Below are 71796 nucleotides of genomic sequence, written 5' to 3' on the forward strand. Positions count from 1 at the left end.
TAGCAGTGACGTGCGTGCATGGGGCCATGAGCCATTACCCCACCATGCCAGTGGAGATAGAGGTTCAGGGAAACCCCATTGAGGTGACCGTGGGCATAGTTCCTAAACTCCCATATCCTGTAGTCATTGGGAGGGACTATCCAGGGTTTGATAATTTACTCCCCCCGGAGAAGCTGGAGGGAGGTAGGGACCCTGAGGACAGCGACTCGTCACCGGGGGAATGTCAACCCCCGATGTTCGCTGAGATTTCTCAGGATCTGTTCTCAGCCCCCCGAAAGACCCGGAAGAGAAAAAAGGAGAGGAAGGCAGCGAAGGCCTTGGGAACCCGGATCCTGACCCAAGGCCAGAAGACCTCCCTAGTAAGCAGATGGATGTGAGCAGCCAACAGAGAAACTTCCACCACAGAAGGTGAGCCAGAAGCTGCCCCCAGCCATGATGACAGCGAGTCGTTGGAAGAAGCAGAAGCTGGCCACTGGGAGCTTGGGCAGGTTATCCCGGGAGAGAGACTTTTGGGCGGGACCAGGTGAGGACCCCAGATATGATAACGCCAGGAAAGAGGTGGCCGAGATCGATGGGATACCTGTGTATTGGAAGGTCGGGGTCCCAGACCTTACTTTATAGTGAAGAAAGATCTCCTGTACCACGTGGTGCAAATGCAGGAGCAAGAGATATAACAACTTCTGGTGCCATGAAAACATCAAAAAGCCATATTATGTCTTGCCCACAGTCACCTGTTTGGAGGACACCTAGAGGTAGAGAAAATCCAGGCATGGATCCTGTGGAGGTGGTTCTGGCCAGGAGTACATTAAGATGTCCGGCGATACTGCACCTCTTGTCCGGAGTGTCAGTTACATAGCCCTCGCCCGCACTTGTGGGCTCCTTTGATACCTCTTCCAATAACAGAGGTTCCTTTCGAACGGATAGCCATGGATCTGGTAGGATCCCTAGAGAAGACAGCTCGGGGCTACCAACATGTGCTTGTTGTACTGGACTATGCAATCCGGTACCTGGAAGCTGTTCCCCTGCGCAACACATCTTCCAAGACAATAGCTAAGGAGCTAGTACAGATCTTCGCCCAGGTTGAGCTACCCAAGGAGATATTGACTGATCAAGGGACACCTTTCATGTCCAAGTTGATGAAAGATCTCTGTTCATTGCTCCATGTACAAGCCCTACGGACCTCTATATACCACCCACAAACAGATGGCCTTGTGGAAAGGTTCAATAGGACCCTCAAGGCCACGATCAGGAAAGTGGTGAGCCGGGATGGGAAAGATTGGGATATCCTATTGCCTTACCTCATGTTCACCATCCGGGAGGTTCTGCAAGCCTCCACGGGTTTCTCTCCATTCGAACTACTATATTGGTGCCACCCTCGGGGAATATTGGATATAGCCAGAGAACCCTGGGAAGAGGAGCCAAATCCCGGAAGGAACATAGTTGAGCATGTACTGCAGATGAGAGATCAGATAGCCTGAGTTACGCCCATTGTATGAGAACACTTGGAGAGAGCACAGGAGACGCAACGAACCCATTATCACCACCAAGCGAAGCTTCGACGGTTCCAACCAGGGGATCGGGTGATGGTTCTGGTGCCCACAGCAGAAAGTAAACTATTGGTCCAGTGGCAGGGACCCTACGAAATAATCGAAGCCGTGGGAGAGGTGAACTATAAGGTGTGGCAGCCAGACCGCCGGAAATTGGAGGAAATTTACCACATCAATCTTCTGAAACCTTGGCACGATCGAGAGGCATGCTTAGTCATGCAGGAGACTCTTCCCAAGGAGGATAACTTACACGAGCAAGTGAGGATATCATCCGACTTGATGCCGATCCAAAAGATCGAGGCAGCCGACATGATTAATCGCAACAGAAATGTGTTCTCCACAAAACTAGGGCGGATGACTGAGACCTATCACCATATCCGCACGATCCCCGGAGCCAAGGTAACATTGAGACCCTACTGCATCCCAGCAGCCAAAAGAGAGGAAATCAAGGCCGAAGTAAAGAAAATGTTAGAATTAGGGGTTATTGAAGAATCTTACAATCAGTGGTCCAGTCCAATTGCTCTAGTGCCTAAACCTGACGGTACCATGAGATTCTGTAATGACTTTCGCCGACTGAATGAAATATCCCAATTTGATGCATACCCCATACCACGCATCGACGAACTGGCTGACCAACTGGGTAGTGCCCGATTCTTGTCTACAATGGATCTGACAAAAGGGTACTGGCAGATTCCTCTGACCAAAGAAGCTAAAGAAAAGACAGCATTCTCCCCAGATGGGCTATTCTAGTACACCGTCCTCTCTTTTGGGCTACATGGGGCCCCAGCCACATTCCAGCGCCTCATGGATAAGCTGCTGCGCCCCCTTACTAGTTATGCAGCTGCATACCTAGATGATGTCATCATCCATACGCCAGACTGGGGAACCCACTTGGAGAAAGTTGAGGCAGTACTGCACACCTTAAGGTGGGCTGGCCTCACTGCTAATCCTGCTAAATGCGCCATCGGGCTTGCAGAGGCTAGGTACCTGGGATATATTGTGGGAAGGGGCATAGTGAAGCCTCAAACGAATAAGCTAGAGGCAATTCAAAACTCACCCCGGCTGACCCAAAAGAAGCAGGTCCGTGCATTCCTAGGCATGGTAGGCTACTACCAACGGTTTATTCCCCACTTCGCCACTAGGGCAAGTCCCTTAACAGATCTGGTGAAGGCCCGAGGTCCAGACGTGGTAAAGTGGATCGATGCAGCAGAGGGGGCATTTACAGACCTTCGGACGGCCCTCTGTAATGACCCCATACTCATAGCCCCGGACTTCAACAGGGAATTTGTTTTACAAACAGACGCTTCCGAGGTGGGGTTGGGAACAGTTCTGTCGCAAATGGTGGGAGAAGGGGAACACTCAGTCCTCTACCTAAGTAGAAAGCTTCTCCCAAGAGAACAGAAATATACAGTAGTTGAGAGAGAATGCTTTGCTGTCAAATGGGCTATGGAGACACTACATTATTACCTCTTAGGCCGGCGATTTATTGTTGTGATGGAGCATGCACCCCTCCAGTGGATGCAGCGGAATAAGGAAAAGAATGCAAGGGTCACCAGGTGGTTCTTTCCTTCCAACCATTCCAGTTCCGCATACAGCACAGGGCTGGATGCCACCATGGCAATGCTGATGTTCTGTTATGAGCATACTGCCTGGCATCCCAAGTTGCCCAACTCTATGGTGTTGAGCATAGGGGGGGGATATGTGACGGGGCAAGGCCAGATGGCCATGGAAGAGTAGTCTTATTGGGATCCGGGAAGTGGGCGGGCGAAGCCCGTCCACTGCTAAAGGGTCCCCCCCAGCCTAAAAGGGGGATCCACAGGACCTAGATACCCAAAAAATTCCGGGGGACAACTAATAAAATAACAGGGACAGGAGTGCGGTCAAAGGGTCAAAAGAAGGGAACCGGACGGGGACACCGAGCAGAGAACCCCGGACAGAGCCCACTGCTCCTCAAAGGCATCAAGGGAGTCAGAGGACGCCGCCCAGAGGAACTCTGCCTGGATACGTGAACGGACCGAGGATCGGAAATAGGCCCTACAGTCACAGGAGACTCCATCGGCCAACCTCCTCACTCTCATGGAAGAGTAGTGGGAGACAGATATATTAGCTTCAGGCTAAACAAATCCCTGGTACCAGGATAAGTTAAATGGCAGCTGCTCCAACCTGGGGCCAATTAAGAACTTTCCAGAAGGCAGAGAGAAGGCTAGGTTGATTGGGACACCTGAAGCCAATCAGGGGCTGGCTGAAACTAGTTAAAAGCCTCCCAGTTAGTCAGGTGGGTGTGCATGTCAGGAGCTGTGGGAAGAAGTTGTGTGGTTGGAGAGGCTGAGAAGTACACACCATATTAGGCATAAGGAAGGAGGCCCTGAGGTAAGGGTGAAGTGGAGCTTGAGGAAGTGAGGGCTGCTATGAGGGAAGTAGCCCAGGGAATTGTACATGTCATGTTTCTAAAAGATCAGCTACCATAGCTGATACTATTAGGGTCCCTGGGCTGGAGCCCGGAGTAGAGGGTGGGCCCGGACCCCCGCCCTTTTGCCCCCTGATTAATCTCTGAGACTGGAGACAACAGAGACTGTGCAAGGAAGGATAACTTCTCCTCACCTCCCTCGCTGGCTCATGATGAAAATGGCTTAGTAGACTGTGACCCTTGTCTCTAGAGAAAGAAGGGTTACGTGGAGGGTCACAGTGAGCCTCTGAGGCTAGCGAAATCTGCCAGGAAACGCGGGACCCACGGAGGCAAGGACAGAGCTTTGTCACAGCTGCTTTGTCACTTGTGTGACATATGGAGCTCTACTCCTTACAGCTGCTAGTCCCCTCCCCATGGAGCTACTCTGCAGTACCTAGGTTCCCCAGGAATGGTTTCCTCCAACCCTAGAACTAAATGAGCGCGTTCACTCGCTCGCTCTCTCTCTCTAACAGAGCAAGTCTGAGCAGACTGGGTCAATCAGCACTCTCAAGCTGATCCCCTTATATGTCCCTTTATTCAATGGGCTGGGTTAAGCAGCACTTTCAGCCTCCCCCCCCTTATGTGCCACATATTTAACACGTCCCTATCCCACTTTCACGTCACAATTGTACTGGTAGTAACCCACTTGATGAGCACACCCCACAGTATTTTTGTAAAAAGAAAAGGAGTACTGTGGCACCTTAGAGACTAACAAATTTATTTGAGCATAAGCTTTCGTGAGCTACAGCTCACTTCATCGGATGCATTCAGTAGAAAATACAGTGGGGAGATTTATATAACAGAGAACATGAAACAATGGGCGTTACCATACACACTGTAACAGGAGTGATCACTTAAGGTGAGCTATTACCAGCAGGAGAGCCGGGGGAGAGGGCGGAAGGAAACCTTTTGTAGTGATAATCAAGATGGGCCATTTCCAGCAATTGACAAGAACGTCTGAGGAACAGTGGTGGGTGGGGGTGGGGGGATAAACATGGGGAAATAGTTTTACTTTGTGTAACGACCCATCCACTCCCAGTCTCTATTCAAGCCTAAGTTAATTGTATCCAGTTTGCAAATTAATTCCAATTGAGCAGTCTCTCGTTGGAGTCTGTTTTTGAAGCTTTTTTGTTGAAGAATAGCCACTCTTAGGTCTGTAATCGAGTGACCAGAGAGATTGAAGTGTTCTCCAACTGATTTTTGAATATTATAATTCTTGACGTCTGATTTGTGTCCATTTATTCTCTTACGTAGAGACTGTCCAGTTTGACCAATGTACATGGCAGAGGGGCATTGCTGGCACATGATGGCATATATCACATTGGTAGATACGCAGGTGAACGAGCCTCTGATAGTGTGGCTGATGTGATTAGGCCCTATGATGGTATCCTCTGAATAGATATGTGGACACAGTTGGCAACGGGCTTTGTTGCAAGGATAGGTTCCTGTGTTAGTGGTTATGTTGTATGGTGTGTGGTTGCTGGTGAGTATTTGCTTCAGGTTGGGGGGCTGTCTGTAAGCAAGGACTGGCCTGTCTCCCAAGATCTGTGAGAGTGATGGGTCGTCCTTCAGGATAGGTTGTAGATCCTTGATGATGCGTTGGAGAGGTTTTAGTTGGGGGCTGAAGGTGATGGCTAGTGGTGTTCTGTTATTTTCTTTGTTGGGCCTTTCCTGTAGTAGGTGACTTCTGGGTACTCTTCTGGCTCTGTCAATCTGTTTCTTCACTTCAGCAGGTGGGTATTGTAGTTGTAAGAATGCTTGGATTGTTGAAATCATGGTGGAATTCCTCAAGAGCTTCTTTTCCATGGGTCCAGATGATGAAGATGTCATCAATGTAGTGCTACCCCCCTCTCCTCCGCTCCCCTGCTGGTAATAGCTCACCTTTAGTGATCACTCTGGTTACAGTGTGTATGGTAACACCCATTGTTTCATGTTCTCTGTGTTATATAAATCTCCCCACTGTATTTTCCACTGAATGCATCCGATGAAGTGGGCTGTAGCTCACGAAAGCTTATGCTCAAATAAATTTGTTAGTCTCTAAGGTGCCACAAGTTCTCCTTTTCTTTTTGCGGATATAGACTAACATGGCTGCTACTCTGAAACAGTATTTTTGGGCACTACAGGGATCTTTAGTTTAGGTAAAAGAACCGTTGGTGCACAGTAAGTGGGGGAAGCTTAAAAACACAAAAGAGTAAAGTTCAGAGAGAGAGAGAGAAACAACCAGCTTAAAGTTATTTATTGAATAACAGTGATAACTACACAAGGAAGGCTAAACCAACATAACATCATTATTAAAGGTTAATACCTAAGGTAGAAAGGAAAACAGAGAGAAAGAGAGGGATCTCACCCACTCTGAGGCTTGAACTGGTCAGGGTTCCCAGGTGATGGTGGTAGCTCAGGGTCCTGAGTGCTGGAGACAGGCAGAGCCCCCAGCACGATCAGTCAGGAGATGGAGTCCCAGTGGAACTGATGCATAATTTGTATCTAAGCATCAGAACACTTACTTGGGCATAGGTAGGGGGTTTTGTAGAGAAAATACAATGGTTCAAGGGAGAACACTAGATTCATTTATGTCTAAACTGATGACTTAAGGGTTTTCTTTAGGCTAGACAATAAGAGCTGATCACTCTTGGCTATGGGTGGTGGTTTCTTCCAGGGAGCTCACAATGCAATTAGGCTGCTTCAGTATTTTGGATATCCATCAAGGATTTATTACTAGAATTGGTCTGATAATTGCTGAGCTGGGTGTGTGCAGGCGTAGGTTCATTAACATCTGGAGCAGAGATTCCCATGATGCAGTGCGTCCCTGCTTTTCTGATCCCAGAGTTCAGTGTGGTTCTCTGTTCTCTATTCTGTATGCAAATTGAGATGTCTCCCTGTCCCATCTTTCATGCAGATGAGGCTAGGGGAGTTCTCTGTTTTCCATTCTGTATGCTAATGGAGATGTCTTAATCTTGTCTGGAGAGGTCTAGGTGTGTCTCCCAATGCCCTTAATGCTCTCTGCAAGCCTTTTCTCTGATTGGTTTTGATTCAAGCAGAGACTGGGGGGGGGTGTCTTTCATGAGTCAAATAGGCTAGATACTGCGCCCTGGTTCCCCCAAAACACACAGCTGACTGGTATCAACCTATTAATATCATTTGGTGACCCCCTAGTTCTTGTGTTATGAGAAGGAGTAAATAACACTTCCTTATTTACTTTCTCCACACCAGTCATGATTTTATAGACCTCTATCATATCCCCCCTTAGTCGCCTATTTTCCAAGCTAAAAAGTCCCAGTCTTATTAATTTCTCCTCCTATGGAAGCCGTTCCATATCCCTAATCATTTTTGTTGCCCTTTTCTGAACTTTTTCCGATTCCAATATACCTTTTTTAGAGATGGGGCAACCAGATCTGCACGCAGTATTCAAGATGTGGGCGTATATAGAGGCAATATTATATTTTCTGTCTTCTTATCTATCCTTTTCCTAATGATTCCCAACATTCTGTTCTCTTCTTTGACTGCTGCTGCACATTGAGTAGATGTTTTCAGAGAACTATCCACAATGATTCCAAGATCTCTTTCTTAAGTGGTAACAGCTAATTCAGTCCCCATCATTTTATATGTATAGTTGGGAATTATGCTTTCCGATGTGCATTACTTTGCACTTATCAACACTGAATTTCATCTGCCATTTTTTGTTGCCCAGTCACTCAGAGTAGTGAGATCCCTCTTTAAGTCTTCCATTCAGCTTTGGACTTAACTGTCTTGAGTAGTTTTGTATCATCTGGAAATTGTGCCAACTCACTGTTCTCCCCCTTTCCCAGATCATTTATGAATATGTTGAATAGGACTGGTCCCAGTACAGGTGCTTGGAGGACCCCACTATTTACCTCTTTCCATTCTGAAAACTAACCATTTAGTCCTGTCCTTTGTTTCCTGTCTTTTAACCAGTTACTGATCCATGAGAGGACCTTCCCTTTTATCCTATGACTGCTTACTTTGCTTAAGAGCCTTTGGTGTGGGACCTTGTCAAAAGCTTTCTGAAAGTCTAAGTACACTATATTCACTGGATCACCCTTGTCCACATCTTTTTGACCTCCTCAAAAAAGTCTAGTAGATTGATGAGGCATGATTTCCCTTTACAAAAACCATGTTGACTCTTCCCTAATATACTGTGTTCATCTATGTGTCTGACAATTTTTTCTTCTTAACTATAGTTTCAACCAGTTTGTCCAGTATTGAAGTCAAACCTACTGGCCTGTAATTGCCGGGATCACCTCTGGAGCCCTTTTTAAAAACTGGCGTCACATTAGCTATCCTCCAGTCATTTGGTACAGAAGTTGATTTAAATGATAGGTTACAGACTACAGTTAGTAGTTCTGCAATTTCACATTAGAGTTCCTTCAGAACTCTTGGATGAATATCATCTGGTCCTGGTGACTTATTACTGTTTAGTTTAACAATTTGATCAATACATGATGTATATGTATCTTATAGTGATAATTATATTCTTTCTATTCTAACATCTAGGTAGGATATAAAACAGCAATTGCTAAAGTTTAAATTTGCAGGACCAAATAATTTGCATCCAGAGTATTAAAAGAGTTGGTGAAGTAGATGTCTGAGTCATCAATTTATTTTATTTATTTATTTGGTAAACAAACCTTGTCATACTGGGGAAGTTCTAGAAGACTAGAAAAAAAATTGTGCCAATATTTTAAAAAGGTAAATAGAATGATCCAGATCACTATAAGGTGGTTAGCTTGACATAGATCCTGGGCAAAATCATGGAAACACACCATGCAGACATAAAGAATTAAAGGACGGCAGCATAAATAATGCCCAACATGGATTTCTGGAAAATAGTTCTTGACAAAAAAAAGTGAAGTCTTTCTGATAAGATTGCAGGTTTGACTGATAATTATTTTGAGATAAAACGCTTAGCCCTGGTCTACACTACAGGGTTAGGTCGAATTTAGCTGTGTTAGGTCGATTTTAAAAATGACTGCGTTCACACAACCAACCCCGTTCTGTCAACCTAAAGGGCTCTTAAAATCAACTTCTGTACTCATCCCCGGCAGGGGGAGTAGCACTAAAATCAACCTTGCTGGGTCGAATTTGAGGTAGTGTGGACGCAAATCGACAGTATTGGCCTTTGGGAGCTATCCCAGAGTGCTCCACTGTGATGGCTCTGGACAGCACTTTGAACGCCAATGCACTAGCCAGGTACACAGGAAAAGCCCTGGAAGCTTTTGAATTTAATTTCCTGTTTGGTCAGCTTGGCGAGCTCAGCAGCATAGGTGACCATGCAGTCTTCCCAGAATCGCAAACGAACTCCAGCATGAACCGAAACAGAGACACTGGATCTGATTGCTGTATGGGGAGAAGAACTGTGCATGCCAAACTCCAATCAAAAAGAAGAAATGCAAATAGATTTGCCAAAATTGCACAGGGCATGATGGACAGAGGCTACAACAGGGACACTCAGCAGTGCCGCGTGAAATTTAAGCAATGAAGCAATTCCTGAATATGTCCAAGGATAATATAAAACAGTATTTATGGAATAAGAAAATGGACTCAGCAGAAAGTCTTGCTTCTTATGCTGATCAATACGAGCAGTCCCAGAGAGCCAGGGCAAACTGAAACAAAATGGGTGGAGGGAGGAGAGAGAAACAACCCTGGTCGCAGTTGGAGAGGATACCAGAAGGAACACCCTAAGACCGCACCCTACTACCGGGGGCAGCCCAAGGCCCCAACTACACCCCAAGGAACACTCCAGACACCTTATTGTCCTGCCACACTGTTCTCCAGCAACCCACCTCGCCCCAGTGACCAGTCAGCTGGGCGACATTTTAAATGTAACAAGCCGGGGCATGTGAAGGCCAACTGCCCCAAGAACCCCAACAGATTACATTGCACCCAAATCACACCAGAGGGCCTCAGGCCCAGATGCCTCCCAGATACCCTCAGAGCAGAGGAAAACTGTAAGTGTGGGCGGGAAGAAGGTCACAGCGTGGAGGGACACTGAAGCACAAGTGTCAGCTATCCATGCTTCCTTAGTGAACCCCAATGTAATCGACCCAGAGGTCCAAGTAACGATTCAACCCTTCAAGTCAAACTCTTTTGACTTACCTACAGCCAAGTTGCCAGTCCAGTACAAGGGCTGGTCAGGAACGTGGACTTTTGCAGTCTATAATAATTATCCCATTCCCATGCTGTTGGGGAAAGACTTGGCCAATCATGTGAAGCTAGCCAAGAGGGTGGGAATGGTCCTCCAGGGCTCTCTTTTTGGCATAAAGTTTTTCAATAACTTTATCGATGATCTGGAAGAAAATGTAAAATCTATTGCAGATGACATAAAAATGGTGGCTTAATAAATTATGTTGGGAAACAGGTCAGTGTTATACAGAGTGATCTGGATCATTAGGTGAATGGGGCTCCTTGAAATTCATGTTCAATACAGCCAAATACAACAACCTAAATCTAGGAACAAAGAATGCAGGTCACAGTTGTTCAATGGGGAGGCGGGGGTTGTATTTTGGAAAGCAGTTACTGAGAAAAGGACTTAAGGTCATGATGAAAATCAACTGAAGATGAGCTCCCAGTGGAATGGAGTGACTAAGAGAGCTAACTTGATTTTTGGATGTAGTGGTAATATTAATGAGATTATTATTGGATAGCGTGTCCATTTATGGTGTCAACAATCTTAAAAGGATGTTGACAAATTGGCAATGGTTCAGTAAAGAGCTATAAGAATGCCTCAATGTCTAGAAAACATGCCTTGTAGTGAGAAACTAAAACTCTATCAATTTAGTTTATTCAGGAGAAAGTTAATGTGTCACTTAATCATTGTCTGTAAATACCTAAAAGGGGAGAATATTTTGGATAGATAACTCTTTAATCTAACGGAATCTCTGAATCAATGACTGGAACCTGAAGCTTAACGAATTCATACTGGAAATAATGACAGGTTTCAGAGTAGTAGCAGTGTTAGTCTGTATTCGCAAAAAGAAAAGGAGTACTTGTGGCACCTTAGACTAACAAATTTATTTGAGCATAAGCTTTTGTGAGCTAAAGCTCACTTCACATGCATCCGATGAATTGAACTGTAGCTCACGAAAGCTTATGCTCAAATAAACTTGTTAGTCTCTAAGGTGCCACAAGTACTCCTTTTCTTTTTACTGGAAATAAGGTTCACATTTTAACAGTGAAGGTAATGTTGAAACAATTTGTCTAGGGATGTGTTGGATTTTCCATCACTTTGAGTCTTTAAGGGCTAGAGCCAGAAATGATTTAGGCACCTAACTGCCGATTTAGGCACCTACATCCGACGTTTAGATCCTCAAAACCCCCACTCAGCTGCCTCCTAACCTATGGGTGCCTAAATCCTTACGCTGTCAAGCAGCTTATCCCCTAAGCCCCAGTGAGATCCTCAAGCAAAGTGTTCCCTGCTATCCACCTGCAGGGCCCAAGCTGGTAGGCCTGCTCAGAGGCCACCTGCCGGACTGGGCCCGGTACAAAACGCGAGAGAGGTGGTGCCCCCTCTTACATCTAGTGTTTCCTGCACTCAACATCCAGAGAACGTAGGAGACCCTGAATCAAATCCCCACACTGCCTGATTCAGAGCAGGGAATGTGAACCCAGGTCTTTCGTTTCCTAGATAAGTGCCCTAACCATCAGGCTGTAGGGTTAAGTCATTCTCAAGCTTCCTATTAAAGATGTTTCAAGTTATTTAGATATTCATTGAAGAAGGGACTGGAACTTGAGTCTTCTAGTGCCCAGAGCACTGGGCTATAGAGTCATTTTCACTCTCTGGTCCAGTGCATATTTAGGTATTTAATCAAAGTAGAGAGACCCACTTGTTGTCTGGTGGTTAGGGCATTTATGTGGGTGTGACGTTATGAGTGTAATATAATATCTCATTGAAAGGTGACAGGGCCAGAAAGAGTTAATTAATTCACAGATTTCAGAATAGCAGCCGTGTTAGTCTGTATTCGCAAAAAGAAAAGGAGTATTTGTGGCACCTTAGAGACTAACAAATTTATTTGAGCATAAGCTTTCGTGAGCTACAGCTCACTTCATCGGATGCATTCGGTGGAAAATACAGTGGTCAAACTGGACAGTCTGTACATAAAAGAATAAATGGACACAAATCAGACGTCAAGAATTATAACATTCAAAAACCAGTCGGAGAACACTTCAATCTCTCCGGTCACTCGATTACAGACCTGAGGGTGGCTATCCTTCAACAAAAAAACTTCAAAAACAGACTCCAACGAGAGACTGCTGAATTGGAATTTGCAAAATGGATACAATTAACTTAGGCTTGAATAGAGACTGAGAATGGATGAGTCATTACACAAAGTAAAACTATTTCCCCATGTTATTTCTCCCCCCCCACCCCACCCCCACTGTTCCTCAGATGTTCTTGTTAACTGCTGGAAATAGCCTACCTTACTTGTCACCATGAAAGGTTTTCCTCCTTCCCCCCCCCCGCTGCTGGTGATGACTCATCTTAAGTGATCACTATCCTTACATCCTTACATCCGATGCATCCGATGAAGTGAGCTGTAGCTCACGAAAGCTTATGCTCAAATAAATTTGTTAGTCTCTAAGGTGCCATAAGTACTCCTTTTCTTTTTGCGAATACAGACTAACACGGCTGCTACTCTGAAACCTCTCCTTACGGTATGTATGATAAAACCCATTGTTTCATGTTCTCTGTGTGTGTATATAAATCTCCTCACTGTATTTTCCACTGAATGCATCCGATGAAGTGAGCTGTAGCTCATGAAAGCTTATGCTCAAATAAATTTGTTAGTCTCTAAGGTGCCATAAGTACTCCTTTTCTTTTAACTCACAGACTGACCTGACCCATAGCTGACATTTAGAGACTGTTTAGGAAGATATGTAAATGAATAGAGCTTTGAAATGCAAGCCTGTATTGTTAGAGATAGAAGAGTAGATGTTTGCTCAGGTCTTGTGATGTAAGCAAACAAGTCTTGCCTATGGCTATAGCTTTGATTCAAAGATCAAAAAAGGAATATTAAAATTTAGGAAGATACTTGAGTGAAATAGTATTATTGTCTATATGTCTCTTTGAAGATTGTGTTAACCTGTATCTGAACCGTTAAACAGATAGAAAAGGAGTACTTGTGGCATTAAGCTTTTGTGAGCTACAGCTCACTTCATCGGATGCATTATGCTCAAATAAATTTGTTAGTTTCTGAAGTGCCACAAGTCCTCCTTCTTTTTGTGAATATAGACTAACAGTTGCTACTCTGAAACTTGTTAAACAGATAGATTATCCAGTGCTAATTGCCATGATATTTGGAAGAAGGAAAGTTAAGCCTATTGTTTTCTCAGGCCAAAAGGCTGCAGGAAATGTATAAAAACCTTGGGACAAGATCCTTCTTCAGATCGGCTTTGGGTTTCGAGAGGGGGAAACCTTAAGCCATAAGGATTGAGATCCCCAGTCACTGACTGGAGTCACCCTGAATATAGACATTGGACTATAACCTATGGAGTATTTCTAAAAGGACTTTTGGCAACTACAAGCTCATCTCTGCTATGTATCCGAACCTCAAGAATTGAAATCAAGTCTGTATGTATATTGATCTTTTAACCAACACACTCTCTCTTTTCTTTTTTAATTTTTAGTTTAGTTAATATGAATTGACTGTAAGTGTGTATTTTGGGTAATATCTGAGTTATCATTTGACTTGGGTCTGGGGCTTGGTCCTTTAGGATCAGGAGAACCTTTTGTTTTATAAATTCTGAAAATCTTATTTCATCATATCATCATATGTTTGACATGTGTCTGGATGGAGGCCAGAGGCTAGGTACTTTAAGAGAACTGCATTAATTCGACTTCTGAGTAACCAGGGAGGTACTATAGAAGCTGTTTTGTGCTGGCTTGGTAAAACTAAGTATTGGAATATCCACCAGCTTTTGGGGTTTGTCTGCCCCATTTTGTTTGCAGTTCACCCTGATTGAGTGACCTCAGCTGGCTCCCACAGGCAGCACCGTCACAGTGGAAGACTGGGATTCCAGTCCCTACTCTGAGCTTGCAAAGTGGAGATGTGAACCCATGTCCCCCACATCTCCGGGGAATGCATTAACCCCTTGGGTTGGGAACTTGGTGGCCCCACCACCATTTTGTGCAAAAGGACTGATCTGATTTCACAGCTATGAATCCAGAGTGGAGAGAGGCGGCTCCCACCAGCCCAAAGGGAGGTACCCAATTCCCTTTGAAAGGAAGGATTTAGGCCACACCCCTCTCCTCAGCATTTCCAATGGCACGCATAGGCAGTTCTCTGCCCCGTTTTCCAGCTTTTTTGAATCCCAGTCTTATGCGCCTAACTCTCCCTTGCATGGTATAGGGAGCTTGGGGCTCTGGATTCCACTAGGTGGCAGGGTGCCTACACATTGGGCACTGCAACATAGGTTTGCCAACCCTCCTGGATTGGCTGGGAGTCTACCAGAATCAGCATAGATCTCCCGGTGACCACTGAAAGCAATCCAGGAAATTTAATAGTCTGCTAAAAGTCTGGTCAGTGGCACAGGAGGGCTAAGGCAGGTTCCCTGCCTGTCCTGGCTCTGGGTGACTCCCTGAAGTGGCCGGCGTGTCTGGCTCCTAAGTGCAGGGGCAGCCAGACGGTCTCTGCTTGATGCCCCTGCCCCGCACACTGACTCGAGCTCCCATTGGCTGGGAATTACAGCCAATGGGACCTGCGGGGGCAGTGTCTGCAGGCAGGGGCAGCGTGTGGAGCCACCCCTGAGCCTAGGAGCCAGAGGGACATGCTGATAGCTTCCAGGAGCTGTCCAAGGTAAGCGCCACCTGGCCGAAGCCTGCACCCCTGCCCCAGCCCAGAGCCCTCTCCCACACTCCAAACCCCTTGGCCCCTCCCCGGAGCCTGCACCACATCCGCAGCTCTAAGCCCCCTCCCAAACTCCGAATCCCTTGGCCCCAGCCTGGAGCCCCTTCCTGCACCCCAAACCCTTCATCCCTGGCCCCACCCCAGAGCCCCCACCCCCAGCCAGAGCCTTCACCTCCTCCTGCATCCCAACCCCCTGCCCTAGCCCAGGAGTCAAAGACTAAGTTACATTCTTCCAGCAAACAACAAGGAACTCCATTAGAATAAGGAAAATACTTAATGTTATAACTAGAGCTACTCTGTCTTTCTGCTTCGTTGCAGAGGTTTTTCTTAGACCCTTCCCCAGTCCCCTTTTGTGTCTTCCTACTATCAAATGAAAGAAGCATTTTAAGGACCAATTCCAGAAAGCTTTTGAAGATCTAACATTGTTGCCGACCGCTCATCAGGTTTTGAAATGAAGCTTAGCCCTGGTCTACGCTATGAGTTTAGGTCGAATTTAGCAGCATTAGATCGATTTAACCCTGCACCCGTCCACACAACAAAGCCATTTTTGTCTACTTAATGGGCTCTTAAAATTGATTTCTGTACTCCTCCCTGACGAGGGGATTAGCGCTGAAATAGTCATCGCCGGGTCAAATTTGGGGTAGTGTGGAAGCAATTTGATGGTATTGGCCTCAGGGAGCACTCTGAGAGTGCTCCATTTGACCGCTCTGGACAGCACTCACAACTTGGATGCACTGGCCAGGTAGAGAGGAAAAGCCCTGCAAACTTTTGAATTTCATTTCCTGTTTGGCCACCGTAGCAAGCTGATCAGCTCAGGTGACCATGCAGATCTCATCAGCAGAGGTGACCATAGAGTCCCAGAATCACAACAGAGCTCCAGCATGGACTGAACAGCAGGTAGTGGATCTGATCGCTGTATGGGGAGACAAATCCATGCTATCGGAACTCTATTCCAAAAGACGAAATGCCAAAATATTTGAAAAAATCTCCAAGAGCATGAAGGACAGAGGCTATAACAGGGACCCGCAGCAGTGCCGCATGAAACTTAAGGAGCTCAGGCTAGCCTACTGAAAAACCACAGAGTCAAACGCCTGCTTGGGGTCAGAGCCCCAGACAAGCCGCTTCTGTGCGGTGGGTGTGACCCTACAACTACCTCACGCCTGTATGTGGACTCCTGCAAGGGAGTCTCACGCAACAGGGATGAGGATTTTGGGGACGAGGAAGATAACACATACCAGGAAAGCGGAGAAACCGATCTCCCCTACAGCCAGGAACTGTTTATCACCCTAGAGCCAATACCCTCCTAACCCAGGCTCCCAGACCTTGAAGGCGGAGAAGGCACCTCTGGTGAGTGTACCTTTGTAAATATAATACACGGTTTAAAAGCAAGCATGTTTAATGACTGATTTGCCCTGAAGAATTGGGATGCATTTGCAGCCAGTACAGCTACTGGAAAAGTCGGTTAATGTGTCTGGGGATGGAGCGGAAATACTCCAGGGACATCCCAATGAAGCTCTCCTGGAGGTACTCCCAAAGCCTTTGCAAAAAGTTTCTGGGGAGGGCAGCCTTATTGTGTCCTCCATGGTAGGACACTTACCACGCCAGCCCAGTAGCACATAGTCTGGAATCATTACATAAGAAAGCATGACAGCGTGTGGTCCTGGTGTTTGCTGGCATTCAAGCAACATCCATTCTTTATCTCTCTGTGTTATCCTCAGGAGAGTGATATCATTCATGGTCACCTGGTTGAAATAGGGGAATTTTATTCAGGGGACATTCAGAGGTGGCCATTCCTGCTGGGCTGTTTGCCTGTGGCTGAAAAGAAATCATCCCTGCTGTTAGCCACAAGGTGGGGGGAGCGGTGAAGCACTCATCCCAGAGAATTGGGTGTGTGTGGCAGGGTTAGTTGGGGTTGTGCTGCACGTTAACCCAAAAACATCAGCCCCTCCTTTTAAATGGCCAATGTGTCTTTTTCAATTTTCCTCTCCCTTTTTTTCCTCCAGCAGCTGCAAATGTTTCAACGCTGTAACTAGCATCTCCATCCCAGAGGCTAGCACAGATAAGAAGGTGAAAAAAACGCATTCGCGATTAAATGCTCTCAGAGCTCATGGAGTCCTCCTGCACTGAAAGAGCCCAGCAGAATGTGTGGAGGCAGACAATGTTAGAGTCCAGGAAAGCACAAAATGAACGTGAGGACAGGAGGGACGCGTGAGAGGATAGATGGCTGGAGCAACAGGAGAGGTGGCAGCAGCATGATGAGAGGAGGCAGGATGCTATGCTGAGGCTACTGGAGGATCAAACTGGTATGCTCCAGCATATGGTTGAGCTACAGGAAAGGCACAGACCGCCACTGCAGCCCCTGTGTAATCAACCGCCCTCCTCCGCAAGTTCCATAGCCTCCTCACCCAGATGCCCAAGAACACGGAGGGGGGGGCCTCCAGGCACCCAACCACTCCACCCCAGAGACTGCTCAAGCAACAGAAGGCTGGCATTCAATAAGTTTTGAAGTGCAGTGTGGCCTTGTCCTTCCCTCCTCCCCCACCCCTTCCAGGCTATATTGGTAGTTATCCCTCTATTTGTGTGACGAATTAATAAAGAATGCATGAATTTGAAACAACAATGACTTTATTGCCTCTGCAAGCCGTGATCAAAGTGGGGAGGAGAGGGTGGTTGGCTTACAGGGAAGTGGAGTGAACCAAGCGGTGGGGGCGGGTTTTCATAAAGGAGAAACAAACGGAACTGTCACACCGTAGCCTGATCAGCCATGAAACTGGTTTTCAAAGCTTCTCTGATGTGCAGCGCGCCCTGCTGTGCTTTTCTAATTGCCGTGGTGTCTGGCTGCACATAATCAGCTGCCAGGTGATTTGCCCCAACTTCCCACTCTGCCGTAAACGTCTCCCCCTTACTTTCACAGATATTGTGGAGCACACAGCAAGCAGTAATAACAATGGGAATATTGGCAAAAAGAAAAGGAGTACTTGTGGCACCTTAGAGACTAACAAATTTATTTGAGCATAAGCTTTCTTGAGCTACAGCTCAGTGGAAAATGGGAATATTGGTTTCTTTGAGGTCTAACCGAGTCAGTAAACTGTGCCAGTGTGCTTTCAAACATCCAAATGCACATTCTACCACCATTCTCAGCCTATAGTTGAACAGCTCCTGACTACTGTCCAGGGTGCCTGTGTATGGCTTCATGAGCCATGGCATTAAGAGGTAGGCTGGGTCCCCAAGGATAACTATAGGCATTTCAACATCCCTAACGGCTATTTTCTGGTCTGGGAAGTAAGTCCCTTACTGCAGAAGTTCATACAGACTAGAGTTCCCGAAGATGCAAGCGTCATGTACCTTTTCCGGCCATCCCATGTTGATGTTGGTGAAACGTCCCTTGTGATACACCAGTGCTTGCAGCACCACTTTCGGTTTATGTACCGGCTGTCTTGGTGCTCTGGTCCCAAGATAGGGATATGTGTTCCATCTATTGCCCCACCACAGTTAGGGAATCCCATTGCAGCAAAGCCATCCATTATAACCTGCATATTTCTCAGAGTCACTACCCTTGATAGAAGCAGGTCAGTGATTGCGTTGGCTACTTGGATCACAGCAGCCCCCACAGTAGACTTGCCCACTCCAAATTGATTCCCAACTGACCGGTAGCTGTCTGGCATTGCAAACTTCCAGAGGGCTATCGCCACTCGCTTGTGAACTGTGAGGGCTGCTCTCATCTTGGTATTCTTGCACCTCAGGGCAGGGGAAAGCAAGTCACAAATTTCCATGAAAGTGCCCTTACGCATGTGAAAGTTTTGCAGCCACTGGGAATCATCCCAGACCTGCAACACTATGCGGTCCCACCAGTCTGTGCTTGTTTCCTGGGCCCAGAATCGGTGTTCCATGGCATAAGCCTGCCCCATTGCCACCAGGATGACCAAATTGCCAGGGCCCATGCTTTGAGAGAAGTCTGTGTCCATGTCCTTATCACTCTCGTCACCGCGCTGCCATTGCCTCTTTGCCTGCTTTTGCAGGTTCTGGTTCTGCATATACCGCATGATGATGCGTGAGGTGTTTACAATGTTCATAACTGCTGCGGTGATCTGAGTGGGCTTCATGCTTGACGTCGTATGGCGTCTGCAGGAGAGCAGAGTTGCAGGGGAAGCGGTGGATGGATGACCAGTTTTGCAGACCTACCTCACCATCAGCTGCCAGGACAGAAGAGCTGAGTGGGCTGCATGCTTGCCGTTGTATGCTGAGACAGGAGAAGCCAAGCAGAGTTGCAGCGGATGACAACTGTCATATGGAGGAGACCTGCGAGACCACCAGGAGAGTAGCAGAGCAGAGTTGCAGCCGACGCGGTGGATGACAACGGTCATATAGAGCAGTGGTTCTCAAAGCCGGTCCACCACTTCTTCAGGGAAAGCCCCTGGCAGGCTGGACCGGTTTGTTTACCTGCCGCGTCCGCAGGTTCGGCCAATCGCAGCTCCCACAGGCCGATGGGGGCTGTGGGAAGTGGTACAGGCCAAGGAACGTGCTGGCTGCCCTTCCCGCAGCCCCCATTGGCCTGGAGTGGCGAACTGCCGCCAGTGGGAGCTGCGATCAGCTGAACCTGTGGACGTGGCAGGTAAATAAACCGGTCCGGCCTGCCATGGGCTTTCTCTGAACAAGGGGTGGACTGGCTTTGAGAACCACTGATATAAAGGACCTGTGAGGTAGACTGATAGCACTGAATGACAATGGTTTGCAGCCCTACTGCACCATCTGCTGAAAGCAGTATGGCGCCCGCATGGAAAAAAGGCGTGAAACGATCGTCTGCCATTGCTTTCACAGAAGGAGGGGTGTCTGACAACACATACCCAAAACCACCCGCAACAATGTTTTTGCCCCATCAAGCATTGGGAGTTCAACCCAGAATTCCAATGGGCAGTGAAGACTGCGGGAACTGTGGGATAGCTACGCACAGTGCAACGCTCCGAAAGTCGACACTAGCCATGGTACTATGGATGTACTCTGCCGACTTAATGCGCTTAGTGGGGACACACAATTGACTATATAAAATCACTTCCTAAAAATCGACTTCTATAAATTCGACCTAATTTCGTAGTGTAGACATACCCTTAGACTGTCCCCCTGGCATCTGTCACTAATTTTGGAGAGCCAAAGTGACAGCCAAGAAAGGCAAAGGTCTGTTGCTGCTGTCTTTAATCCACCCACACTTTTATCAATCTTTGACCTAAATTCTCCCATTCTAGAGAACACTCAAGCTGTTTAAAATTTCATTCACTTGCTTAAGATGCAAGGCTGCTTCCTCTCTTCTTAGCTATGCTTCTCTCCAGTGTTTCCCATTTATAAACTCTTGAGCATAAAAATGAGGCTCTGACTGTGGTGCAGTGTCTAATGGGCTAGCAGAAATGAGGGACGCCCCTATTGCTATCAGTGCTGGAAACGAGCAGATTAGGAGCAGTGAAGCAGCCAAGATAAGGCAGGAGGCAAGTGGGGCAAATCCATGCTGGTGTAGCTCCAAAAGCTTCAGCAGAACTTACACCAGAGAGGAATTTTGCTCTGTAGCACCAGTTCTGTCCTTGATGCCAGTGTAATCCACTGGCACTATGTGTTGCCTGATCCACAGAGAGTGCAAGTCTGTCTCTTTAGCTCAAGCTGTGGAGAGTCATGCTTTTAGAGCTGAAGGTCCCCATTTTAATCTGTGGTGTCACACCAGGATCACCACTGAAGACCAACAGTGCTTCAGAGAATGTTAGAGTGCACACTCTACAGTTAAGTTAGTGTCCCATTCCAGTCCCACATGGCTCCCATATGTTCTGGCCCAGGCTTACTCTGTAGCCAGATGACCCCGCATCTCTTCCATCCCACTTTATCTTAAAATTACCCTAAGTTTCTGGGTTGCTTCTTCAGCATTTTAGACTTTTTTTTTCTTTCAGAAGAAATTCCTAAATCAAAATCATTGTAATTGATTGAATTTGGGAATGTGCTGTGAGCAACAGGACAAAAGAAAATAGGGTCCCTTGCTAATTCTCTGTGCCATGTGGGAAGCAGGGAACACCGGAGTCGCATGATCAGGTAGTTAAGCTGGAAAAGATCCATCTGATTAAAACCTTTCCTTAGGTCAGGACAGACACTGAAATTCTAGTGTAATAAAGGAATACATGTTAAAAGAGAAAAATCTGTAAGCAGGTGAATTACCCAGTGCTGAGGACAGTAAATTGACAGACAGGCCTCCTGGGGCCTATTTCCAGCTCTTGTGCTGACTCTATGTGGCCTTACCCAGCTGACTTCATGTGCCTCCATTTCCCCATTTGTAAAATAGCAGTAACACTTACCCCTCTCTCCTCAGAAATTCTGGTAATTAAGGGTAATTAAAGTTTAAAGTACTTCAAAATACTTAGGTGAAAGAATCAGTAGCTACATGCCAGCCTCCGTCCCTCCCAATCTCTATGCGTTTTTTCACGGCTCCTTTGTGCTCCTAATGCTCCCCAGTGCAAGCGGGCCAGGCCCCTATCTTCTCCTAATTCAGTCCATACTTAGGATTCGTTTCTCCTGCCAGTAGTGCACATGCATAAACTAAACGCCCTTGTTGTTGCACTGCTGCCACACCTGTCCATGTCCACACCTGATAGAGAATTATTACCTCCACTCCCTGACTTACGTCTAAAATGTAGATTGTAAACTCCTAAGGGCAGGGAACTAGTCTTTATTCTGGAAAGGGCTGAATGCTTGTGGGTGATGTCAAGATAATAGAAATCAATACTCAATATTAACAGAACCATAAACAATGTGCTTCATTGGGTTTTATTACAATATTGTGAAGAGAAAATCCAGACACATGAAATGTTCTCCTGTTAGAATGGTAGAATTAGTAGCTGAAGGGAATAGTAGCTGTAATGTATTGGGAGGGCTGCGGTTACATGCGCCTTAGTTCCATGCTATTTGGCTCTCATTGCCACGAGCATGGAGCTACCATGATGGCAATAAGGATGCTGCTTCCCACTCCACCTCGTACGTGTCACTTTTCATAACGCCACATCAGGAACTTCAGATGGAAATACTTAAAGGATTTTTTTAAAATAAATCAAACCTTTATTAAGAGAATCCTGGCTGACATGGGACTTGATTAATAAAGAATTAAAGAAGGTATGGTGATTTGGGGATCTGTCTATGCAACTTATGAATTCTGTCTGATATTGTGAAATTACCATGAAATTGCTGCATCATGGAAAGCTTCTAATGTGTATCCACCATGAGCTGACATGGCTCATGTCACATCTCTGCCAATGCACAGTCAACCTGTGGAATTCATTGCCAGGGCATGTTGTGAAGACCAAAACTATAACAGGGTTCAAAAAAGAACTGGATAGGTTCATGGAAGATGGGTCCATCAATGGCTATTAGCCAGGATGGTCAGGGATGCAGCACCATGCTCTTTACCAGAAGCTGGGATGGACAACAGGAGAAAGATCACTCAATGATTGCCAGGTTTCAGAGTAGCAGCCGTGTTAGTCTGTATTCGCAAAAAGAAAAGGAGTACTTGTGGCACCTTAGAGACTAACAAATTTATTAGAGCATAAGCTTTCGTGAGCTACAGCTCACTTCATCGATGCGAGTGAACTGTAGCTCACGAAAGCTTATGCTCTAATAAATTTGTTAGTCTCTAAGGTGCCACAAGTACTCCTTTTCTTTCAATGATTGCCTGCTCTGTTCATTCCCACTGAAGCACCCGGCATTGGGCACCTTCAGAAGACAGGATACTGGGCTAGATGGATCTTTGGTCTGACTCAGTATGGCCGTTCTTATGTTCTTAAACCAGGGACAATGGCTGATCATTAAAGTCCGTCAGCAACTGAATAGGTCTTACCTAGGAAGAATGAAAGAGTAACTGCAGCAAGGGGAAATCAGCTGTCTCCAACTCCTTGCAAGAGGAGGGGATTTGGAGAAGTGGAAAGTTACCAACCACAGAACACGGGGGAAGACCCACAGGGAAACACAATAAGTTTGGGCTAGCAGGAAGGGAGTTCATAGACAGACAAGGTAAGGGGAGAAGACTCCCTGTTTCAGCACACAAGGGATGCACTGCAATAAAAGCCACTGGACAGATGCTAACCCCAGCTCAAAAAATGTTCCAAGCAGGGAAATATGTGTAGGATTTATTATTTTTTGTGTGGATCTGTATCTTTCTCTTGTGATTAAGTAAAGATCAGCAGCACTGTAGAACTCTGCAAAGTGCCAGTGTGTGTTATATGCTACACCTGCCTCCTGACAGACTGTAACCCACAAGGTTCACAGTTTCTAGTGGGATTCTGGAAGAGGGTGTGTTTTAAGATACAGGGGAAGTCTGAGGAGTCTACATTGGTTCCAGGAGCTGGGCTGCCTGATCACAGTTGTCAGGAAGGGTACTAGATAGAGGGTCTGCACTGTGTGTGTGCCCTCGCAACCCCAAGACTGGGACAGTGCCTGGGGATCCAGACATTAGATTCCCTCAAAGAAGTCTGGTCAGTGGCCAAGAGCAGGAATTTGATCAGACCTGTAACAGGAGACCAATATAAGTATTGCCAATCAACATGGGTTTATGGAAAAAAGATCTTGTCAAACTGATTTTATTATGAGATTACAAATTTAGCTGATAAAGGTAAGTGTTGATGTAATACATGTCTTCTGTAAGACATTTTACTTGGTTCCACATGACATTCTGTAACAATATAAAATCAACAAGAAATAACCAATTTTTAATCTATTTGATAAGTGATAAATCTGAAACAGTTAAAGTGGGAATCATCATCAGGCAGGTCTATTTCTACTGGGTTCCTGCAGAGAATGATCAGTTCTTAGCCCTACATTAATTTAATATTTTTATCAATAAAGAGAACAATTACTGATAAAGTTTGCAGATGATCCAAAACTGGGGAGTGGTAAATAATTAAGAGGACGTGCCACTGCTACAGAGTGATCTGGATTGCTTGGTAAAATGGGTGCAAGCAAACAATGTGTGTTTTAATATGGCCAAATGTAAGGAGAAAAGAATGTAGGCCATACTTACAGAATGGAGAAGCAGTGACTCTGAAAAGACTGGGGAGTGAGGCGGGGCAGATGATGGGGGATGATCAGCTCAACATGAACTTCCAGTGTGATACTGTGCACAAAGGGCCATTGCAGTCCTTGGAGTATAAACAGGAGAATATCAAGTAAGACTAGGAAAGTTACACTACCTACTGCATTTGGCACTGGGTTGTGACGTTGCACTCTATATGATTTATAAAAATATGCTAATGAGTGTGAATATAATGTAACTGGAATATGCTTCATGCAAAAAGTCTCTTGTAAGGTATCATTACAAAGCTTATAATCTACTGAGTGTGGTCATCCTATGTGTATAAATGTATCACTCTTGCATCTGAATTAGAAATATGAATATAACTCTGAGGTCCTATTGTAGTTATGCAAAGTGGGGCCATTAATGGTGGTTTGGAATCTTAATGGCTCCCATTAACCAGGACAATTACCTGTAGATGGTTTCAGTTTTACTTGTAAGTTTTCCAGTATACCTGTGGGCTGGCAAATGGGTAATGAAGTTTTTACAGTGACATGTGATATATGTTACTTGAACTGGAATCCATCTTTAACCTGGTGCTTTTCCATTGAGAAGAGGGTTGGAACCCAGAGGGACAAAAAGATTCCCACCTATTGCAAAGATATATAAGTGGGTGGAACAGAACAAAAGGGGCAGCCATCATGAGAAATCCCCTAGGTACCATCTGGCGTGGAACAAGGGCTGTACCAGGGGAAAGGATTGTGTCCAGACTAGGAAGGCGTCCAGTCTGTGAAAGAAATTTATTGAAACATCTCTGAGGGTGAGATTTTATCTGTATTCAGTTTTATTACTGTACTAGACTTAGACTTGTGTGTTTTATTTTATTTTGCTGGGTAATTCACTTTGTTCTGTCTCTTACTACTTGGAACCACTTAAATCCTACTTTCTGTATTTAATAAAATCACTTTTTACTTATTAATTAACCCAGAGTATGTATAATACCTGTGGGAGAGGGGGCAAACAGATGTGCATATCTCTCTATCAATGGTATAGAGGGCAAAGAATTGATGAGTATACCCTGTATAAGCATTATACAGGGTAAAACGGATTTATTTGCGGTTTGGACTCCACTGGGAGTTGGGCATCTGAGTGTTAAAGACAGGAACATCTCTTAAGTTGCTTTCAGTTAAGTCTGCAGCTTTGGAGCACTTGGTTCACACTCTGGGTCTGTGTTGGAGCAGACTGGTGTGTCTGGCTCAGCAAGATAGGGTGCTGGAGTTCCAAGCTGGCAGGGAAAGCAGAGGCAGAAGTAGTCTTGGCACAACAGTTGGCAGCCCCAAGTGGGTTTCTGTGATCCAACCCATCACAGGGTTGACCACTACTGGAATACTGTGTCCAGTTCTGTGTGTGCAGTTCAAGAAGACTGTTGAAATATTAGGAGGGTGGTTGGATATGTCTGTCACAGGAGGAGAGGACATGCAGGGCATGTACCCAGTCTCAACAGACAGTAAAGGCGAAAACCATTCTGACCCCTTCACACAGGGATCCGGGTGGACAAATACTTGAAGACAAAGACATGTTTTCAAATATTTTAATTATTTGCATGGCTTTTCTCTGAACCCTCTCCAATATTTCACCGATGGGGGGTCTTGTGGGATCTCTACCAAAAGCTAAGAATTAGCTGGTGATCATGATATTGTGAGATACTTGTACAGGAATGGGTTGAGGTTTTTTGTAACCTACACTATTGGGTTCCAAAACAGTTGGAGGTGAAACTTGTCACCTGAGGTTGGATGAGTCTCAGATGACGGCAGTCAACACTGAGAACAATTTACATCTGTTGACTCAGCCGCAGCCTGTGTTTACAGACTGGAGCAGATGCCAGGTTGGAGCACTGATAAAGACAGAAGAACCACAAGGAAAGACTCTGAATCGGGGACCAACAGGACTGAGCTGAAGTTAATGAAATATCTGGATTATGAAATGAGACAAAAGTCTGGGACTAAGAAGGAAAAGGGCACACACTGTTGTTCATTATGGAGAAGATACTCTGCCAGCAGGACTGTCTCATGGAAAAGTGGATTGAAGCTCCCTGGACTAGACAAGCACTTCATGGACTGACCACTGAGTAAGAATATCTTAGGAAATAACTGGTTTAAAAGTATAGGCTATAGGTTGCCTGTTTATATTATTCTTTTACCTGTAACCTTATGTTACAAATAAGCAAATCCTTATACTTGCTTATATTTAACTCTTAAATTTGAGCTTTGTAAAATAAATCTCAATTTAGTTTTACTGTGGACATGTCTAAGTGTTTTGTGCTGAACTAAAGTGAAGCCAGTAAACTGAGGTGTGTGGCTTCCATGGAGGCAGCGGATTGGTGTATGTTGTAGTTGGCCAGAAGACAAGGGACTAGGCTCTCATGTGCAACAAGGTGTAGTGTGTAAATTGCTAGCCTGCAGAGGGAAAGAGCAGGGTTTGTGGTAGTCTGGAGTGGAGTATCTGCAGCTGGTAGCTTTAGGAGGATACCTTTTGCCCAGTGGGGCACTGACAAGACTCCATCACACCCTAAACAGGTAGTAGCGATTCACCCCGGACACCTCAGTTAACCCCAGGAGTGTGCACAAGGGAGTCAAGCAGGGATACATTTCCCCCCTCCCCCCAATAACAGCTGGGGGCACAGAACTCCTCCAGCCTTGGAGTCGCGGGAGGTGAGCGAGCTCCTCCAGTCCTGGGGCCACAGGGCGAGCTCACAGCTCCTCTGGTCCTGGTGCCAAGCAGGGGCACAGAACGTGCCCCTCCAAAGTGGTCAGATTTTTATTCCTGTCATACTCTTGATAACCCTGAAGAGGGTGACATGCACATACCCTCCCCAGTGTGGGCATCTGCACTCAGCTTCTCCTTATTGCCTGCGGCAGCGAGACAGAGCTACACAGTCTCTGACTACTCCCCTGTAGCTTGCTTAGCATATTTCAGAGGTTTAGGAATTAGTGATTGGTTAGTTTCTTGTAGTCCTGGTATTTGAACTTCATTTGGTCCACTGGCAAAAAAAGGACTTTTGTTTTTAAGTCTCACCTTGATACTGAGGCACTCAGATGGCTGAGACTAAGACTCCAGGTTTTTAAAACCTGCCCTGCCTGTAAGGCAGATATGCCTTTAAATCAGGGGTAGGCACCTATGGCCCACGTGCCGAAGGCAGCACGTGAGCTGATTTCCAGTGGCACTCACACTGCCGGGTCCTGGCCACTGGTCCGGGAAGCACTGCATTTAATTTAATTTTAAATGAAGCTTCTTAAACACTTTAAAACCTTATTTACTTTACATACAACAATAGTTTAGTTATATATTATGGACTTATAGAGACCTTCTAAAACGTTAAAATGTATTACTGACATGCGAAACCTTAAATTAGAGTGAATAAATGAAGACTCAGCACACCACTTCTGAAAGGTTGCTGACCTCTGCTTTAAATAATGGGCACACATAAATGCCCTCGTCTCAGGGAAAAGCGATACAATCACAGGGATGGAAAGGCCTATGTCACAGTTTCAGGGGTAACTGCATCTTTAATAACCCCCCTACCCATTGTGGTCCACTCCAGGAATGGCAGGCCTTTAGGTGTATGTGTAGCATCTTTTCAAGCCAAGGGGTATAATTGAAGGTGGCACCATCAATGACCATCACTCCCCCCCAGGTCTGCCACTGCTCAAAACCTGGCACCACTATTGTTTCTGCTATAGTAACCCTCACCCCATGGAGTTGAAACAATTCCTAGCCCACAATGAGACCTAGAACATTCATAAATGTAATACAATATAATTCCAAAGATATTGCAATATCTGTCACAACCTCAGGAGCTCATCTAGTCCATTGTCCCCAAACTGAGACAAGATTAAATATACTTAGACCATCCCCAACAAATGCCTGTCTGTCACATCCTAGACAACGTTCAGTTTGTACAGCTTTTCCCAAGTGCACGCAACAAGCCTGTGATGCTCATCTGAAGTTACTGTTGATTGAAAAATTAATGAGTGCTTCTGATTCTGAGGCCCCTCCTTGAAACAGTTATCTGTTCTTCTAAAGGCAATTTTAATTAGTGCCCCTGTTATCCCAGGAGTAAGGATTTCTTCTGGCACTAAGGGCTAGATTCACAAAGGAACTTAGGCACCTAAATCTCAGAATCAGCACCAATGATATGCACAAAACCCTGCTCAGCTGCTGCTGGACAGAAGATAAGAGCTAAGGCATTCATATATACCCCAATCCCCAAAGCCAGTTGATTTGGGGCCACTCACCATCGCAAATAACAAAGGATGTTCAAGCAGTTCGCCATCTATTCTCCCAGATGGGCCTGAGGATCAATCACAAAATGTCTGCTCTAATCTCAATCAAGAGTTTCTAGGGGCAACATTGGACTCCACTTTGCATAAAGTGCATCTTACTCAAGGAAGGCTTTTTACAATTTAACATCAGGCCTTCATTCTCAGCCAAGGACTTTGAGAGTTTGCCTCAGCTTGCTGAGACAATGGTGGCACTCCACATGCAAGATATGATGCAACTGCAAAAAAAAAAAAATCAAAAAAAAAAATCACTCTAGGGTGTATTAACAGCCATGATGAATACAAGACATGGGGAGTGGGGGGGGGGTAAACTGACCTGCTCTACTTGGCGCTGGTGAGACCTCAGCTGCAGTAAGTACTGTGCCCAATTCTGGGTGCCACACAAAAGGGAAGATGTGGACAAATTTGGAGAGTCCAGAGGAGAGAAACAAAAGTGATAAATGGTTTAAAATACCTGACCTCTGAGGAAAGGATTAAAAAAACTGGGTATGTTTAGTGTTGAGAGAAGAGGGACCTGATGAATCTGCCCTCTGAACTAATGGCTACCTGCTCCTTGTTGCATCTATCTATGAAAATAGCATTTTGGTAGTTACTACATCTGCAAGAAGAGTGGTGGAATTACAAGCATTGATAGCTGACCTCCTTATATGTTTTTTATAAAGATAAGGTATACTTAGGGTCCCATGCACAATTCCTGACTAAAGTAGTTTGGAATTCCACCTCCATCAAGCCATATATTTATTGACATTATTTCCTAAGCCCCATTCTCATAAAGCTGAAGAAAGATTCCATGCCTTGGATTTTCAAAGGGATTTTCCCTTTTACTTGATCTTTTAGATTGTCATCCCAGCTGTTAATTTCAGTTGTGAACAGGATGAAATGCCTCCCACCCTCGACACTAAGGACTTCCTCCTGGATTTTGTCCTGCAAACATCTATGCTACGAGAGATGACATTGCAAAAGTGCCTGTGACGTTATTAATATGAAATGGGACCGTATAGATCATTGTTGCAACCAAGGTCCTGTAGTGGCACCAAATCTTGTATAAAGGGCATCAAATAAGGTGTCTACGACAAGGTTATGGTTGGCTGGTTATGATTATGCTATCTGTATGCATGTATCATTTTTGTATTTAAAGTTATAAGTATTGGCTCTATACTGTCTGTATTTCAAACATGTGCTATACTTCTGGGTGACACACCAGACAATTTGGCATCAGCTCTACCTAGCCCGCTTGATGGCTCATCAACTATACAACTGACCCATTGAGAGAAGGCAGATACACCTTGTGACTCAGCAAGGTATGCAGGGACCCGCCTATGGACAGAACTCTAAGGTTTTTCCATGCCATGTGCTGGAGAGTTTGTCTTTGAAACAAAAAAGCAGAGGCCACATGGCAAAAGATTATAAAAGGCTGCTGTATCTCCTCCATCTTGTCTTCAATCCTGCTTCTGACCTCTGGAGGAACCTTGCTACAAACTGAAGCTCTGAACAAAGGACGGAATGACCCATCCCAGCTGGGGATGTTCTCCAGAGACTTGATTTGAACCTGCAGTTTATTCCATCACTGCTACAAGCCTGAACCAAGAACTTTGCCATTACTGTATGCAATTGATTCCATTTAACCAATTTTAGCTCTCAACTATATTTCTTTCTTTTATGAATAACCTTTAGATTTAGACTCGAAAGGATTGGCAACAGTATGATTTGTGGGTAAGATCTGACTTGTATATTTACCTGGCTCTGGGGCTTGGTCCTTTAGGTATCAAGAGAACCTTTTTCCTTTTACTGGGGTATTGGTTTTCATAACCATCTGTCCCCCATAACGAGTGGCAGTGGTGGTGATACTGGGAAACTGGAGTGTCTAAGAAATTGCTTGTACGACTTATGGTTAGCCAGTGGGGTAAAACCAAAGTCCTCTCTGGCTGGCTAGTTTGGTGTGTCTTATCAGTGGAGAAACCCCAGCCTTGGGCTGTAACTGCCATGCTCTAAGCAATTTGTTCTGAATTGATGCTCTCAGTTGTGTCCCGCCAGAGGGCAGCATCGTACAGTGGCCTCTGAACAAGCTGATAGCATATGCTATGAGATCTCAAGCAGTTTCCTGTAGCTTGTTTGGCCAAAGTACCTATAGCAGACATTTGTAGATCTGCAACTTGGACATTGATGCATATCTTTACAACAACCTCTCTCAGCATTACAGAGGTGAGGCCAAGTTTGGAAGTGTGGTTTTCCAATGTTGAGGTAGACTCCCAAACCCACCTCCGGACTGAGCTGTTTGTGAGTCACCTGAAGTGGAATGGACATATGCAATTGCTCACAGAAGAAAAAGTTTCAGAGTAGCAGCCGTGTTAGTCTGTATTCGCAAAAAGAAAAGGAGGTAAGGGAGTACTTGTGGCACCTTAGAGACTAACAAATTTATTAGAGCATAAGCTTTCGTGAGCTACAGCTCAGTGGTCACTATCCTATTCCGTAACTGGTCTGCGAGCTGTTTTGCACATGTCCATTCCATGGCCCACCCTCCTTCTCTTTATATCAGAGTCTGTCTGGCAAGAAGGAACTAAGGAATAGATGGGGTGGCTCTGCTCTTTTATACAATTGTGCAGTACTTAGAGACTGCTGAGGGTGCACGGGTACTGCTTAAGGAAAAATCTCTGACTCCGGTGCACTGGGCACATGCACACCTAAGTGGAATGGACATGTATAACATATCTTGAAGAACAACAGTTTTATAGACAAGGTTAGTAACTGTTTTTTTTATCATGTCACCATCAGCTGGGGGGCTAGGCTGAGCCTAACTTGTCTTAAAGGGCCACCCCGCGTGTGACAGTAACTAACCATTCTTTATAGTGAGGAACTCAAGGAACTCAGTCTATTTAGCTCAGCAAAGAGAAGGTTACAGGGTGACTTAATCACAGTGTAGAAAAGTACCTACAGATGGGGAACTGAGGTCCAGAAAGACCATAGGCTTGGGTCCACAAAGATATTTAGGTGCCTGTATCCTATGTTTAAGTAGCACTGCAATCTCTTGGTTGGCTGCCACCTAATCCTGAAGGTGCCTAAACTTGGCGCCTAAATTTCCAATATAAAAGTTCCCTTAGTGCCTATGTTTCTGCCTCTGCCTTGCTCTAAGAATCTGGACACCTATTTCCTGCCTAAGCCCCACAGTGATCTCTGAGCAGCAGAGAGACAGGCACTTCTCTGCCTATCTTATCCGGTGGGCATGCTCAGAGGCCGCTCTCTGGATCAGATCCCACTCAAAATGTGGAGGAGCTGCCCACCTTATAACGTTTAGCCCAATGGTTAGAGGACTCAACTGGGATGTGGGAGACCTACATTCAGTTTCCTCTGGAGCCTGGGGGGAAGAAAGAATTTGAACAAGGGGGGTCTCCCACACCCTTCAGAAATGTGCTTCAACCTCTGAGCTGTGGGGTATTCCCACGTGGGTCATCCTCAGTCTCTTCTGTTGAAGCTGTTCCACTGTGGATAACTATTAAAGAGTCAGGTTTCAGAGTAGCAGCCGTGTTAGTCTGTATTCGTAAAAAGAAAAGGAGTACTTGTGGCACCTTAGAGACTAACAAATTTATTTGAGCATAAGCTTTTGTGAGCTACAGCTCACTTCATCGGATGCATCCGACGAAGTGAACTGTAGCTCACGAAATCTTATGCTCTAATAAATTTGTTAGTCTCTAAGGTGCCACAAGTACTCCTTTTCTTTTTATTAAAGAGTCATTGGAGCAGGGGCACTGACCCCTGGGTCTCCCATCTCTCACGTGGGTCCCGCTTGAACCCCCATGCTAGAGAGTTATTCTTGCTCTCTCTTATTTGAGCATAAGCTTTCGTGAGCTACAGCTCACTTCATCGGATGCATGAAAGCTTATGCTCAATAAATTTGGTAGTCTCTAAGGTGCCACAAGTACTCCTATTTCCTTTTGCAAATACAGACTAACACGGCTGCTACTCTGAAACCTTGCTCTCTTTGGGTGCTCAGTAACTAAGTCGTGGTGAGCAACCTGTGGCCCGTCAGGGTAATCCTCTGGTGGGCCGTGAGACAGTGTTTATGTCCCTGCGGCCCTCCATTTCCTGTAGCTCCCATTGGCCGGGAACAGCAAACCAAGGCCACTGGAGCTGTAGGCAGCCATGCCTGTGGACTGTCAATGTAAACACTGTCTTGTGCGGCCCGCCAGCGATTACCCTGACGGGCGGCAGGTTGCCCACCACTGCTCTAAGTACTTATCCACCATGGAACAGCTTCAACATGAGATACTGAGGAAGCCCCACATCAGAATATCCCATAGCCCAATGCTTAGAGTGCTCTCCTGGGAGCTGTGGGAGACCCCTTCAAAGTGAAGTGGCCTGTTAACACCCCTCCAATCATAGGGGGGAGGAAGGGAGAGGGAAGGGGAATTGTTCGTGGGTTACAAACTGTTGTAATAACCTGCTAACACCTCCCACCCCCGCCTTCCCTGGCTGACCCTCCAATCATAGGGGGGATGGGCCACTTCAGTGAACTCACAGTTCAAGGCACCATTCAAGATGATTAGTATCATCTGTTCTACTTTACATTTACTGTGACACTCCGAAGCCATGTCTACACTACCACCTATGTCGGTAAATGTATGTTGCTCAGGGGGTGTGAATATTACACCCCACTGAACGACAATGGGGTGCAGGTTGCTCGGGGGAGGGGTGCAGGGGGCTGGTGGGATGTGTGGGGAGAAGAGGGAAAAGGGGTGCAGAAGGCTGTGGGGGAGGGGAGCAGGAAGAGGGAGAAGGGGTGCAGAAAGCTGTGGGGAGGGGTGCAGGGGGCCGAGGCGATGTGTGGGGAGAAGAGGGAGATGGAGTGCAGGTTGCTCGGGGAGGGGCAATGTGTGTGGAGAAGAGGGAGAAGAGGTGCAGAAGGCTGTGGGGAAGGAGTGCGGGGGAGAGGCGATGTGTGGGGAGAAGAGGGAGAAGGGGTACAGAAGGCTGTGGGGGAGGGGTGCAGGGGGAGAGGCGATGTGTGGGGAGAAGAGGGAGAAGAAGGCTGTGGGGGAGGGTGCAGGGGGAGAGGCGGTGTGTGGGGAGAAGGGAGATGGGGTGCAGGTTGCTCGGGGGAGGGGTGCAGGGGGAGAGGTGGAGTGTGGGAAAAGGGAAGATGGGGAGCAGTTGCTCGGGGGGGGTGCAGGTGGCAGAGGCGGTGTGTGGGAGAAGGGGGAGTGGGATGCAGAAGGCTGTGGGGCAGGCGTGCAGGCGGCAGAGGCGACATGTGGGAGAAGAGGGAGATGGGGTGGAGAAGACTGTGGGGGAGGGTGCAGGGGAGAGGCGATGTGCGGGGAGAAGAGGGAGATGGGTCAGAGGGCTGTGGGGGAGGGGTGCTGGGGCAGAAGCAATGTGGGGAGAAGGGGTGCAAGGCTGTGGGGGAGGGTGCAGGGGCCGAGGCGATGTGTGGGGAGAAAGAGAGAAGGGGTGCAGGTTGCTTGGGGGAGGGGTGCAGGGGAGAGGCGATGTGTGGGGAAAGGGAGATGGGGTGCAAAGCTGTGAGGTGCAGGGGGAGGCGGTGTGTGGGAGAGGGGAGATGGGGTGCAGGTTGCCTTGGGGAGGGGTGCAGGGGGAGAGGCAATGTGGGGAAGAGGGAGATGGGTGCAGAAGGCTGTGGGGAGGGTGCAGGGGAGAAGTGGTGTGTTAGAGGGGTGCAGGTTGCTCAGGGGAGGGGTGCAGGGGAGAGGCGTGTGGTGGGGAAAGGGGGATATGGGGTGCAGGTTGCTCAGGGAGGAGTGCAGGGAGAGACGGTGTTGTGGGAGCGGAGATGGGTGCAGGTTCTCGGGGGAGGGAGCGGGGGAGAGGTGGTGTGTGGGGAGAAGGGGAAATGGGGCAGAAGGCTGTGGGGGAGGGGTGCAGGGGGAGAGGCGACGTGGGGAGAAGCGGGAGATGGGGTGCAGGTGCTCGGTGAGGGGAGCAGGGGAGAGGTGTGTGTGGGAGAAGGGGAAATGGGTGCAGAAGGCTGTGGGGGGGGGTGCAGGGGGAGAGGCGACGTGTGGGGAGAAGCGAGAGATGGGTGCAGAAGGCTGTGGGGGAGGGGTGCAGGGGGAGGCGACGTGTGGTAGAAGCGGGAGAAGGGGTGCAGAAGGCGTGGGGGAGGGGTGCAGGGGGAGAGGCGACGTGTGGGGAGAAGCGGGAGATGGGGTGCAGGGTTGTTGCTCGGGGGAGGGGAACAGGGGGAGAGGCGGTGTGTGGAGAGAAGGGGGATGGGGTGCAGGTTGCTCAGGGGAGGGGTGCAGGGGGAGAGGCGGTGTTGGGAGAAGAGGAGAAGGGGTGCAGGTTGCTCGGGGGAGGGGCAGGGGAGGTGGTGTGGTGGGAGAAGGGGAAATGGGTTGCAGGTTGCTCAGGGAGGGGTGCAGGAGAGACGGTGTTGGGGAGAAGCGGGAGATGGGGTGCAGGTTGCTCGGGGAGGGGAGCAGTGGGGAAGGTGTGTTGGGGAGAAGAGGGAGATGGGGTGCAGAAGGCTGTGGGGGGGAATGCGGGGGAGATGCGTGTGTGGGGAGAAGAGCAGGTTGCTCGGGGGAGGGGAGCAGGGAGCGATGTGTGGGGAGAAGGTGTCAGAAAGCTGTGGGGGAGGGGTGCAGGGGGAGAGGCGACGTGTGGGAGAAGCGGATGGGGTCATTGCTCGGGGGAGGGAGCAGGGGAGAGTGTGTGTGATAAGGTGGAAATGGTGTCAGTTGCTCAAGGGTGAGGGGTGCAGGGGACTATGCCGTTGGGAGAAGCTGAGATGGGGTGCTGTTGCTCGGGGAGGGGAGCAGGGGGCGAGGTGGTGTGTGGGATAAGGGGAAATGGGGTGCGAAGGGCTGGTGGGGGGAGGGTGCAGGGGTAGAGGCGGTGTTGTGGAGAGCGGGAGTGGTGTTCAGAAGCTGTGGGGAGGGTCAGGGTAGAGGCGACGTTGTGGGGAGAAGCGGGAGATGGGGTGCAGGTGGCTCGGGAGGGGGCAGGGGAGCTGACGGGTGTGGAGAAAGGGGAGATGGGTGCAGGTGCTCAGGGTAGTGGGGCAGGGGAGAGGGTGTGTGGGAGAAGAGGGGATGGGTGCAGTTCTCGAGGGGAGCAGGTAGAGTGGTGTGTGGGAGAAGGGGAAATGGGTTGCAGGTTTCTCAATGGGAGGGGTTGCCGATGGGAGAGGACGTGTGTGGGGGAGAAGCGGAGATGGGGTGCAGGTTCTCGGGGGTAGGGAGCAGGGGAGAGTGTTGGGGAGAAGAGGAGATGGGGTGCAGAAGGCTGTGGGGGAGGTGCAGGGGGAAGGCGGTGGGGGGAGAAGAGAGCGGTTCTCGGGTGGAGGGGCAGGTAGAGGCGTGTGTGGGGAGAAGGGGTGCAGAAAGCTGTGGGGGAGGGTGCAGGGGGAAGGCGACGTGTGGGGAGAAGCGGGAGATGGGGTGCAGGTTGCTCGGGGGAGGGCAGGGGAAGGTGTGGTGGGAGAAGGGGTAATGGGGTGCAGAAGGCTGTGGGGGGGGTGCAGGGGGAGAGGCGACGTTGTGGGGAGAAGCGGGAGATGGGGTGCAAAGCTGTGGGGGAGGGTGCAGGGGAGAGTCGACTGTGGGGAGAAGCGGAGATGGGTTCAGGTTGCTCGGGGAGGGGAGCAGGGAAGGCGGTGTTGGGAGAGAAGAGATGGGGTGCATGTCTCTGGAGGGGGCAGTGAGAGGCGTGTGTGTTTAGAATAGGGGGGGGGGGAGAAGGGTCAGTTGCTCGGGGAGGAGCAGGGCAGAGTGTGTGTGGGGAGAAGGGGAAATGGGTTGCAGGTTGCTCAGGGAGGGGCAGGGGAGAGACTGTGTGGGAGAAGCGGGGATGGGTGCAGGTTGCTCGGGGGAGGGATCAGGGGAGAGGTGGTGTGTGGGGAGAAGAGGGAGTGGGGTGCAGAAGGCTGTGGGGGGGGGGTGCAGGGGGGAGAGGCGGTGTGTGGGGAGAAGAGGAGCAGGTTGCTCGGGGGAGGGGAGCAGGGGGAGAGGCGATGTGTGGGGAGAAGGGGTGCAGAAGGCTGTGGGGGAGGGTGCAGGGGGAGAGGCGACGTGTGGGGAGACGCGGGAGATGGGGTGCAGGTTGCTCGGGGGAGGGGAGCAGGGGGAGAGGTGGTGTGTGGGGAGAAGGGGGAAATGGGGTGCAGGTTGCTCGGGGGAGGGGTGCAGGGGGAGAGACGGTGTGTGGGGAGAAGCGGGAGATGGGTGGCAGGTTGCTCGGGGAGGGGAGCAGGGGAGAGGTGGTGTGTGGGGAGAAGGGGTGACAAGAACGCTGTGGGGGAGGGTTGCAGGGGGAGAGGCGACGTGTGGGGAGAAGCGGGAGATGGGGTGCAGGTTGCTAGGGGGAGGGGTGGAGCGCTGGGGGACCAGGCGGGCCGGGGTGGGGGTCACAGGTCGGGAGACCGCAGCGCGAGCTAGTGCCCCACTGTTCATCCCGGGAATTACCCTGCGCCGCCCGCGGAGTTACCTGCTGCTCGGCCGTTGCGCGCGGCGACGTCACGATGGCACCTGGGGGCGGGGCGGCGGGCGCCGCGGCTGCAGCTGCAGGGAGCGGCGGCGGGAGCTGGAGCTGGTTGCAGCCGCCAGCGGAAGCGAGCGGGACCCGAGCGGCGGAGAATGGGGCCGGGGCTGTGGTTCCTGCTGCTGGTGCCCGCGGGGCTGGGGGCTGCCGCGCGCTCCGCCGTGCCCCGGACTGAGAGACTCTTCCCGGGTAAGGCGGGCGGGCTGCCGGCTGGGACATTTCCCTCTCCCGGGCCCCGGCTGGCGGGGGGTTCCGGTCTCACCAGGCGGGGCGGGGGCTTTATCGCCCTGCGCGCCGGGTGCCCGACCCCTAGCCACTTGCGCGCCCGGGCGTGGCTGCCTCCTGCGGGGGCTGAGCCGGGCTCAGGGGCGCACCTGGCGGGCAGCCTCGGGACCGGCGGGCGCGGACCGAGCAGCGGCCGCTGCGCACCGGAGCCGGGCGGTCGGGGAGCGGGAAACCGGCCCCGCCCGCAGACCTCGCCGGCCGTCCCGTCCCCCCTCGTCCATCAGCCCTGGGCACTCGCTGGATGATGTCACCCGCCGTGATCACAGCCGCCGCTCAGCAATGCAGACCCCCAGCCTGCGAGTTTGCTCCTGAACGTGCTGGTGGCTCGGGCAGGCTGCGGGCATTCGCCGGGGCTGGGGTATGGCTCTGTCCCGGGGGCGGGCTGCTCGGAGCTGGGTCTCCCTGGCTCCGGCCGGGCACGCTCTGTGGTGTGCCTCGAGCTATGGGGCTGTCTAGGGTCCTGCCTCCCCTTCCATTGCTGATCAGATTGTAACGCGGTGAGCTGCGCTGGATTACGGCATTTTTAATCTTTTCCTTTTGAAAAAGGACATTATGTTTTAGATTGTATTAAAAGAACATGATTTAGGTTAAAAATGAAGCACTCAAAAGTAAAAGCCCTAATTTGGCCCCTGTGTGCCCATGCATTTTGATAGTCTTTAATGCTCACACATTATATTCACAGGACCTCTGACACATTCAGTGAGGGAGCATAAGGAGCAAATTTAAGGTTGGCAGGTAAACATCTGTATTTCTAACTTTTGAATGCCTCACTTGCAACTTTAATATTCTTTTAATGTAGCTTTTTAAAACAAACTTCCTAGCCTTTTTAAGGAACTCAAAAATTAAACCCTAATTCAGTCATCTGGTTAATCAGCAATGTTAGAACCATTGGATCCACAGCATCTTTCTGCAGTAACTGAAACCAGTAGCAGGTTGTCATCCTCTATGTGGGCCAGCCAGTAGAGGGAGATGGGGTATAGATTCTTGGCAGTGGGTTTCACACTATATGACAACAGCAGAAGAACCTTGAGATTCAGTTCAGGCTTCTGTTCCTGGCTCTGAGGGAGTGTGCTATAGTGGTACCAACCTACCCTGCTTCCAGCCTGTCCTTGTCTATTGAATTTATTCAATTCAAGTCTTGTTACAATGGTAGCCACAGTTATACTGTGTATAATACTCCTGGTTGTTTTTCTTGCTCCCCTTCTGTTTAGCGGTGATTTTTTTTTCTTGGTTTGGGCGGATAACTGGGAAAATGATCTGTAGCCTTGTATCATCTATCGTAGAGAATTGGATTTGTCTGCATATCCCCAAGTTTCACCTCACTTAAAACTATTTTACAAAATCAGGTATAAAATACAAAAGTGTCACAGCCCACTATTACTGAAAACTTGCCGACTTTCTCATTTTTACCATTTAATTATAAAATAAAGCAATTGGAATATAAATATTGTACCTACATTTCAGTGTATAGTATATAGAGCAGTATAAAAATTCATTGAATGAAATTTTAGTTTGTACGGACTTCACTAGTGCTTTTTATGGAACCTGTTGTAAAACTAGACAAATATCTAGATGAGTTGATGTACCCCCTGGAAGACGGTGTACCACCAGGGGTACATGTACCCAAGGTTGAGACTTCTAACCTATGGGTTCCTTGGAGGCTGAAATAAATGCACATCCCTTGCTGCTGGTCTCTTAGCCCTTGTCTTCACTATGAAAAAGTGTGTTCTTACTTTTAACTAATGTGGTAACTAAAAGGGACAAAATGCTAATAGAGACAAGGCGGTTGTAGCTTTAACATGAGTTATTAGCAAATCAAGTTTCAGAGTAGCAAATCAAGGTAAGTCATAGGCTCTCCCCAGTGTCTTTTCTTAACCTTCTAATGCATGTGAAAGGTACAATATGCCTTGGTTTCCCTAGGAAGTTACCATGTATTAAGTAACACGGACAGAAACACACTTTTTCCTAGTGAAGCGGTATTCCTATGATTGGGATAGAATTATTTGGAGACTTTGTTTGTCAATATAAATGCATTGCATTAATGGAAGTAAATAAGCTATGCCTATTGGCTTATTATCGCCGCCATTTCCTGTAGTGTTCATTATGTCGTCTTAACTCTCTCTCTCCCATCAGTGTGATCTACATTAACTCTACAATCTAAGTAGTACACCCTTCAGAAGAGTGATCTTGTCAGGACCTGTTATGTTTGCATAGGGCTGGGGCTCTGCATGCTCCCAGCTATATATTTTACTACTAATGTGTGGAAATGATTTCTGAGCTAAACAGTAGTAGTGATGGGATTGCTGCCCTTTTATAGCAGTCCTTGTCCATGGCTTAAATTGATTAATATTGCATGTTTAGTATCGGGTTATATAATTTATGTAGAAATACCAGCCCTGCAGTAAGACTCAGGGACCAGGATCCTACTTAAGCTGCTGCCTCACTTGCCTGATGCTGGTTTTAGAACATTGATTTTTTTTTTTTTTTTGCGCAAAGCCCATTGTTTGCTTGGCCCCATTCTTTCTGATGAATATCTGTGCAGAGTGATTTATACTTCTAGAGGGAGAATTGTAAATGCATTAGCTAGCTGAAGGAGAAAGCGTATAGCTGTATCAGACCCTGTGAAATGGAAAAGGTGGTAGAGGTAATGGCTTTTATTGGGCGTACACAGGAGTTCAGATATAAAAGTAGGGGAACTCCAGGCCATGGCGCAAATCCAGTTATGTCAAATGTTTCCTGATTGTGACTGATTAGATTGAGTGGAGAATAAAGTGTCCTACATTGCTTCATTGTAGCTCTAGCTAATTTTGTAAATATTTGAAATGAGAAAATATGGATACCTGGGAAGGTTTACTTATAGTTGTTTAGGTTTACTGTAAGTTGTTTCATGTTCTGTGTGTGTGTGTGTGTGTGGTGTGTGTGTATAAATCTCCCCACTGTATTTTCCACTGAATGCATCCAATGAAGTGAGCTGTAGCTCACGAAAGCTTACGCTCAAATAAATTTGTTAGTCTCTAAGGTGCCACAAGTACTCCTTTTCTTTTGTGAATACAGACTAACACGGCTGCTACTCAGGAACGTCTGTGTGCCTAAAGAAAAGGAGTACTTGTGGCACGTTAGACACTAACAAATTTATTTGAGCATAAGCTTTCGTGAGCTACAGCTTACTTCACTGGATGCATTCAGTGGAAAATACAGTGAGGAGATTTATATACACACACAGAGAACATGAAACAATGGGTTTTATCATACACACTGTAAGGAGAGTGATCACTTAAGATGAGCTATTACCAGCAGGATGGAGGGGGAGGAAGAAAACTTTTTTTGGTTAGTATGTTGTTCAGAGGTGTACTGGAAATATTCCTTGAGTCGGAGGCGTCGAAAATAGGATTCTAGGTCACCACAGAACTGTATCATGTTCGTGGGGGTGGAGGGGCAAAAGGAGAGGCACCGAGATAGGACAGATTCTTCTGCTGGGCTAAGAGTATAGTTGGACAGATTAACAATATTGCTGGGTGGGTTAAGGGAACCTCTCTTGTGGCCCCTTGTGGCATGTAGTAGTTTGGATAGTTTAGCATCCTTTTTCTTTTGTAGAGAAGCAAAGTGTGTGTTGTAAATGGCTTGTCTAGTTTTTGTAAAGTCCAGCCACAAGGAAGTTTGTGTAGAAGGTTGGTTTTTTTTATGAAAGTATCCTATTTTGAGAGCTCATTCTTAATCTTTCCCCGATTTGCTGTAGAGGATGTTGATCAGGTGGTTCCGCAGTTTCTTTGAGAGTCTGTGGCACAAGCTGTCAGCATAGCATAGACAGGCCAGTCCTTGCTTACAGACAGCCCTCCAACCTGAAGCAAATACTTACCAGCAACCCACACACCACACAACAGAACCACTAACCCAGGAACCTATCCTTGCAACAAAGCCCGTTGCCAACTCTGTCCACATATCTATTCAGGGAACACCATCGTAGGGCCTAATCACATCAGCCACACTATCAGAGGCTCGTTCACCTGCGCATCTACCAATGTGATATATGCCATCATGTGCCAGCAATGCCCCTCTGCCATGTACATTAGTCAAACTGGACAGTTTCTACGTAAAAGAGTAAATGGACACAAATTGGACGTCAAGAATTATAACATTCAAAAACCAGTCGGAGAACACTTCAATCTCTCTGGTCACTCGATTACAGACCTAAGAGTGGCTATTCTTCAACAAAAAATCTTCAAAAACAGACTCCAACAAGAAACTGCTGAACTAGAATTAATTTGCAAACTGGATACAATTAACTTAGGCTTGAATAGAGACTGGGAGTGGATGGGTCATTACACAAAGTAAAACTATTTCCCCATGTTTTCCCCCCACCCCCACCCACCACTGTTCCTCAGACGTTCTTGTCAACTGCTGGAAACCGCCCATCTTGATCATCACCACAAAAGGTTTTCTTCCTCCCTCTCCTTCCTGCTGGTAATAGCTCATCTTAAGTGATCAGTCTCCTTACAGTGTGTATGATAAAACCCATTGTTTCATGTTCTCTGTGTGTGTATATAAATCTCCTCACTGTATTTTCCACTGAATGCATCCAGTGAAGTGAGCTGTAGCTCATGAAATCTTATGCTCAAATAAATTTGTTAGTCTCTAAGGTGCCACAAGTACTCCTTTTCCTTTTGCGAATACAGACTAACACTGCTGCTACTCTGAAACCTATGTGTCTAAAGGCACTGAGTCAGGAAAGCTGGAATCCCACCTTTTAAAACCCCCTTTTAAATGCTGCTTCTGCATGGGGGCGAGCAAGAATAAATGCACATAAAATGGCATTTTTGTCTTCTATGGGGAGGAGCTGATGTGGGTGCGCTGGCTAAAAGTATTGCCTCTGTCTCCAGCAGGACTAAAAGTTCGGGACAATGTGCTGTAGGCAGTGAGGCAATGGCATAGGCATCAGCTTTCTAATTTCCCCAGGGTGCTCGACCCTCTGCCTCAGACCCCACCCCACTTCACCCCTTTCCTCAAGGTCTGACTCCTGCTGCTCTCATCAGGCCTCAAGCCAGCACTGCCTGGACTTGTCAGCATGCTTTCCCCAAGACTAGCCATAAGGTGTTGAGCTGGAAATCTCTCCATGAGATCTGAGACAAGTAACCTAAGAACGTAGATCTGGCAAGGACCTCCTGGGTCATTGAGTCCAGTCCCCTGTTGTCACAGGCAACCCCGTCAGATAGCGCTGTTCATAAATTTATCAAGCTCCATCTTAAAAGGAGTTGGGTGGTTTGCCCCGTCCCCTCCTATTGGGAAGCTGTTCCAGAACCTCCCATCTCTGATGGTAAGAAGCCATCTCCAAATTTTCATCCTAAATTTACGCTTGCACCAACACTATCCTTCATCTTCAATAGCTCTTCTCCCTCCCTTGTGTTTACCCCTTGATGTATTTATAGAGAGCAATCAGATCCCTCACGGCCTTCATTTTGCTTGGCTAAACAAGTCAATGTTTTTAGTCTCTCCTTGTAAGATAGGTGGTTCTTTACTCTTGTCACTGGAGAGCAAAACAGCATCAGAATGGGGTTCTGTGCACTAGGCGGAGTGTGGGACCCCCCTCTGAGTCTGGTACTAACTGCCAGCCCCAGAGGGTTGGGAGGGAGCAGGACTGACATCTCAGGTATTTTCCACTCTCAGCTTTAGTTTTAAAAAGAAGTCTTCAGCTGTTATGAAAGAAACCTTCAAAACATGAATCAAATGAAACTGATGTAGTGACGTCTTCCTGAGTCTGCAGAGAGCCCGAAACAGTAGTTTATAAGTATAAGCTGCCACATTGCTGCCCCAAACTGGCCTTTTCCTTCTTTCAGGTTTGCATTGGGCTGGTCTCTGCTGAACTTTAATCTTTAACACTGCTGGGGTGGATCTTTACTAGGGAAATGTTGTATTCTTACTTTGTCAGTGAACATAAAAATGGCCATACTGGCTCAGAGTAAAGGTCCATCCAGCCCAGCATCCTGTCCATCAACGGTGGCCAATGCCAGGTGCCCCAGAGGGAGTGAACCTAACAGGTAATGATCTAGCGATCTCTCTCCTGCCATCCATCTCCACCCTCTGACAAACAGAGGCTAGGGACACCATTCCTTACCCATCCTGGCTAATAGCCATTAAGTGAACACATGGTAACTAGCAAGGTGTACAATTCTAGTGACGACAAGGCCATTTGTAGTTTTACATTTTTATCAGGTTGAGGTTACAGCTATGGGAGTGCCTAGGGTTTACCATGGCCACCTTACATGTTAAAACTCCAGCTGTCTTGTCTTCACTGGAACTTTGCCATGTGTTGGCTAATGCAAGGTAAGAATGCACCTTCTCGTCTAGTGAAGGCAAGACTGTAACATGTCAGCAGAACGCTGTACAAACTCTTCATGTTGCTGTAGTTCTTGTGCTGTCCCTGCTTACCTGGCCTCTGGCCCAGATCTAACTATTCTAAAACTCTGTCCTGAACTAGCTCTCAGGATCTCACTTTCCTGACCACCTTCCCTCTCCCTGTCTTCCCCTTAATTTCTTCTCATGGGACTTGACTTCCTTAGGGCCTGCTCCCGCTCCCATTGAAGTAAGTAGGAACTTTCTTAGATATTTAACACAGCACTTCTGTTTCCATTTCTCTTATAACTCGGCTCTGCCATTCCTGGAGGCTGCAGGTCATACTTAGTCTTTTGTGTGCTGCCATCTTTGTCCTGGGTTGGTTTGGGAGGGGAGGCTTTCGGAGAAGGCAAAGTTCACACTGGGACTCCAAAACATGGCTTTGGCACCTTCTACTTTCTTGGGGAAACAAGTTCCCTTGCAAGAATGCTCTAAATTACTCACGCTGGTTCTGTCAGTAGCTGCGCTCGCTGGTAACATTGCCATCTCGGACAGGCCCTGTATGCCCTGGCTGTGCCAGCCTCTGCAGTGTGCTCCCTGCCCTCCCACTACCTCCTTTCTTAATCACTGTGGAAACACACCCATCCTGCCTGTTGCTCGGGCTCGTAGCCTGGGTATCATCTTTGACCTGGGCCCCTCTCTAGGTCCTCAGACCCACGCTAGGTCTACATCTTGCAAGTTCTTTCGCATAATGTTTCTAAGATATGGCCTTTCCAATCCTTCATGGCTAAAGCTCTCATCAGGCTCCTGCTGTTCTCTGTGCTGCTCCTCCTCAGTATCCATCTGTCGACTCTGGCCTGAAATTTTAAAACTCTTTGGGGCAGGGACCGTTTCTCTTCTGCATTTGTACAGTGCCTAGTACAGTGGGGCTTGGCCCAGAACTAGAGCCTCTAGGTGCTGTGATAATGCAAATAACCTATCTCCACTGGAAGCAAGTCATATGGTTTCCTGGGGCTGAATTGATAATGAATAACTTGATTGGGCCCAGCCCTTGTCTCTCTTTCTTTTGGTCAATACAAGAAATGACCATTCTGACAAAGATTTTGAAGCATCTGAGGTGTTGCAGGGACTGAGCTGTATAGTGGCAGGGAGAGGTATGGGCTCAAGACTGAGGGGAGTGGCTGGGAGGTATGGGGAAGGGAAAGAGTAGACACTTCCCACTCTGGGGTAGCAAGTGTGAAAAATTAAGGTGGGTGGGGTAATAGGGTCCTATATAAGACAAAGCCCCTAATATTTGGGCATCTGGTCACCCTCCTCCAGGGTAAGGGAAGTCCTGCTGTGAGCAGCTGGCTGGGGCTGCATATCTGTCTACATTCCAGGCTAAACTTTCAAATGGAATCAACCTATCCCTGTTTTGAGGCAGCTTCCCCTCCAAGTTTGTTGGACGCTGCATTAAAGCCAGCATGACTTACTGCATTAAGCAGTCTCCTGGGGATGCTTGGCTGTGTCTCCTGGGGCTGGCAGCCCTGCTTTGAAGAATCTAGGGTGCTTGGCAGAGCCCAGGTATCAGGTTTCACCCACCCATCTCCTGCACCAGAACACAGTGGAGAGTCTATGGTTGGTTTGAGAACCTGGCCTCTGGTGTAGTGTGTGTGCACGTCTTGCTTCCTAGAATCCTGTTCTCAAATCTGTACAGATCGTAGCAAAGGAAAGTCCTTGCCCTGCAAAGTCAACCTGAAGTGAGCAGACCCTATTGGCTGGTGGAGGTGGTGACTGTTACCTGGCTGAGTCTAGCTTAACCCCTCCTTACCTGCAGCATGAAAGGGAGGGCGTGGGTGGCACTTCACTGTGTTCCCTCTCCTCTGATCTCCTGCTGTCTGACTTGCCCAGCAATACACCTGCTGAGGAGAGAATTACAGTACGTGACGTGTCCTGGCATGCAAGCAGACTCTTTCCAGCAGCGCATGTGCTTTGCTTGGCTAATCAAAACTTCATTTGGCATCAGTGGAGGGTGCTGGTGCTCAGGTGGGGCTCTACGCAACCCCATCCTCTGCTCTCCCCATGCTAGGTTCATAGCTTTCAAGGCCAGAGGGGGGCCGTTACAATAATTTAGTCTGAGCTGTATAACACAGGCCAGAGAAACTCACCTGCAGTTCTTGCGTCCAGCTCATGACTTCTGGTTGAGCTAAAGTTTCCTTTTAGAAAGGGACCTCTGAGCTTGATTTTAAAGACCTTATGGGACAGAGAATCCACCACAACCCGCAGTAACTTGTTCCAATGGTAATTACCCTCACTGCTGAAAAGGTGTATTTCTAGTCTAAAGCTGTCCAGCTTCCAGTCGTTGGATTTTATTTCTGCCTTTATGTTAGATTAAAGAGTGGTCTGTTATGGGAGAAGGGGCTCTTGCTGTGAGCAGAGCCTGGCATGCTCTGCAGGAAGGCTGATGGTGGTAATGGCTCAGTGGAAGCTGGGCGTATGGGAGGCCTTTTGGTTGGGCCTGTAGAAGGGAGAGGGCATATCTCTTTCATTGCCTTTCGTGTGTGTGTGTGTGTGTGGCGGGGGGTGGTGGTGGCGATTGCTGACCGGAGCTGCCAGGGTCCCTTTTCAACTGGGCATTCCAGTTGAAAACTGAACACCTGGCAACTCTAGCATAGATACAATGTCTGTTTCAGAGTTAATTTGTGCCTGGGGCAGCCCATTCCTCTAAGCTATTATCCCACATTGGCTCCACGCTTGGATGGGTGTGGCTGCATTGGTCACACTTGGGATTTATTTTCTGTCTTCACAACCCAATACCAAGTGAGCTGTAGCTCACGAAAGCTCATGCTCAAATAAATTTGTTAGTCTCTAAGGTGCCACAGTACTCCTTTCTTTTTGTGAATACAGACTAACACGGCTGCTACTCTGAAATGTCTCCTGAAAATAACCCTTCCTGGTTGACCTCCGCTCTGAGTGGCAACAGCTCTCTGGGGAGCCCCATCTAGGCACAGGAGCACCTCTGTTAAATGAAAAGTGGAGCAATGGAAGTGGTCTCCTGTTGTGACCTGCCAAACTATAGCAAAAACAATGAGGAATCCAGTGCCACCTTAAAGATCTGGAGAGTAGGTCTGCTGATGGAGGTCTCTAGGAGGAAGTGGGAACGAGAGGAGGTTTAGAGCTGATTCTGTCCCCAGAAAGAGACATTCAGAGGGAAGTAAAACACATGTTGCCTCTAACCTGCTGGGGGCAGGTCTTGGACTGGGCTGGTGCATGGTGCACTGGCACAGCTCAGACTGTTTGCTTGTTCTATAGAACCTCAGCTTTCATGTTTTTAAAAGAGGAAGTGTTGGTCTGTCAGTACTGCTTTCGCTATTGCTAAGGCTACGATTTACTCACGGGTGGTGTTAGTAAAAGTCACGGTCAATAAATAAAAAGTCACTAAATCTTAGTTGCTGGGGGAGAGGGTGCTCCAGCAGTCGCTACTGCTCTGGAGGCTCTAACTGTTCACATTTGAGGCTTTATTGCAGTGTTAAGGGAGTATCACCAACACAGAGGTGAGTCTGCCAGGAGCTGTGATGTGCTGACTCTGGGAACTGTAATGCAGATGCCCAGAGAGGATGACTGTAAACCTTGGCACTAACTATTTCATCCCTCATATGGGGGGGTCACAGATCTGCCCAGCCCACTGAGCTGGTGTCTTATTAGGTGGTATTAGTTGGTGGCGCTGGGTAGCTACCATCGCTGAGGGGGAGTTGGGCCTGGCAGAGTGGCACTGTCCTGTTTTGAACAACTGTGTGATCTAGTGTGAACGATGTCTCGTTCTGATCACTTGCAGGGGTGCCACCTCTACTCCCATTTGGACCCCTGCCTTATAGGAGGCAGCCACCCTTTGCCCTGCAAGACGATAACCTCTGAGTTACTGACACATCTGGAACTTCAGGGCATCATGCAATCAAAACCAGTAGCTGTGCTGTTGCAGCTTGGCTCAGATACTGCAGGGATCAATGTGCCAATAGAACAAATCCACTGGAGTACCATGCTGCATGGCCTGGCCTGGGGGCTTTGCTGTGGGCCTGGCCCTGTGGGAGATGGGATAATGGCAGCTTTACTGGAGCTCTTAGGGCTGGCTGGTAAACCTGCTGAGGAAGGAAGCCTCTCTGTCCTGTGCAATCTCCTGTCCCTTCTCCCTTTGGCACTCCAAGAGCCATTAACTCCGAGACAAGGTGGGGCTGAGGGGAGGTAATATCTTTTACTGGACTGACCTCTGCTGGTGAGAGAGACAAGCTTTTGAGCCGCAGAGCTCTTCCTCATTTCTGGGAATCCCGTAGTCAGAGTGCAACAGCTAAATACAAGGTGGAGCAGATCATTTAGCATAAGTAGTTAGCGCATTTCAAGGGACCATTTACATGCAGTGGCCTGTTCACACCCCTCCAGTCATGGGGAGGAAGGCAGCTGGGGGAGGTTGTTGCAATAAGCCAGAAATCACTTTCAGAGTAGCAGCCCTGTTAGTCTGTATCCGCAGAAAGAAAAGGAGTACTTGTGGCACCTTAGAGACTAACAAATTTATTTGAGCATAAGCTTTCGTGAGCTACAGCTCACTTCATGCATTGTTAACCCTAACCCTAAGCTGCCCTGCTGTGGCTGGAAGAGCACTTTCCCTTGTCTGCACAGAGAGCTGAAGTCTCTTCTCTAAAATCCATTTAGAAGCTGAAGCTGGTGACCTGCATGCTGAGCAATGCTGCGTGTGCAAACACCTTGCACCCATGCACTGGCAGCTGCCCTGGTGGCATGTGCGAACCTACTTCTCCTGCATGATGCTGCTGCTCTTGTGGTTAGTGGGCAGATGCTGGGGCTGGAATGGGAGAAAGGGGGTGCTGACAAGTTGTTCTCTGTGGGATCCCTTGGCTTTGGAGTTAGATTCCAACTCCTCCACTGCTCCCAGTCTGCAATAGCCTGGACTGACTTGACCTTAGGGTGTGCTGTCCTGTTCGGGGTGGGGGCAGGGGCGGGGAAGTGGCTGTGGTTTGCACGGGGCAGTGTCTGGAATAGCTGTAGTTACATGGGGGAGGGAAGGTTGCTGGCTGGCTTGTTTAAACCTTCAGTCAAAGCCTCGGCCTGAGGGAGAGGCTTTGTATTTGCATGTAAGCTAACATGAACAGCTGGGAGTCACAAACACTGCCCCATGGTGGGAAGGGGAAGATCAGAAGATCCAGCAAAGGGAAAGTGAAGCTGAACAACTTTCTAGTTGGCAAGATCTACACAGGAGAAGTCAGCTGACAAGATTTACCCAGGGGAAGCGGAGGCATTCTGCAGCGTTGGGAGCTGTCAGGTGCACACAGGACACATGCTGAGAAAACTGTCTCCTTTCGGTTTTCATAGTTGCAGGTGTGGCACAGCACAGAAGGGAAATGGCGCTCTGCCTGAAATCCCAAGCTCGTGGTGCTGCTGAGGAAGAGAAGCTGGTCTCTTGGTTTCAGTGGAATAGTCAGAGGGCAGCTTATTTTCCCCTTTCCCCCAGTACATGGCATCTGCTCCAGTGGAAATCCTGCACCAGGGAGGAGAGTCGGAGGGTTTTTTCAAGTTACAGTAGCTCTTGTGTCTGCAGTGGGCGGTGACTCTGTCCTGGGGTGCTGAAGCCCAGAGTGGAGTGAGAAGAGTGTGCTTTACCTCCCCCTCTCCCTCAGGGCGACTTCTTTCAGTCAGACACAGAGTGCAAAGTAACTGTGTGGGCTCCAGCCCGGGTCCTGCCACTGGCCAGCATTCCTGGAGACTGGGTCACAGCAGGAGCATACAGCAAGGACGGGGGAGTGTGGGAGAAAAGTCCCCCTCGTACCTGGCCAGCCTCAGGAAGGTATGGGGGACTTGCTCTGAAAAGGAGTGCTGTCCCATTTGCACAAAGGAATTGACTTGTTGCTGCTTGCAGGTCCTGGCCTGGCATAGCCTTGGTTTGACTGCTAGTGTGGAAGGAGCAGAAGTACTTCGCCATGACCCAGGAAGGACGCTTCGCCTCTCAGTTCTGCCAGTCACGGGTACTCAGCTTACCGTGACATTTTGGCTCTTCGCGGTGCTGGTGCCACACATTCCCTGGGTCTGAGCCATTCTGGCACTTTCTGCTCATGCCCTGTCCTGCTGGCTGCAGTGGCCCAAGAGCATCAGTACCAGTCTCAGGGTGCAGAGTCCACAGTGGCTGAGAGTTCTACACTTAGATTTTACCAACCAGTGTAAACTCCCCAGATACTTAACAGCCTGTCCACAGAGTCACAGATGGTCCCCTTGGGTGCTCCAGCCTGTCTTTCCACCAAAGTGAGTGTGTGTGATCTATTGTTCCACTCCAAAGACAACACTTGTAGTTTATGACAGGATTGTCTACATGAAGATTTATTAAAAAGGAAATGAGTTATTTACAATGTTAAAGCAGGTGAGCACGCACGCACAAATGAGTTACAATCTTACGTTTCAAAAGGTAATATAGGCTTCTATAATAAGCAAGATCTGTGTGTCCTTTAGGGCTAACCCAGGCTTATGTCTAGAAAACCTGGCCCCTTAGAGTCCAAGCAGTACAGAGATATAGTTCCTTCTTGTCAGGGGTTTTTATCCCCCTCCTTCCTTCTATTCTGAGCTGCAAACTCGGTTGAGGGGAGGAATCTGCTTGAATGACTCATCTTCGAGGGGGAACAAAACAACAAATGTCTTTTGTCCTCTTTGGCATCCCACAATAGTCTGTCTGGTCAATGGACCTTCCCTGTTGGGCAGGATGTTACATCTTCAGCTGGAGATGAGCCCTTCACAACAGTTAATGTGTCTGGTAAGTTACACAGTCTGAGGCTCACAGTACAGCTGCTCAGCTATTACCGTACAGCATGGGATACAGATACTGAGAGTGAGGCCTGGTCTACACTGGGGTGGGGGGGTGGGATTGATCTAAGATATGCAACTTCAATTACGAGAATAGCGTAGCTGAAGTCGACGCATCTTAGATCGATTTAGAATCACTTCATGTCCTCGCGGCGCAGGATCAACGGCCACCGCTCCACCATCGACTCCGCTTCTGTCTCTCGCCCTGGTGGAGTTCCAGAGTCGACGGCAGAGCAATCGGGGATAGATTTATCAAGTCTACACTAGACTAGATAGATCGATCACTACCCGCCGATCTGGCGGGTAGTGTAGTCGTGGCCTAAGTTTAATGCCGGCAGCAGCTCACCAGCATCCCATAAAATCTAAATATGTTCTTAGAACCCGAACACCTATTTTAACAATACACAGGGGAGCCAGGCTGATTCCAGCCATATATCTGTCCGTGCCCTAGGGAGACAGAGGGATTTTGGCACGAGCTGGCACCTGGGTTGCCAGCATCATATGTACCATTCCTGGTAACCTTAGCCCAGCTAAGGTGGGTTGTGAATACCGACGTGGGTTTACACCCACAGTACATCCCAGCTGTGTTGGTGTTTCTGGAGCTTCTCTCCACTTCTTCTCCCTTCCCAGATACAGACTAGCATGACCGAACTCCGAGATCCCAGGGCATCAGTCAGGAGAACATCTCGCCATCTGAGCTCATGGGTGGGGTTCTGACCAGTGAGCGTGGAGCTGGCAGTGCTGCTCCAGAGCAGAATAAAATGGGAAGAGAAAGAGGCAGATCTGACTTTTCTGAGCACCAGCTTTGCTGTCTGCACATAACTGTCTTTCCCTGTTGGATGCTGGCAGGACCGTTGCCAGCGGTGCCCCAATTGAGTGAGAATTATGTGCTAACCCTGCTGGAGGCATGTGAGGTGAGGGCCCAAGAGAAGAGGGACCGTTGTGAACGGGGCAAGGCCTATTAGCAGTGTGAGGGGGCTTGTTCTGAGGCAGTCTGTTCTGTGCGCACTGAGGTGGGCTGAAGCCTTGGCAGGGTCAGGCTGTTCCCCGCCCTCTGACTGCCCTGACCCCTATCCACACCTCTGCCCCCTGGCCACCTCCCTGAACTCCCCTGCCGTCTATCCAACCGCCCTGCTCCCTGACCCCTTACCGTGCTGCCTGGAGCGCTGGTGGCGCTACAGCCGCGCCTCCCAGAGCACTAGGACAGGCAGCCGCGCCGCCCAGCTGGAGCCAGCCATGCCACTGCACAGCACAGAGCACCAGGTCAGGCCGCGGCTCTACAGCTGCACTGCCCGGAAAGAGCTCGCAATGTCACTGCCCAGGTGCAGTGAGCTGAGGCTGTGGGGGAGGGGGAACGGCAGGGGAGGGGCTGGGAGCTAACCTCCCAGCCCTGGAGCTCAGGGGCTACGCAGGAGGGCCCTGCGGGCTGTGTTTACCCACCTCTGCTCTATAGCAAAGCCAAACCGAAGTTTGTTTCACAGACCCTGAGATCACAATTCAGATAAAAGCAAGTCTAATGTTTTGGAAACATAAGGTGACAAAAAGAAAACATAAAACACAATCAGCATTTCTCAAATGTGGCCACCAGTGGATTTTTTTTGTGGCTGCAACAGTGTCAAATCATGGGCGGAGATTGTGGGGCCAAAGCAGTGGCCCCTCCCTACACCACCCAGCTGTTACTCCTGATGTGCTATTTCCAAGGAAAGCGAGATATATGGCCTTGGTGTTTGCACTGGTGCCACCAGCTGGGATATGTGCTCTGCACTGCGCAGACTCCTGGGGGCTCTGGGCAGTGCCTCTGGAGAGACATGTGGCTGGTGTGTGCGGTGTCAGAGGTGGCTCTTGTTGGTGGAGGCAGCTGCAGTGCTCAGTCACTGGGGCACCTCCTTGGGCATCTCCCCACTCCTGCCTGGCCAGGGCACGGGGAGCCTGGGACTCCCCCGGCAGCCAGTAAGTTCCTGACCCATCTTTCTCAGGGTGGGCTCTCACTGAAGGGCTGCGGGAGGCAGGGACAGAGAGACAGGTTTGTCAGAGAGGCCACCAGCAAGAGTTGCTGGCTGCACTCTGAGACCCCTTGCTCTAGCCTAGATTTATTAACAAGTTACTCTAGTAAGATATTGCTCGCCCTGATTCTCACTGCTGTGTGTGGCTGACAGTGGCTGCAAAAACGAGTCCGTCCTGGAGAGCCTTCCCTTTGCGTGTGAGCCGGTGGCTGTACTTGAATTTCTTCCCTGCGGTGGCAAGTTATAGTGTCAGTAGCAACTCGCTGAAGGCTCTGTGAAGAGATGAGATGGTACAGGCCAGACTGTGAGCCCAGCCCTGCATTTGTGGTGGTTGTGAGGCTCCTCTTCCTGACCCTCCTCCTGCCTCTCTGGGAGCTTTCTGCTTTGCAGTGTCTGAACTTGTCAGCACAAATGTGCTGGGCTGGGGCCAGCACTCCCTCGCAGCAGCCCAGAGAGGATGGCAGGTTCGTTCTGATGGGGAGGCGTTATTTTTCATTTGTGTGACCTCAGCACATTGGAGCCCTGCTCATAGACAAAGATTCCAATACTCTAGGGCTGTACAAACACATAAGAACAGCCATACTGGGTCCATCTAGCCCAGTATCCTGTCTTCTGACAGGCCAATGCCAGGTGCCCCAGAGGGAGTGAACAGAGCAGGTAATCATCAAGTGATCCATCCCATCGCCCATTCCCAGCTTCTGGCAAACAGAGGTTAGGGACACCATCTCTGCCTATCCTGGCTAATAGCTATTGATGGACCTATCCTCCATGAATTTATCTAGTTCTTTTTTGAACCCTATTATAGTCTTGGCCTTCACAACATCCTCTGGCAAGGAGTTCCACAGGTTGACTGTGTTGTGTGAAAAAATACTTCCTTTTTGTTTGTTTTAAACCTGCTGCCTATTAATTTCATTTGGTGACCCGTAGTTCTTGTTTTATGAGAAGTAGTAAATAACACTTCCTTATTTACTTTCTCCACACCAGTCATGATTTTATAGACCTCTAATCATATCCCCCCCCCAGTCGTCTATTTTCCAAGCTGAAAAGTCCATGTCTTATTAATCTCTCCTCATATGGCAGCCATTCTATACCCCTAATCATTTTTGTTTCCCATTTTCTGAACCTTTTCCAATTCCAATATATCTTTTTTTTTTTTTTTTTTTTTTTTGAGATGGCGTGACCACAACTGCACTCAGTATTCAAGATGTGGGCGTACCATGGATTTATATAGCGGCAATATTATATTTTCTGTCTTATTATCTATTCCTTTCTTAATTATTCCCAGCATTCTGTTTGCTTTTTGAACTGCTGCTGTACATTGAGTGGATGTTTACAGAGAACTATCCACAATGGCTCCATGATCATCTTTCAACAAAAAGATGGTCCTTTCTTTGTCAGTGTAATACCTTGTGGGCCCCTTGACTGGCTGCAAGGGACAGGGGAGGGGCTGGCAGCAGTTCACCAAGAGAAGACTGTTACGCTTGCTCTTCTTCCCTGGAGACAAGATGGCTGTGAAATGGGGAACTAGGGCCTCGCCATATTTCCCTTCTTTATAAAACCTGCCCTTCTTGCATGGTACCTACATGTAATGCCCAGGAATGAACTCATCAGCTCTTGGACAGCTGCGGAGTGATCTGGAAGGCAGGGCACTTGGCCAGCTGATTGATTGAACCCTGATGATGCCATGAGTGTCTTGTTTATTGGCTGAGCATCTAGTTACTCAGCATCCTGTTCAGGGAGCTCTGTGGAAGCTTATCTGAGCAGGCTTCCCCCTATTGCTGCTCCTGCAGTTAAATGTCATTCTTAAACTTTCCCCAGGCTCCAGTACACTGTCCCCAGCCAGGCAGAAAGCCTACCTTTCCTTCCCAGCTATCCATCCCCCGTACCTTGACTGTCTGTCTGAAATGGCTCTATTCTGCCATGCTGTGCCCTGGGGCTTGTACTGTGACGTTGCACTCCATATGCTTTATGGAAATGTGCTTATGAATATGACGTAACTGGAATATGCTTTATGTTAAATACACCTTGTATGGTGTCATTAGAAAGCTTATCTATTGAGTGTGTGCATCCTATTTGTATGCATATATCATTCTTGTATTTGAAGCTAGAAATAGGAAGTATAACTCTGAGGTCCTATTGCAATTATACAAAGTGTGGGCCATTAATGGTGGCTTAGAATCTTGATGGCTCCCATTGACTAGGACAACTGGTTGTGAAGGGGTTTATTTACCTGCAAGCTTTCCTGCGTACCTGTGGGTCAGCCTGTGGATAATGAAAAATGATGTCTCACAGGGGTCACATGATGCTGGAATCCATCTTAAATCTGGAATCCATTTAGAAGGAGGGTGGGGACCTAGAGAGACAAAAGATTCTCGCCTTGTGCCAAAGCTATAAAAGGGGGTGGAGCAGGACAAAGAGGTACCAGTCATGAGAGAGCCCCTGATTAACACGTAAAATGTCTGCTGGAACTAACAAGGACGGGGAAAGGATTGGGCCCAGACTAGGAAGGAGTCTAGTCTGTGAAAGAAGCTTATTGGAACATCTCTGAGGGTGAGATATTACCTGTAATCAGTTTCTTAATGTATTAGGCTTAGACTTGGGTGTTTTTGCTTTATTTTGCTTGGTAACTTATTTTGTTCTGTGTGTTATTACTTGAAACCACTTAAATCCTACTTTTTATATTTAATAAAATCACTTTAGTTTATCAATGAACCCAGAGTAAGTGATTAATACCTGGGGGAGCCAATAGCTGTGCATATCTCTCCCTCAGTGTTATAGAGGGCGGACAATTTGAGTTTATCCTGTATAAGCTTTATACAGTGTAAAATGGATTTATTAGGGGTTGGATCCCATTGGGAACTGGGTGTCTGGGTGCTGGAGGTAGATGACCTGCTGAGCAGTTTTTAGTTAGTCTGCAGCTTTGGGGGCGTGGCATGGACCATGGGTCTGTGTTGCAACAGGCTAGTGTGTCTGGCTCAACAAGGCAGGGTTCTGGAAGTCCCAGGTTGTCATGGAAAATGGGCTCATGAGTAATTTCAGCACATCAGGTGACAATCCTAGGCAGAAACCCTACCCTTCCTTCTCTGCTGTCCATCCCCTCTATGTTGGCTGTCTGTCTGAAATGGCTTTGTTCTGCCATGTGGGTGGGATAGCTTACCTGTGGCTGTGTCCATACAGGGCTTTCCCTTTCCAGTATTTCACTAGGATCAGTGCAGTTCCCTAGGTGGGTGGACTGGAAGAAAATGGATCAACAACCTTGCAGGTAAAGTTTGCAGATGATAAAGCTTGCTGTGGTGGTAAATAAGGGCAGGTTCTATAAGCTGGACAAAATGTAGCAAATTTTAATAAAACCAAAGGCAAGGTTATACCTGTGGGAACGAAGAATGTGGGTCACATTTAGAATCGTAGAATATCAAGGTTGGAAGGGACCTCGGGAGATCATCTAGTCCAACCCCCTGCTCAAAGCATGACCAATCCCCAACTAAATCATCCCAGCCAGGGTTTTGTCAAGCCTGACCTTAAAAACCTCAAAGGAAGATTCCACCATCTCCCTAGGTAATGCAGTCCAATGCTTCATCACCCTCTGAGTGAAAAAGATTTTCCTAATATCCAACCTAAACCTCCCCCACTGCAACTTGAGACCATTACTCCTTGTTCTGTCATCTGCTACCACTGAGAACAGTCTAGATCCATCCTCTTTTGGAACTCCCTTTCAGGGAATTGAAAGCAGCTATCAAATTCCCCCTCATTCTTCTCTTCCGCAGACTAAACAATCCCAGTTCCCTCAGCCTCTTCATACAAGTCCTGTGTTCCAGTCCCCTAATCATTTTTGTTGCCCTCCGCTGGATGCTTTCCAATTTTTCCACATCCTTCTTGTAATGTGGGGCCCAAAACTGAACACAGTACTCCAGCTGAGGCCTCACCAATGTTGAATAGAGGGGAACGATCACGTCCCTCGATCTGCTGCCAATGCCCCTACGTATACATCCCAAAATGCCATTGACCTTCTTGGGAATAAGGGCACACTGTTGACTCATATCCAGCTTCTTGTCGACTGTAACCCCTAGGTCCTTTTCTGCAGAAAGGGTAGGGTGCTATATCCTGGAAAGCAGTGACTCTGCAAGGGATGAAAGTCACAGTGGAAACCAGGTGTACGTAATCTCCCACTGTGATGTGTAAGCAGAGGAATATAGACATGAATAGGGAGGAGTTATCCCTGTATATAGCATAGGTGAGAATGTTACTGGATTCTGTGTCCAGTTCTGGCATTGGCACATCCAAAAAGATGGTGAAAAACTAGAAATGGCTCAAAAGAGCTACAAGAACGATTTGAAATCTGGGAAACCTGCCTTACAGCACAGACATAGAATATGAGGGTTGGAAGGGACCGCAGGAGGTCATCTAGTCCAACCCCCTGCTCAGAGCAGGACTTATTCCCAACTAAATCGTCCCAGCCAGGGTTTTGTCAAGCCTGACCTTAAAAACCTCTAAGGAAGATTCCACCACCTCCTTAGGTAATGCAGTCCAGTGCTTCATCACCCTCTGAGTGAAAAAGTTTTTCCTAATATCCAACCTAAACCTCCCTCACTGCAACTTGAGACCATTACTCCTTGTTTCGTCATCTGCTACCACTGAGAACAGTCTAGATCCATCCTCTTTGGAACCCCCTTTCAGGGAGTTGAAAGCAGCTATCAAATTCCCCCTCATTCTTCTCTTCTGCAGACTAAACAATCCCAGTTCCCTCAGCCTCTCCTCATAAGTCATGTGTTCCAGGCCCCTAATCATTTTTGTTGCTCTCCGCTGGATGCTTTCCAGTTTTTCCACATCCTTCTTGTAGTGTGGGGCCAAAGCTGGACACAGTACTCAGATGAGGCCTCATCAATGCCAAATAGAGGGGAATGATCACATCCCTCGATCTGCTGGCAATGCCCCTACTTATACAGTCTAAAATGCTGTTAGCCTTCTTGGCAACAAGGGCACACTGATTCATATCCAGCTTCTCGTTCACTGTAACCCCTAGGTCCTTTTCTGCAGAACTGCTGCCTAGCCACTCAGTTCCGAGTCTGTAGGTGTGCATGGGATTCTTCTATCTTAAGTGCAGGACTCTGCACTTGTCCTTGTAGAACATCATCAGATTTCTTTTGGCCCAATCCTCTAATTTGTCTAGGTCCCTCTGTATCCTATCCCTACCTCCAACATATCTATCATTCCTCCCAGTTTAGTGTCATCTGCAAACTTGCTGATGATGCAATCCACGCCATCCTCCAGATCATTACTGAAGATATTGAACAAAATCGGCCCCAGGACAGACCCTAGAGGCACTGCGCTTAATATTCGCTGCCAAGTAGACATGGAGCCATTTATCACTACCCGTTGAGCCCAATGATCTAGCCAGCTTTCTATCCACCTTATAGTCCATTCATTCAGCCCATACTTCTTTAATTTGCTGTCAAGAATACTGACAGAAGAAGCTCAATCTATGTAGCTTATCAAAGAGAAGGTTGAGAGGTGACTTGATCACAGTCTACAAGGACTTGCCTGAGGGGAAGATGGTAGAGTGCTCTTGAATCCATAGGCACTGACTCCAGGGCTGGAGCACCCACAGAAAAAAAAAATTGGTGGGTGCTCAGCACCCACCGGCAGCCAACGCCTCCCATCTGCCCATTGCCCCACCGATCAACTCCTCTCTCTTCCTCCCAGAGCTTTCCACCTGCTGTGATCAGCTGTTTCATGGCATGCAGAAGGCGCTGGGGGGAGGAGTGGGGATGGAGCACATTTGGGGAAAGGGGAGAACTGGGCAGGAAGAGGCGGGGGTGGGAGCTGGGGGGAGGGGCGGGGTTGGAGCTTGGGAGAAGGGAGTGGGTGGAGGATGGGATTTAAATTAACTGTTACTACTCAAGAAAGATCTTGGAGTCATTGTGGATAGTTCTCTGAAAACATCTGCTCAATGTGCAGTAGCAGTCAAAAATCTAACAATGTTAGGAACCATTAGGAAAGGGATAGATAATAAGACAATAAATATCATAATGCCACTATATAAATCCATGGTATGTCCACACCTTGAATACTGTCATCCCATCTTAAAGATATATTAGAAATGGAAAAGGTGCAGAGAAGGGGAACAAAAATGGTGAGGGGTATGAAACAGCTTCCATAGGAGGAGAGATTAAAAAGACTGGGACTATTCATCTTAGAAAAGAAATGACTTGGGGGGAGGGTATGACAGAGGTCTATAATACCATGAATGTTGTGGAGAAAGTGAGTAAGGAAGTGTTGTTTACCCCTTCTCGTAACACAAAAACCAATGGTCACCCAATGAAGTTAATGGAAAGCAGGTTTAAAACAAGTAAAAGGAAGTATAATTCACACGACACACAGTCAACCTGTGGAACTCCTTGCCAGAGGATGTTGTGAAGGCCAAAACTATAACAGGGTTCAAAAAAGAACTAGATAAGTTCATGGAGGCTTTTAGCCAATATGGTCAGAGATGCAACTTTATGCTCTGGGTGTCCCTCAGCTTCTGACTGCCAAATGCTGGGACTGGATGACAGGGGATGGATCTCTTGATTGCCCTGTTTTGTTCGTTCCCTTTGAAGCATCTGGCATTGGCCACTGTTGGAAGACAGGATACTGTGATAGACCAGCACGTCCATTCTTATGTTCTTATGCTTAAGGAGCAGGTTTGTTATGATAGAAACGCCTGCAATGCTGACACCTCCTCTGTGCTAGGAGCTGCATCAGTGCTCAAGAATTGGTGGGAAAGGGTAAGGAGATCATATAACTGATGCCCAAGTGTTCATCTACACTAGACTGTTTTTCCCTTGTGTTAATCTGATTGCCCGTTAACTCCAGGTAGTTACCACAATTTTGAAGTGCTAGTGTTGACACCTTTCAGACTTTTGTTCTTTACCCCAGGCTGAGTTAGTCTAGTATAGGTGTCAGAGTAGCAGCCGTGTTAGTCTGTATTCGCAAAAAGAAAAGGAGTACTTGTGGCACTTAGAGACTAACAAATTTATTAGAGCATAAGCTTTCGTGAGCTATGAGCTGTAGCTCACGAAAGCTTATGCTCTAATAAATTTGTTAGTCTCTAAGGTGCCACAAGTACTCCTTTTCTTTTTGCGAATACAGGCTAACACGGCTGCTACTATGAAAACTGTAAGGAGAGTGATCACTTAAGATGAGCCATCACCAGCCGGGGGGGGGGGAAGGAGGAAAACCTTTCATGGTGACAAGCAAGGTGTGCCATTTCCAGCAGTTAACAAGAACGTCTGAGGCACAGTGTGGGGGGGGGGGGGGGAGAAATAACATGGGGAAATAGTTTTACTTTGTATAATGACTTATCCACTCCCAGTCTCTATTCAAGCCTAAGTTAATTGTATCCAGTTTGCAAATTAATTCCAATTCAGCAGTCTCTCGCTGGAGTCTGTTTTTGAAGTTTTTTGTTGAAGGATAGCCACTCTCAGGTCTGTAATCGAATGACCGGAGAGACTGAAGTGTTCTCCGACTGGTTTTTGAATGTTATAATTCTTGACATCCGATTTGTGTCCATTTATGCTTTTACGTAGAGACTGTCCAGTTTGACCAATGTACGTGGCAGAGGGGCATTGCTGGCACATGATGGCATATATCACATTGGTAGATGCGCAGGTGAACGAGCCTCTGATAGTGTGGCTGATGTGATTAGGCCCTATGATGATGTCCCCTGAATAGATATGTGGACAGAGTTGGCAACGAGCTTTGTTGCAAGGATAGGTTCCTGGGTTAGTGGTTCTGGTGTGTGGTTGCTGGTGAGTATTTGCTTCAGGTTGGGGGGCTGTCTGTAAGCAAGGACTGGCCTGTCTCCCAGGATCTGTGAGAGTGATGGGTCGTCCTTCAGGATGGGTTGTAGATCCTTGATGATACGTTGGAGAGGTTTTAGTTGGGGGCTGAAGGTGATGGCTAGTGGCGTTCTGTTATTTTCTTTGTTGGGCCTGTCCTGTAGTAGGTGACTTCTGGGTACTCTTCTGGCTTGATCAATCTGTTTCTTCACTTCAGCAGGTGGGTATTGTAGTTGTAAGAATGCTTGATAGAGATCTTGTAGGTGTTTGTCTCTGTCTAAGGGGTTGGAGCAAATGCGGTTATATCGTAGAGCTTGGCTGTAGACAATGGATCGTGTGGTGTGATCTGGATGAAAGCTAGAGGCATGTAGGTAGGAATAGCGGTCAGTAGATTTCCGATATAGGGTGGTATTTATGTGACCATCGCTTATTGGCACCATAGTGTCCAGGAAGTGGATCTCTTGTGTGGACAGGTCCAGGCTGAGGTTGATGGTGGGATGGAAATTGTTGAAATCATGGTGGAATTCCTCAAGGGCTTCTTTTCCATGGGTTCAGATGATGATGATGTCATCAATGTAGCGCAAGTAGAGTAGGGGTATCGGGGGACGAGAGCTGAGGAAGCGTTGTTCTAAGTCAGCCATAAAAATGTTGGCATACTGTGGGGCCATGTGGGTACCCATTGCAGTGCCACTGATTTGAAGGTATACATTGTCCCCAAATGTGAAAGTTATGGGTGAGGACAAAGTCACAAAGTTCAGCCACCAGGTTAGCCGTGACATTATCGGGGATACTGTTCCTGATGGCTTGTAGTCCATCTTTGTGCGGAATGTTGGTGTAGAGGGCTTCTACATCCATAGTGGCTAGGATGGTGTTTTTAGGAAGATCACCAATGGATTGTAGTTTCCTCAGGAAGTCAGTGGTGTCTCGAAGATAGCTGGGAGTGCTGGTAACGTAGGGCCTGAGGAGGGAGTTTACATAGCCAGACAATCCTGCTGTCAGGGTGCCAATGCCTGAGATGATGGGGCATCCAGGATTTCCAGTTTTATGGATCTTGGGTAGCAGATAGAATACCCCAGGTCGGGGTTCCAGGGGTGTGTCGGTGCGGATTTGTTCTTGTGCTTTTTCAGGGAGTTTCTTGAGCAAATGCTGTAGTTTCTTTTGGTAACTCTCAGTGGGATCAGAGGGTAATGGCTTGTAGAAAGTGGTATTGGAGAGCTGCCTAAGCCTCTTGTTCATATTCCGACCTATTCATGATGATGAGAGCATCTCCTTTGTCAGCCTTTTTGATTATGATGTCAGAGTTGTTTCTGAGGCTGTGGATGGCATTGTGTTCTGCACAGCTGAGGTTATGAGGCAAGTGATGCTGCTTTTCCACAATTTCAGCCCGTGCACGTCAGTGGAAGCACTCTATGTAGAAGTCCATTCTGCTGTTTCAACCTTCAGGAGGAGTCCACCCAGAATCCTTCTTTTTGTAGTGTTGGTAGGAAGGTCTCTGTGGGTTAATATGTTGGTCAGAGTATAGGTGGATTCTCTTAAGGGTTTTATTTAAGGGTTTCCACACAGCAGGGATGTCTGAAATAGAGATGGGTTAAACCCAAACCCTAAGGCTGTGTCTTAACAAGAATTTTACTTTTGAGTTAGCTAACTGGAGTTAAGAAGACACCTTTTCCTAATGAAGACGTTGCTTAAGGCTGGAGAGGCAGGGGCTGAAATCCTGGATCTGAAAGTTGTTTTATTCCCAGCTGTAGTGCTAACTAGCACAAGCTGCTTGTCTGAGGAGACCAATAATTCTCTAGCTTGGAGCAGTTTTTCCCCATGCACTTAGCGGGTAGCAGTCAAAGTTGCATGACTCATCCCCTTCCCACACAGCTCTGGGTTTGCCTTTCTGGATTCCCTTTCTGCCTCTGATAACCCATCACTTGACTCTCCCATCTCTTGAGGGGGGGATGGGGCTGTGCTTCCTTTGTGTCTAAGATGGAGCTAGGCTTGTTCCAGGCCCTTGGATGAGCCCACAGGGTGAGATCAGGGCTGAGAGGTCTCTGTCAACCCTATGAAGGGAATTGCAGGGTCCTGCCTGGGCAATGAGGGTTTCTTCCGTGTCTACCTAGTTAACTGTTGCTGAACCCTTGATCCAAATACAGGCTGCTGATTTCCCACAGAAAGTCTGTGCCGCTGATGTTGCGGGGGAGGGGAAGAGTGAGGTCCAGGGGACTGCGCACATTCACTGGTCCATGGTGAATAAGTGCACGCTTCTCTGCCAAGAACTGCCTGTGTAGATCCCTGCTCCTGGGACATGTGCATCCCGTGCTGCGAGCCACTGGAGCAAGTGGTGGAGGCTGGGGCTCTTAGGATGGTGAGCATTCAGTGCAGGAGTATGTGGGCATTGTGGCCCCAGCTTCCCTCTCTTTGTGCCTGACTGAGCTTTAGTTCTCTGCATCCCAAGCTTCCCTTGGGGGCATTTTTCATGTCATTTTAATTGTGGGAGTGCTTAGTGAGGATCAGGCCCCATTTTGCTGGGTGCTACCACAGATATGACCAAGGACCGTCTCTGCCCCAGGAACTACGATCCACACGACAGGTGGACAAATGAGGTACCTGAGGTGGGAAGCTGAGAATGATCAAAGGAAGAGGGTTCATTCAGCAGAAGGCGGCATCATGTCACTTGCCTAACAAATGTACTTTGTAGTCTAAATGTTTATATTGAGGTCAATGCTTGGTTGGCAGCCAGCAGTGCTGTGCTGACTTGGGCAGTGTGTGTGCTACATGGAGCAATACTGGACTGACTGCAGCCATCTAGGGAAGAGCTCTATGGAGATCGCTCACAAAAGCTTATGCTCAAGTAAATTTGTTAGTCTCTAAGGTGCCACAAGTACTCCTTTTCTTTTTGCGAATACAGACTAACACGGCTGCTACTCTGAAACCTCCAATAGAAGCTATCTCCTCACCCACCTCATCTCTCTGCAGTGACTAGGCAGGTCAGCATCAAAGGTTGAATTTAAGCTCTGAAGAGTCTAGGTCTAGTTTAATAACACAGATGAAATTTGGAGAGGGTCAGAGACGAGTTCTGTCCCCTCTAGCTCCCAGTCCCTGGGCCTCTTCTCTTTGGCTGATTTACTAAGCTGTGGGCTGAATGAGTGAGAATGCACTTTGTGTTGTGGATGGGAAACTGGTTTTAAACTTGCAAGTTTGCTTTTTTCTTAGGTTCTGACTTTAATAAAGTGTTCTTAAAAATCAGTTACTCTACCCCTTGGGAGCACTTGAACGTGCTACAGTAACACACATGTTAATCTGTTACCGTTTTGTAGTATAACTCTCCCAATGCAGTTTCATACAGGTTGCATCTAAAGTGCTTCCACCAAATGCAAGGGAAGGGGCTATTTCCAGCAGCAGGTTGTGATGTGAGATGGAGAGCCCTGAGGTGCATGGTGGTTGGTGAAGGAGGAAGCTGCAGAGCTGGCTATTATGGTTTTAGTCGTGGGACAGAAGAGGCTGGCTCAAGCAGAGGTACCTGATGCCCCCGCATCTCTGCATGTTGAGGCAGAGCTGGCATTTGGGGCCCACAACCCCTGACTTGCGTGGACATTCTGCATGTCAGGACTAGTGAGCTGTCCATGCCATTCTCTTGCCACACAAAGCCATGTTGCTGGTGCACCTGCCAGTCTGTAGTGCCCCCAGTGCTTCACTTGCAACCTTCCCATTTCCTCTGAACTGCAGGGAGCCTAGCCCCTGAGCCAAATGCTGCTGCAGCCATTCCTGGAATGTTTCTAACTTGTGAACTTTGCCATGTACAAAGGCTTCTCATTCCTCTTCACCCAGGACAAAGGCTGCAGTGTGTTCCCAAGGCAAACAGGGCAGACAGAGGGGGCTTAGGCATGATACTGCCTGGAGGAGGCCAAAACAAGGACTCTTTGTGAAGACAGGCCAGGCTGGTGCAATCTGGCCTTTGCACGTCTGGGCCTTTAAAAACAATTACAGGAACAGCTTAAAGAGCTGCTTGTGCCTTTGAGCTCCACTTGGCTTGATCTCTGTCCTGACAATGAGGGGAGCCTGCATCTTGCATTCAAAAAGGACCCTGCAAGCAGAGAGGCTGGTGACCTCCCTGTAGGAATGGAGAGAGTGAGGAGAGAAATCGAAGTATGGGGAGTCCCCATACTATGAAACCGGCTGCTCCCAATGCACCTCGTTCTAGTGGCTCTGGCACTTAACCATGGCATCTCCTTGGATAGGCAGGTGTCTAGTATGGGAAGGCATTGGTGATTGCTTTCTGTGTCTTGGGCCAGGCCTTGGGGCAGTGGGTGTCCGTTCAGAGGGCTGAGGAAGGAGATTACAGAACTGCCGCTAGGCTGAGTATTGTAGATATGCCCATGATACTCAGCTCTCTTTGTCACTCTCAGGGGTTTTAGGTACAGGTTAACTGGAGGGTGATGGCCTGGCAGTACTGCCTACTCTGTGAGTGCACCCAGCGAAGTGCTGTTCCATCTGTGCAGGCAACTCATCCTTCCTTGTGATCAGTGGAATCAAAGGCTGCTGTTGGATCTACTCAACGTGCATCCCTTTCCTTCGTCCTTTCCAGAAAGATCCACTGTCTCCATCCCAAATGAAGTCTGAAACTATCCTGCTAGGAATAGCAGGTTTGCAATCCAAGGACAGCTGGAGTGGCTCCATCACAGCCATGTGCTTGCCCTTTCCAAGCACCAGCTTGTCTCAAAAAGCCTCTTAAGGAGAAAGTTAATGTTCTCATGTGGCTTCTTGAGCACAGATCGGTGGTGATAGCTTGTCTTCCCCATGGGCATTAAAACACCTCACCAGTGCCAGGCCTGGCCTCTCAGGGAAAGTCTGTGCTATTGCTTAAGTTGATATAACTTACATTGTTCAGGGATGTGAAAGACACCTCCCAAATGACCCAAGTTACAGTGATCTAAGCGCTGTCCATCCTGGCATTGTCAGTGGGAGATGCTCTCCCATTGGCATAGAGTGCCCCCCCCCCCCGACACAATACAGCAGTGCAGCTGCGCTGATGTGGCGCTTCTAGTGTAGCCCTTCCCTGACTGGCAACTACCAGCCATAGACAGGGCTCCTCTTGCAGAACATTAGCTGGTTGCAGTTCCAAAAGCACATCCAAAACTGCTGTCAGAGAAATTGGGAGGAAAAGCCAATGAGTAACATAAGAATGGCCATACTGGGTCAGACCAAAGGTCCGTCCAGCCCAATATCCTGTCTACCGACAGTGGCCAATGCCAGGTGCCCCAGAGGGAGTGAACCTAATAGATCAGTGATCTCTTTCCTGCCATCCATCTCCACCCTCTGACAGAGGCTAGGGATACCATTCCTTACCCATTTTGGCTAATAGCCATTAATGGACTTAACCTCCATGAATTTATCTAGTTCTCTTTTAAACCCTGTTATAGTCCTAGCCTTCACAACCTCCTCAGGCAAGGAGTTCCACAGATTGACTGTGCGCTGTGTGAACAACTTCCTTTTATTTGTTTTAAACCTGCTGCCCATTAATTTCATTTGGTGGCCCCTAGTTCTTAAATTATGGGAACAAGTAAATAACTTTTCCTTTCTCCACACCACTCATGATTTTATATACCTCTATCATATCCCCCTTAGTCTCCTCTTTTCCAAGCTGAAAACTCCTAGCCTCTTTAATCTCTCCTCATATGGGACCTGTTCCAAACCTCTAATCATTTTAGTTGCCCTTTTCTGAACCTTTTCTAATGTCAGTATATCTTTTTTGAGATAAGGGGACCACATCTGTATGCAGTATTCAAGCTGTGGGCGTACCATGGATTTATATAAGGGCAATAAGATATTCTCCGTCTTATTCTCTATCCCTTTTTTAATGATTCCTAGTATTCCTTTGCATTACTTTACAATTATCCACATTAAATTTCATTTGCCATTTTGCTACCCAATCACTTAGTTTTGTGAGATCTTTTTGAAGTTCTTCACAGCCTGCTTTGGTCTTAACTATCTTGAGCAGTTTAGTATCATATGCAAACTTTGCCACCTCACTGTTTACCGCTTTCTCCAGATCATTTATGAATAAGTTGAATAGGATTGGTCCTAGGACTGACCCTTGGGGAACACCATTAGTTACCCCTCTCCATTCTGAAAATTTACCATTTATTCCTACCCTTTGTTTCCTGTCCTTTAACCAGTTCTCAATCCATGAAAGGATCTTCCCTCTTATCCCATTACAACTTAGATTTCCAGAAAGCCTTTGACAAAGTCCCTCGCCAAAGGTTCTTATGTAAATTAATGACAGGTTTCAGAGTAGCAGCCATGTTAGTCTGTATTCGCAAAAAGAAAAGGAGTACTTGTGGCATCTTAGAGACTAACACATTTATTTGAGCATAAGCATACTGTGGGCCATGCGGGTACCCATCGCAGTGCCGCTGATTTGAAGGTATACATTGTCCCAGATGTGAAATAGTTATGGGTGAGGACTGTGTCCACATCTATTCAGGGGACACCATCATAGGGCCTAATCACATCAGCCACACTATCAGAGGCTCGTTCACCTGCGCATCTACCAATGTGATCTATGCCAGCAATGCCCCTCTGCCATGTACATTGGTCAAACTGGACAGTCTCTACGTAAAAGAATAAATGGACACAAATCAGACGTCAAGAATTATAACATTCAAAAACTAGTCGGAGAACTCTTCAATCTCTCCGGTCACATGATTACAGACTGAGAGTGGCTATCCTTCAACAAAAAAAACTTAAAAACAGACTCCAGCGAGAGACTGCTGAATTGGAATTAAGTTGCAAATGGGATAACTTGGGCTTGAATAGAGACTGGGAGTGGATGGGTCATTACACATAGTAAAACTATTCCCCCCCCCCCCCCCTCGTTCCTCAGCCGTTCTTGTCAACTGCTGGAAATGGCCCACCTTGATTATCACTACAAAAGGTTTTCTCCTCCCCCCCCCCCCCCCCCCGCTCTCCTGCTGGTAATAGCTCATCTTAAGTGATCACTCTCCTTACAGTGTGTATGGTAACACCCATTGTTTCATGTTCTCTGTGTATATAAATCTCCCCACTGTATTTTCCACTGAATGCAGCCGATGAAGTGAGCTGTAGCTCACGAAAGCTTATGCTCAAATAAATTTTAGTCTCTAAGGTGCCACAAGTACTCCTTTTCTTTTTATGTAAATTAAGTACACTATATCCACCGGATCCCCCTTGTCCACATGTTTGTTTGACCCCTTCAAAGAACTCTAATAGATTAGTAAGACACGATCTCCCTTTATAGAAACTGTTGACTTTTGCCCAACAATTTATGTTCTTCTATGTTTTCTGACAATTTTATTCTTTACTATTGTTTCAACTTATTTGCCCGGTACTGACGTTAGACTTACCGGTCTGTAATTGCCAGGATCACCTCTAGAGCCCTTTTTAAATATAGTAGTGTAGAAGGTACCTTCCACTCCCTGTCCTATAACCCAGTCACTGCAAAATAACTGGACAGTTCCTGACACCCATACACTCTACACTCATTCATGGGTGTATGTGGGTTAACGGGCTAGCCCATAACCTAGGGCTCTTCTACTGGTCTGGACCTCACTAATGCTATGGCCAGGAAAAAATTCTGCCACAGCTGAATAAACCATTGCTCTGATAATTGATGAAACTTCCCTAGGTGTTGCAGCCTTTCTCGTACGCTGCTTCATTGGTCTCTGGCTACCCATAACCTGTGGTGACCAGTGAAGGTGCTGTTTCACATGCACAGACCATGCAGTCTTAACTGCCCTCTCTGATTGATGGAGTTTACAGCCAGAAAAGACCACTGTGCTCATCTAGTCTGACTTCGTATGTAACACAAGCCATGGAAAGCCACTCGGGGACTTCTGCTTCTGGCTGCATAAATTCTCATTAAGCTAGTGCATATCTTCTAGAAAGGCATCCGATACTAATGTAAAAACTTCAAATGATGGAGAATGCCCAGGTAAGTTGTTTCAATGGTTTATTACCCTCACTGCTTAAAATTGCACCTTATGTCTAATCTGAATTGATTTCTTCTGCTTTCAGCCACTGGGTCATGTTCTCCCTTTGTCTGCAAATTAAAGAGCAGTATGCACACATACTAAATGGGAAATGACTGCTTAGGAAGGAGTACTGTGGAAAGGAATCTTGGGGTCATAGTGACAGGTTTCAGAGTAGCAGCCGTGTTAGTCTGTATTCGCAAAAAGAAAAGGAGTACTTGTGGCACCTTAAATAATTTGTTAGTCTCTAAGGTGCCACAAGTACTCCTTTTCTTTTTGGGGTCATAGTGGATCACAAGCTAAATATGAGTCAAAAGTGTGACACTGTTGCAAAAAGAGCAAACATCATTCTGGGATGTATTAGCAGGAGTAGTGTAAGCAAGACACGAGAAGTAATTCTTCTGCTCTACTCCGTGCTGATTATGCCTCTGCTGGAGTATTGTGTCCAGTTCTGGGCACCACACTTCAGGAAAGATATGGACAAATTGGAGAAAGTCCAGAGAAGAACAACAAAAATGATTAAAGGTCTAGAAAACATGACCTATGAGGGAAGATTGAAAAAATTGGGTTTGTTTAGACTGGAGAAGAGAAGACTGAGAGGGGACATAACTGTTTTCAAGTACATAAAAGGTTGTTACAAGGAGGAGGGAGAAAACTTGTTCTTAACCTCTGAGATTAGGACAAGAAGCAATGGGCTTATATTGCAGAAATGGTGGTTTAGGTTGGACATTAGGAAAAACTTCCTAATTGTTAGGGTGTTTAAGCACTGGAATAAATTGCCTAGGGAGGTTGTGGAATCTCCATCATTGGGAATTTTAAGAGCAGGTTGGACAACCACCTGTCAGGGATGGTCTAGATAATACTTAGTCCTGCCTTGAGTGCAGGGGACTGGACTAGATGACCTCTTGAGGTCCCTTCCAGTTCTATGATTCCGTGATGATTCTATGCAATCAGATCTTCTCCCTATGTAGATGCTCACAGACAGTGAGAAAGCTGCCTCTTAGTCTTCTCCTTAAACTAACTGAGCTTTAAAGATAGATGTTATCGTGTGAATCATGTTGTGAAGCAGGGAGGAAAGTCTCTCTTGGCTCTGGGCTGACTGCACTGGGAGTATAATTGTACCTTACCAGAAAGATACTGAGAAATTGGACAAAGTTCAAAGAAAAAACAATGATAAAAAATTCAGGGGGCTGGAGGGATTGGGGAAGGATTCAAAGAGCTGAATGCGTCTGGTTTGGCTAAGCCGAGTACACAGTAAGTCTGGAACTGTCTGAGGAGTGTAATTGCTGAAGATAAGGAAGAATTATTTAGGATGATGCATAATATAGGTGTAATGCGATGAAACTAGGAAAGGGAAAATTTTGGCTGAATATCGGGAAAAACATCCCAACAGTGAAGAGTATCCAGCTGTTGAACAGTCTCCCCAAGGGAAGGTGGAAGCTGCATTGCTTGGGATTCTTAGAACCAGACTGGTCAGTACTCTAGGAACAATATACTTCAACTGTTGAAAGGTGTTTGGCTTAGTTCAGCACAATGTTCTGATTAAAAAAAATTAGCCCTATACAAAATCGGTAGAGCACACATCAAATGGCTCGAGAACTAGCTAACTGTCCCTGGGGAATCATTGAATGGGGGTATTTCTAGTGGTGGTCCACAGGGATCAGTTTTAGGCCCAGTGCTGTTCAATATTTTTATCAATGATCTAGAAGTAAACATAAAATCACTGCTGATAAAATAGTGGATGACGCAACAATTGGCAGGGTGATATATAACGAGGACAGGTCTGTTATATGGAGCGATCTGGATCACTTAATGAACTGGGCTCATTCAAATAAATTGTGGTTAGTACAGCCTCATGCAAGGTCATTCATCTAGGAACAAAGAGTGCCGGCCAAACCTATAGACTGGAAAGTAGGGACTCTGAAAAGGATCTAGGAGTCATAGTGGACAAGCAACCCAAGAGGAGCTGCCAGTGTGATGCTGTGGCAAAAATGGTTAATGTGATTCTTGGCCTTCTAAATGCGGGGAGTAAGCAGGGATAGGTAGGTGGTTTTTACCTCTGTATCCTGCTTCGATGAGAGTGGTACTGGAATACTGCATCCAGTTCTGGTGTCAACATTTTTAAAAAGAAAGTTGAAAAATTGAAGAGTGCAGAAAAGTCACAGTGATTCGAGGACAGGACGGAGATGCCTTTCAATGAGACTTAGAAAGCTCAATCTCTTTAGTTTATCAAAAAGATTGAGAGATGCCTGATCACGGTGTGCAAGTACCTTCAAGGGAGAAAATACCAGGTATAAAACTTTCGTCTAGTGGAGAAAGGAAGAACAAGAAGCACTGGCTGGAAGCTGAAGCCAGACAAACTCCAATTAGAAATAAGGCATGAATTAACAAGGAGGTGATGAGCCATTGGGACAAGTTACCAGGTGGAGTGATGGATTCTTCATCTCCTGAGGTCTTTGAATCACACCTGGTTGCCTTTCTGGAGCAGACTGTTTAGTGAAATGCAAGTTGTGCTTTAGTCAGACACAAGTTATTGGTCTCACTTCAGGTGCAACTGGGTGAAATGTAGTGGCCTGTGATATACAGGAGATTTAATAGTCCCTTCTGGCCTTAACCTCGATAAATCTTAGTGTCTGTCCTATTGGGGTGTATTTGGCTGCATTGCAGCTTTCCACCCTCTGCACAGGTCATTGGTCATCGTCATCCTAAAGTACCAGCTTTTTGAAAAGGTTCTTCTGTGTATTGTTAAGGCTGCTTATGATAATTGCTTTGCTATGAAAATATACTGGGGGAATTCACACAGGCTAGTGGCCTGAAAGAGGCAAAAATCAGAGACCTCTTGAGACAGGGATTAGGGTAAGGATGTAGTTCTTCATACACCGTATTGGTTGCCAATAATATTGTTCCCTCTGCATCCTCACTCTAATTGCTGTCCGAAAAAGCCTTTGATTTCTCTCTCTCAGTCCACTAGCTTGTGTGCATTTCCCCAGGCCCCATTCACACTCAGGTAGGCAGAGTCCGTACTTTGGATGCCCACAGGGCCTCAGGTTTATCTGTCCACAAATTCCTAGCCCTTTGTGGGAGAGCAGGAATCCATCCAGCACAGCTCCAAGGCTGTCCAACCACTGAGAGATTTCCATGTTCTCAGTTCCCATAGCAGTCCTCCCACTCTGTCTTCATCACAGAGTGGTGCGTGGCTGCTACTTGCTTGTCTCTGTCTTTGCTTTCAGTAATCTTTTTCAGTAATTCAGGAGAGGGGAAGGGACAGTCACTTCTAATACTTGTCGTCTGCCATGTAAAGCTGTTGCTTGTTTTGGCAGTTCTGCTATTCACCTAGAACGTTTCCGACCATCTTCCTGGGGGTGGTATTGCTGGCTAACCTCCCACGAGCCGGAAGATGCAGAGGTCACTCAAAGAAATAGTGAAGGTTACTTCCCAGTAACTAGAGCTCTTTGAGATGAGCATCTGTTTGTGCTCATTCCCTGCTCATCTTCTTTGTTCATTGTCTGGGGTGAGGAATTCCCGAATTAACAGAAGTCATTGAGGGGTAGTTAGGCCATTCCCACTTTCATACTCTTAAGCCCCCTTGTTGATTACCTGTTCTGTTAATTCTCTCTGAAGCACCTGGCATTGGCCCCTATTGGAAGACAGGATACTGGGCTAGATGGACTTTTGGTCTGACCCAATATGGCCATTCTTATGTTCCTCTGTGGCATGGGGGGGACAGAGGGGCAAGTGGCCCCTTATGGACACTCTCTTCATTAGAAGATTTCAGTGGCTTGTAGTGCACCTGCTTTGATCCCGTGAGGCCAGGGCT

The 71796-nt window shown here is 47.5% G+C and overlaps 1 protein-coding gene and 1 long non-coding RNA gene across 2 annotated transcripts in view; one reads left to right on the forward strand and one right to left on the reverse strand.

Moving 5' to 3' along the window:
* Positions 1–18030: 18030 nt before the first annotated feature.
* LOC122460011 lies at positions 18031–31932 on the reverse strand. The gene is made up of 3 exons (XR_006281024.1): positions 31922–31932; positions 24454–24458; positions 18031–18268 (listed from the first exon to the last, which is right to left on the reverse strand). It is a non-coding gene; the product is annotated as an uncharacterized LOC122460011 (long non-coding RNA).
* A 4791-nt stretch (positions 31933–36723) lies between these two features.
* The window catches only part of SEMA4F (ssemaphorin 4F), a 112222-nt gene continuing 77149 nt past the window's right edge, over positions 36724–71796 (forward strand). Inside the window, exon 1 of the mRNA XM_038400561.2 lies at positions 36724–36908. Coding sequence (XP_038256489.2) covers positions 36815–36908 — 94 coding nt within the window. The 5' untranslated portion in view covers positions 36724–36814. The remainder of the gene's footprint in view (positions 36909–71796) is intronic.

This window comes from Dermochelys coriacea, chromosome 4, assembly GCF_009764565.3.
Source record: "Dermochelys coriacea isolate rDerCor1 chromosome 4, rDerCor1.pri.v4, whole genome shotgun sequence".
Lineage (NCBI taxonomy): Eukaryota > Metazoa > Chordata > Testudines > Dermochelyidae > Dermochelys > Dermochelys coriacea.